Source organism: Hipposideros armiger, unplaced genomic scaffold, assembly GCF_001890085.2.
Source record: "Hipposideros armiger isolate ML-2016 unplaced genomic scaffold, ASM189008v1 scaffold_61, whole genome shotgun sequence".
NCBI lineage: Eukaryota > Metazoa > Chordata > Mammalia > Chiroptera > Hipposideridae > Hipposideros > Hipposideros armiger.
In genome coordinates this window covers 2,803,853-2,875,941 of record NW_017731411.1, presented here as the reverse complement: position 1 = coordinate 2,875,941, position 72,089 = coordinate 2,803,853, and the positions used below count along the sequence as shown (strand labels likewise).

The following is a 72,089-nucleotide window of genomic DNA, read 5'->3' as shown; positions in this document are numbered from 1 at the left end:
CAGCTCCAGGTAGAGCTGTTGTTCAGCATCTTAGCTGCACAGGGCAGCGTCACTGGCCCTCATATGTGGGATCCGAACCAGGGCCCTCTGGCGTCCCAAGCCAGCTCCCAACCATCGCGCCACTCCGCCGGCCCACCACTCTTTTTCTATAGTGTGGATTTTTCAAGAAAAGAACAAAAGTCATCAAGTTTTCATTCCTCTCCCCTCCCCTCCCCTCCCCTCCTGTCCCCTCTCCTCTCCTATCTTGCTCTCTACCTATCCATATAGCTGATTCATATTCTTCACATTAGTGGTTTAGACCAGAGTTTCTCAACTTCAGCACTACTGATATTTTGGACCAGATAATCCTTTGTTGTGGGGACTGTCTTTACTTTGTGGGATTTTAGCAGCATCCTGGCTTTTCTACACATAGATTTTAGGAGCACTCCATTCTCAACCACCCTCCCCAGCTATAACAACCAAAAGCATTTCCAGATATTGTCAAATGTCCCCTGGGCGAGGGGGAATGCAAAATTGACCCCAGTTGAAAACTACTACTAGTTTAGACAAATTGAAATGAAAACATCTGCTGTCATACTCAGTAGTAATTTCCCCTACACATTGATGTTAGTATCATCTGATAAAGGAATTTATTGCTAAATTAAAAAGAAAGCATATGCTTTTATTCTAAGCCAACATTTGTCATGATCTTTACCCCCCACCCCCATACTTAGAAATAGTGTGAACTGTTTTGCTACTCAATTGTAACTTAGAATGATGACTACATTTTGGACTCTTCTTCACTTTAGTGACAGAATTAGTTTTTTTCTTGAAAAACATGACTGCACTTGTTGTACAAATAATTAATTGATTTACCTGTGAGTGATTTAATAGAGTTTCTTAACTGACAATTCACTGAAGATAGGAATGGATCATTGTTCCAATGCAATTCATGTTTAAGATATAAATTGCCATAATTCCCATTCATATTTTTTCAGCATTATGTAGGAAATTAGTGAATTTGCAGACTGACTAGTCACAGTATTTATAAATTCTCAGTCAAATTTCCCATTAAGACCATGCTTATTAATAACATGCTTATTATGTTATTCTAAGATGTACTCTATGTTTCTATTAGATTATTCTGAGTATACTCTATGTCACTGCTTTCATCACTACTTTTTTTTTAAAGATTTTATTGGGGAATTGGGGGGAGGGGAACAGCGTTGGGGAATCAGGGAAGGGGAACAGACAAGTTGCTGTCGTTTTGTTCTTCAGTCTAGTTGTGGAAGACATCGCTTCACTGGCCCATGTTGGTATTATGATCATTACTCTCTTCCCGGCTGAGGCAGTTGGTCACCGGCCATTGGACAGCCGCTTATGGTGGCTCATGGCAGCTCATGCTGGCTGCCAGCTGCTCACGCTAGCTCACGGCAGCCCACTGCAGCAGGGGCTGCAGCCTACACTGTGGCCGGCCAGTCAAGGCAGCCCAGCTCCAGGTGGAGCTGTTGTTCAGCATCTTAGCTGTAGAGGGCACAGTGTCACTGGCCCATGTGGGAACTGAACCCATGGCCTTGCTGCTCAGAGCTCACGCTCCCAAGCTAACTCTTAACCAACTGAGCCACTCGGCCGACCCCTCATCACTGCTTTTACCCCACAGTGAATTGCTTTTGAACCCTTGATCCATTTTGTGCTTTGGGGCTATCCCATGAGACAATGGTATAAACAACAAAAAAGAAACGTAAACATTGTAAGAATTAACCTGCAAATAATGAGAAAATATTAGCTGTGATAAACCATACCTTATTAAATAAAAGTTAGCCAAGATGTGTAACCCAATGCAGCCTGTGTAATTTGTACCCAAACTTTAGGTTTAACAATTTAGGTTGCAAGAACTATTAAGACCATACTCTTCCTGAATTTTATCTTTCAAATGTGTGAAAGGTAGTGAGTGATTGGTTTCATTACATCTTCTCATTCCCAGCCTCAGGTACCTATCAGATGGCCTCCAGGAACATTGCTGATTTTCAATGCCCATTTTAAGAAAAGCTGAGCTAGTGTCAATAATGTTAATTTAGATGAGAATGACAGAGCTCAAGAAGACAGAACTTCGTTCTTGTTGCTTCAGATGCAATGGTTCCTTCTCCAGGAGAGACAGCAAGCTCCCTGCAGGCAGGGGCAGCATTCCCGATTCTTGTGAATCTGTCTGCTGCACAGGGCTCTGGCTCGTGAATCATGTGAAGCTCTTGGCATAAGGGTGAGGTGGCGTGTTGCTGCTGTTTCTGCTCTGGCTGCCTGTGAGACTGCAAATTACTTTCCCAGAGGGTGAAGCCCAGAGTTGAAATGTAGACAGACAGGTCCACAATGCCCAAGCCCTGTGGTGTTTGAGCTGCCCAAATCCATTCTTTTGACAAAGACCAGTGCTCTTAGCATGCAGGCCAGCTCAGCAGTGGAAGCTGGCCCCCAGCATTGTCTCTGGCAGCCACCCATGGGCAGGCTCTGGACCCATGCGCTGCTCACTGGTGTTGGGAGAGCACACAGCTGGCCTCCCCAGTCAGCAGGTCTCCCTCTTCCAGCTGATTAGCTTCTAAGCAAGAACAGGCCTTGGGTGGGGTAGTCTGCTTCCTCCTGCGAAAAGCCTCCAAGAACGCATTTGTCTCCATTTCCCTCAGTCCCTTTTGCTGTCTGATTGCTCCTCCACACCCAATTTCTCTTTGGGAGTTTGAGGGTTCATTTGCAGGGGGCTTCACCTTCACATTGTTGTTCCTCTGAATCACCTCCCTATAGTGACCCTCACAGAGGGGGCAGGATTGTGATTGATGGGTTTCCATTTTTACCACCAGTAGGTCTGGCAAATGTGGCTGTGAAAAACTGAGGTTAGGTTTATTTAAGAACGGTTTTATATTACCTCCATTTTTGAAAAATCTTATAGAAGGGCATAGAGTGTTGGTTAGGAAGATGGTTTAGCTGTGGTTCTGAGGGAAGAACTTCTTGTTGGGAGACCTGGGTAGCATTATTATTATTGCTATTGTTGTTATTATTATGCTAATATTTATCACACAGTTACAATTGTCAGACATGGCATGTATAGTCTCATTCCTCACAATCTTACTGCCATCCCCATTTAACAGTGGAGGAAACTGAGACCCGAGAGGTTGAGTGACTTGCCCAAAGTCATGTGCTATGAAGTTGAAACACCTGGCTTCAGGAACTTGGTAAGATGCTGAAGTCATGGTCTCCCTACTTGAAAAATCAAGGGTAGGTTAATTGAATTCCAATGACTTTGTTTTGCTCTAAGACATATTCCCTTATGTTATAATCTCTGAAAGTCCCTTCAGTTAGGCCACCTAAGAAATGTGTGGAGTGGAATCTTCTAGTCATGCTTCTTCCCTTCCACAGTTCTCACTGGAGCTTACCCCATTCCCTGAAAGGGATTTTGTGCAATTTACTGTTAGTTCTGCTTCCATTAAAAATCTACTTGGATTCTTCACTTACACTAAGGAGTATGTGGATGATAACAGCTTATTTATTTTCCATCTAATGATGGAATGGCACACATTCACCAGGTCCTAATATCATTCCAGTTCTAAAAGTTTGTTTTCCCAAAATTGTTCCACCCTACCCCTCACGTCCAATTGGGATAACAGGAAATTAAGGCTCTGAGAGGGGCTTTGACCAGGATTGTCAGTAGTTTGTAGACCTGGACCAGAATTCAGGTTTTTGGATCCACCATTGGGAAATCACACAGAGGGGTGAGTAACATGAAGCCCCTCCCACCTGGAATGTTCAGATTCCTAGCGCAGGGTGATACTAGGGACTTGGAACATTCCAGAGGAAACAAATGCAAGATGAGTAGAGAGACCAAGACCTGTTAACACCAGACTCACAATACATGAATGAAGGGGTGGGAAACTTACCAGGAGTGGTGGCTGCCCAGGTCAGAGGACACCACCAGGAAACGCTGACTCCCAGGGTCCCCAGGCTGGGAGGAAGTGCTGGCTTTGCCTCTGGGCTGCACTCCTGTGAGGTCTCCATGCTTCAAAAGAGAGTCAGCCCAAGGTGACTCAAACTTCCTGAGAATCCTCTTATCTCAGCCAGCACAGATATCTGTGCTTTCCCTTGCCTGAGATGTCACCCGTTCAGAGTCACTCCCTCCTTCAGCCAGATCAGTGGCCCCTCATTGCTTTGCAGGGAGGGTCCCAGGATCAGTCATCCCCATGACGAAGGCTCCGATGACTGTCTCTCTAGGATTTCTGTTTTTTCCTCTTCCCTGTCCTCCTTCCTGTCTCAGAGGCTCCTGCAAGTCCAGGAAGAATTGACTCACTCTCTCCTTGAGCTCCTTGCCTGCAGAAGAAAGCGCACATTCGCCATAGACCATTTTTTCCAAACTAAGTCAGGACTAGAGGCGTGGATGGAGAGAGGGTACTGCTGGGACATGAGGACCGTGTGTTTTAAATTGGCCTTATGAATAGGTTCTCTGGATATGGTTTGCCCATAGGGAGGTGGTGTAGGGTGGGTGCAAGTCTCATTCAACTTTCTCTGACCTGAGTCACCAATGTTCTACCCAGATAGAAGATTACTGCACACCTCCTCCAAGACCTTGGAAGAGCCTAGCAAGGGGGATGATAATCCCATCTGATCCCACTTTTTTGTTGATGGTGGTAGAGACCATGGAGCTGTACACACATGAAGGTACTATATGGTCATTAGACTGTTTTAAAAGAAAGTTCTCAGCAAATGTATAGCCTGAGGGCTATTCCTTTTAAGTTGATCTTTAGTCTCAGAGCTATAAAGGATCTCTAAGATGTTTTCATTTTAGAATTTGAGGAAATACAGTCTCAGAAGAGTTAAGTGATTGACCCAAAACCCTCATAATGTTAGTGATGTTGTTAGACTCACAGGACAGAATTGTTCCCAACTCTTAGTCCAGTGCTTTTTCCAGCAGATCAACCCTCTTTCCACAGAGTAGGCAGTTTTTATTTTCTAAATAGCTCCTTTTCCAATTAATAAGTTGGTGTAAGATGTCAGGCTCGATATGAAAATATCATAGTCAGGCCAGGTTAATTCCAGAACCCAGATCATCTGGCTTAAAAACAGACCTTTTTTCTACAAATGGTCAACAGGTACAAAAAAAAGTGCTCAACATTACTAACCATTAGGAAAATGCAAATCAGAACCAGAATGGAATGTCACCTCACACCTGTTAGAATGGCTATGATTAAAACACACACACACACACACACACACACANACACACACACACACACACACACACACACACACACGAAACAAGTGCTGGAGAGGATGTGGAGAAAAGGGAACCCTTGTGCACTACTGGTAGGGATGTAAATTGGTGCAGCCACTATGGAAAACAGTATGGAGGCTCCTTAAAAAATTAAAAATAAAGCTACCATATGATCGAGCAATCCCACCTCTGGATATTTATTCAAAGAAAACAAACAAACAAAAAAACTAACTCGAAAGATATATGCACCCCCATGATATTCATTGCATTTTATTTACAATAGCATTTTATTTACAAGATGTGGAAATAACCTAAGTGTCCATTGATGGATGAGTGGGTAAAGGAAATGTTTACACACACACACACACACACACAGAGGAATATTATTCAGCCATAAAAAGATGGAAATCTTGCCATTTGCAACAACATGGTTGGACCTGGAGGGCATTATGCTAAGTGAAATAAGTCAGGCAGAGAAAGGCAAATACTGTATGATCTCACTTATATGTGGAATCTAAAAGCAAGTGAACTCATAGATATAGAGAACAGATTGGTGGTTGCCAGACACAGAGGGTGGGGTTGGGTGGGGGAAATGGGTGAAAATTGTGAAAAGGTATAAACTTCCAGATATGAGATGAACATATCCTGGGGATGAAATATACAACTTGATGACTAAAGTTAACAATACTGAATTATATATTTGAAAATTGTTAAGAGAATAGATCTTCAAAGTTCTGATCACAAGAAAAAAATTGTAACTATGTGAGGTGATGGATGTTAACTAAACATCGTGGTAAACATTTTGCAATGTATACATATACAAATCATTATGCCATACACCTAAAACTAATACAATGTTATATGTCAAATATAACTCAATAAAACTGGGTGTGTGGGGGGGAGGCTTTGTAAGAAATTTCAAACATAAAGAATGCGAATACTAAGTAAAAGATATCCAGGACATTCACCCTTCAGTTGCCAGAGACACTGAGAAGGGAGTTGAAGAGATGCATATGTGGAAGATGCTCTCTGGCCTACTTCCAGGTTGTCTGCCACATGGAGGGAGGCCCACCTGCCTCCAGAGAGTTGGTTCCAGGAGCACAAACACTCCCAGAGTCCAGTGCCATGTTGCCCGTGGGAAAAATCCTGGTTAAGGGAGGCCCCACTGATGCCTCGAGGAGCTTACAGTCTGGTGTCAGAGGCAGGCATTTAAACACTTTTTTAGAGCTTAAGCAACAACTATGACACAAGCTATAATCACATAAATAAAGTTCTGTGGAAACACAGGGGAGTAAGATGTAAAGTTGGGAGATGAGGGAAGGCTTCACAGGTAGAGCATTGTTGAACTGGGTTCTGGAGCGAGTAAGGTCCCTGCAGGAGGAGAGAGAGGGTTGAGGATTCCAGCAGCATCATCTTGAGAAGCATGAGATGCTTCTGGATTGCCAGGAGTCCTGTTTGCCTAGGGCGGTGCTCCTGACTTGTTCCATGGAACTCTAATCCTTGGAGACCAGCGACCAGGAAAGGGCTCCTGGGTCAAGTATGTCAGGGAGCATTGTCTGCTATATGGCCTTAATGGAGCTCCACCCACCACACACAGAAGTGTGCTGAAGGCTCTTAGCAAAACAAAACAAGACACACCTGTTTCACTGGTTTTAGGCAAAGGAAACCCCCTCTTTTTGTTTCAGAAAATATCTATATTTTTTTGGGGGGGGACCCAGAACCACACAGGACTCATTTTGGCCAAAAGTAGGGAGGGGACATGGAGTTTGGCTTTTAAAAAAGCCGGGATCTGCTAAGGAGTTTAGGATTTCATCCTGTGGGCTGTGGAGAGCAGTGGCAGAACTTCTTTTCCTTATATAACAGCCCTTCACCCCCTCCCCCATCCCCTGCCCCCAACACCACTATACAAGTAATACATGGTCATTTCTGCAAGAAAACTTGCAGAAAAAAAAACACCTCAGAAAAGAAATCTGGAGGTATGCATAAGGCAGCACACAGAGATAACCATTTATTCACTGAAGATGTATTTATTTATTTACTGCCTTCGGCCTGCTAAGCTCCAATCTATGTCCTGTGGATTCAGCAGTGAACAAAACCAATGCAAATTCCCACTCTCATGGGAGCTTACCTTCCAGTCGGGACACAGGCAATAAACAAAATGGGTAAATAGATAGTGGGCTGGGTGGTGAGAAAGGCAATGGAGAGAAAGGCAGCAAGAACATGGTAAAGGGATGCACTGCCACCACAGGTGGGTGTAGGCTGACAAGGAAGGCCTTGTTGGCAAGGTAACAAGGTGACGTGCAAATGAAGACCTGATGGAAGTGAGGGAGTGAAATATGAAGATGAATGGAGGAAGAAGGAATAGAGGTGCAGAGAACTGAGTCAGGAGTGTGCCTATTTGAGGAACAGCAAGAACGCTGGGGCAGGAGGATGGAGCAGGAGACTAAGAGGAGTAGAGATCAGAGGTTAGACAGACAGTATGAGCTGGATGGGGGGGAGGGGCGGAGTGGCCAGACTTCTGTCTGCATGAGATGGGGACCCATGGCAGGGCTTTTATTTATTTATTTATTTTAAAGATTTTTTTATTGGGGAATTGTAGGAGGGGAACAGCATTGGGGAATCGGGGGAAGGGGAACAGACAAGTTGCTGTTTTTTTGGTCTTCAGTCTAGTTATGGAGGACATTGCTTCAGTCTAGTTATGGAGGACATTGCTTCACTGGCCCATCATTGGGCTCTTCCCAGGTGAGGCAGATCGGTTGCTGGCCACTGGACGGCCGCTCACAGTGGCTCTTGGCAGCTCACACTGGCTGCCAGCCACACACAGTAGCTTATGGCAGCCCACTGCAGCTGCACTGCAGCCTATGTCATCACCAGCGACTCACAGCAGCCCAGCTTCAGGTCGAGCTGTTGTTCACCGTCTTAGCTGTAGGGGGCGCAGCGTCACTGGCCCATGTGGGATCCGAACCGGGGCCCTGCTGCTCAGCGCTGGCGTCCCAAGCCGAGTCTTAACCATCGCGCCACTTGGCCAGCCTGCATGGCAGGGCTTTTAAATACCCATGTGGAGACATAATTTATGGACCATATAATTCACCCACTTAAATTGTACCATTCAATGGTTTTTAGGATATTCAGTGTTATGTGACCATCACCACTATGAAACCCCTTCCCTATTAGCAATTAGTCCTCATTCTTCACTCCCTCCAACCTTCAGCAACCATCATTCTACTTTCTGTCTCTATAGATTTGCCTATTCTGGCCATATCATAGAAACGGAACATGTAATATGGGATCTTTTGTGGATGAATTTCTTTCACTTAGCATAATATTTTTAAAGTTCATCCATGTTGTAGCACATATTCACACTTCAGTTATTTTTATTTCTGAATAATATTCCATTGTATGGATACACCACCTTTTTGTTTATCCATTTTTCTGTTGCTGGACCTCTCCATTGTTTTCCATGTCAGGGTTTGAGCAGAGAAGTGGCAGGACCTGACTTGAATGGTACCACTCTGGCTGCTGTGTGAATGGGCTGAAGGTGGGCAAGTTTGGCACTTGGGAGCTGCCTGGAGCCTGATGAAGTGCAGTTGATGACGGGTTTTAGAACAGAGTATAGTGTGGAGATGGTAAGGAGTGATATGTTAGAGAATCCCAGGGATCCACTCTGCATTTTCTTTTCCATCTCCACTCACTAAATGATCTCACTTGGTGTCATGGTTTACATGTCTTCTATACACTAAGACTTCCAACTTCAAATTTCCAGCCCAGAGTCCCTCTAGCTGCCTGCTTGACATATCTATTTGTTAGCTCTTAACACGCATCTCAAACAGAACTCCTGGTCCAACACCCCAAATGTGCTGTCTCTGCACACTTTTATATTTCAGTTGATTGCAAGTTCATCCTTTCAGTTGCTCAAGTCAAAAACCTTGAAGTGATCTTTGATTCCTATCTTTAGCTCATCCCATATTCAATCTGTCAGAAAAACCTGTTGATTCTACATTTAGTATATATCTAGAATGAAGCCACTACCATCTCTTGCTTGAATTCCTGCATTCATTAACCGGTCTCCTTCTTTCCATTTTTCTCAACGGACTAGAGGGATGCTTTTAAAATGCAAGCCAGATTGTGTTACTCCTCTACTCAAAACCCAGCAACAGTTCCCCATTTCACTCAAGAAAAGTTCAGTCCACACACTGGTCTACAGGACATTTTGGGATCTGGCCTTCTGGCATCTAGGACCTCATCTCTTACTCCTTCCTCCCTCATTGTCTCTGCTTCAGCCATCTGGTCTCTTTGCTGTTCGTTGAACTTTACAAGAACTTCCCTACCTCAGGGAAGTTTACGCTGACTCTCCCTGGAATGCTTTTTCTCCTGATATCCATGTGACTATTCTTGTCCCTCCTTCAAATCTTCGTTTAAATATCACTATCAATGAAGCATGCTTTGGCTTTCCATTTAACATCACAAACTGGGCACTCCCCTACCTTGCTTTACATTCTTTTTCTCCTAGAACTTGACAATACCTTCACCGTCTAATATAATTTACTTGTTATTTTTGTATTTTATTTATTATTTCCTCCTGCTAGAACATAAGCTCCAGAGGATCAGTGATCTTAGTCTGTTTTGTTCACAGCAACTAGTACAGTGTCTGGCACATAATAGTAAATTATGGAATATATTTTGAATGAATCAATAACTTTATCATGTGGATATTTATATAAATGCCACCACACAACATATTAGACATTTAATTCATTTACTCAACAATATTGATTACACACATATTCAATCCCAGGTACTGGATTAAACCCTGAGATGTGATTTGTTCCTCACTGCCTCACTGCCTTTGAGAGGGAAATTTGCCGATCATATTAACTTGATCAGAATGGAAAGGCTTGGTTTTAAAGATGACTCATCAGAATTTGCGGAGTCAAGTCTTCAATGGGCTAAAGACCAAACGACTCACCAGAACCCACAGGCCCCTGAATAGACTGGCTGTGTCCTGTTCTTTCTGCTCTAGCCACACTCTCCTGTTTGGGTCCCTGGAACTCACCATGCTCTCGCCTGTCTTAGAGCTTCTGCCTGCCTGCTTGGCATTTCCCCTTTGATGACACAAAGGCACTGTAAGGGAAACAAGTTCAAAATCAAATTCATCAACTTCTGCTCTGCAAGAGACTCTGTTAAGAGAATGAGCTGTGACTGGGTAAAAAATATTTGCAAAGACATATCTGATAAAGGATTTTTATCCAAAGTATACAAAGAACTCTTAAAATGAACAATAAGAAAATAAACATGCCAATTAAAAAGTGGGCAAAAGATGTGGAGATACTGCACCAAAGACAATATACAGATGGCAAAGATGCTTGTGGAAAAATGCTCAACATCACATGCCATCAGGGAATTGGAAGCTCAAACAACAATGAGATACCACCACACTCCCATTAGAATGGCTAAAATCCAAAATAGGAACAATGCTAAATGCTGGTGAGGATTTGCAGCAGCAGGAACTCTCATTCATTGCTGGTGAAAATGCAAAATGGTACAGCCACTTTTCAAGACAGTTTGGCAGTTTCTTACACAACAAATCATACTCTTTCCATATAATCCAAGAATTATATTCCTTGGTATTTACCCAAACAAGTTTAAAACTTATGTCATACAAAATCGTACATATGAATGTTCATAGCAGTTTTGTTCATAATTGCCAAAACTTGGAAGCAGCCAACATATCTTTCAGTAGGTGAATGGATAAACTGTGGCACATCTAGACAATGAAATAGTATTCAGCACTAAAAGGAAGGAGCTACCATGTCATGAAAAGACATGGAGGAACATTAAATGCATATTGCTAAGTAAAAAAAGCCAACCTGAAAAGGCTACATACTGTATGATTCCATTTACCATATATTCTAGAAAAAGCAAAACTGTGGAAACAATAAAAAAATCAGTGATTGCTAGGAGCTTGAGGGGAGAGAGGGATGGATGAATAGATGAAGCACAGGGGACTTTTATTTTTAAAATTTTTATTTATTTTATTTTATTGTTTTAAGATTTTATTGGGGAATTGGGGGAGGGGAACAGCGTTGGGGAATTGGGGAAGGGGAACAGACAAGTTGCTGTCCTTTTGTTCCTCACTCTAGTTGTGGAGGATGCTGCTTCACTGGCCCATGTTGACATTGTGATCATTACGCTCTTGCCGGTTGAGGCAGATCGGTCGCTGGCCCTTGGATGGCCGCTCATGGCAGCCCACGGCAGATCTTGCTCATGGCTGCTATCCCGCTCATGCTGGCTGTTGGCCACTCACGGGAGCTCACGGCAGCCCACTGCAGCCCAACTGCAGCCTATGCTGTCGCCAGCAACTCGCAGCAGCCCAGCTCCAGGTTGAGCTGTTGTTCACAATCTTAGCTGTAGAGGGCGCAGCGTCACTGGCTCATGTGGGAACCGAACCGGTGGTCCTGCTACTCAGAGCTCGTGCTCCCAAGCTAACTGTTAACCAACTGAGCCACTTGACCGGCCCCCACAGGGGACTTTTAGAGCAGTGAAACTATTCTGTATGGTACTGTAATGGTGGATACCTGACATCATATATTATAGTTATAGAACTATACAACATAAAGAGTGAATCTTTATATGAACTATGGACCTTAGTTAATAATCATGTTTTAATATTGATTCATCAATTGTATCAAATGTACCACACTAGTGTGAATTGTTAACAATGGAAAAGTGTGGAGAGAGGCTATGTGTGGGAATTCTTTGTACTTTCTTCTCAAATTTTCTGTAAAACAGAAACTGCTATAAAAAATAAAGTCTATTCATTAAAACAACAACAAAAACTCACCAACTAACTTCTTCATAAAACCAGACCCTCTTCCAGCGAGCCCTGTCTCAATCAATGATTCCATCAAGTATCCAATTATACAAGCCAGAAATCCAGGAAATGACCTTGATACCTTCTCACACTCAATCTAATTAATCAGAAGTTCTGCCCCTTTGACTTAAACAGTTCTGAATTTGTCCTCTTTTCTTCATCCTCTCCCGTCACCGTTTTGGTTCACCAGCCATCACAAGGACTACCAGAATAGCCTCCCCATTGTGCTACCACCTTCTGTCTTGAACCTTCTATTCTTTTCCATGTTGTATCTAGCATGAATTCAAAACACAAATATGCAATCATTTCATCCTTGTATCACTCTCTGCTTAACACCATAATGTCTTTCTGTTGCTCTTAGGATGAAGACAAAACTTCTTCATGTGGCTTCTCTTCCATGTCTGTCCCTGCCAACTTTTCCAGGCTCATTTCCCACTCCACCCCCTTGTGTATATCAGGCATGCTGAGGGTCACTCGTTTTCACTACTAGCTTTTGTACATTCTGTTCCTTCTCCTGGAATGGTTCCTCCTCCTTTCTCTTCATTGAATACATTCTTCTCAATACTTTAAATTTCAGTTGAATTATCACTTGTCTGAAATTATCATCTATCAGAAGTCTTCCCTCCCCTCCCCACCCCCCACATTGGGTCCAATCTCCACACTTATGCTCCATGCAACTTGAAGTTGTATGCTTATTTGTGATTGATTGATGCAAATCTGTAGTGTGCAAACTGTAAGCTAGTATAAGCCAAGAGCGACCTGAGGATAAAATTGAGTATGTTTTTGCTGACCATTGCTTCTAATGCTTGGACACAATGCTCAAAAAATATTTGTTGATGAGTGAATAAATACATGAATAAAAATCTGCTGATTTTGAAGGTGGTGAATATCTACTGAAGCCTTCACCAATGGCCACCATCTTTGCCTTTGGTTTAAAGCAAACAAAGAGACTGTGTCTTTTACTTGGGGAGCAGGGACCCGTTTGAATGATTCAGAATTTCAGAGGGAGCTGCACGGGTTGAAGCTGTTATTTTAGAATTTTGCTTTTCCTGAAAGCTCACGGATTCAGCTGCAAGTATTCACTCCATCCGTGATCTCATCTAGGGAGGGAGCATTTTGGATTTAAACACATTTGGCTGTTGAAGAACCCTGATTACAAAATAGGGTGACTTCATGCTCTTCTTTTTTCCCCTTGGAATAAGCAAAGTTCTCTTTATACTGGGGCAGTCTGGCAAGGAGTTCCCTGAAGGAACAGAAAAACAGTATTTAAGAGACATCCAATTTTAGCTCCATAAAAGGACCATTGTAATAGGGGTTTTGCATGTCCACTTTAAAAAAATCAATTTTCTGTGTGTCTGTCACAGAATGTCACATCATCAGGCATTAGGTTCTCCAGTATGGATGACGTTATTTATTATCACCTTCCTGGAGTTCAGAGATCCATCTGCCTCTTTTTCAACTGAATAAAATTTACATAGCTTTTGGGAATGCCATAATCCCATCTCTATGAGCTTTCAGAGGTAGCTGGAATTCAGTTGGTAGATCTACTTGTTCTAATTTCCATTCATTTATTCATTCAACAAACATTCAGAGCCCGTAAGATGTCAGACACTGAATTTACCACAGTGATTTCCTTGGCTTTAAATGACTTATTCTTCACCCTACCAGAGTGTAAGCTCCAGGAAGGCAGGGATCTTTGCCTATTTTGTTCACTGATATGTCTCAGGTACCTAAAGTAATACCTTGTACTCAATAAATACTTGTTGATTGAATGGATGCCTAAATCCTTTATGATAAAATGCGGTCTAAATACCTTCTTAAGCTTTGCCTGCCTGCCATTCAGCATGCATTCTCTCTCCCCCTTTTTCTTGGATTAGAGCCCTGTCTTTTTCCATGAGATTTCAGGCTGGGCAGTGGTTAGTTCCCCTGAAGGGAGTTGGGCTCTCAGGAAAATGGAAATGATCTCTGTTCTGTCCCAGGAAATGAGAGTTCAGAGTGGCTCCTCACCCAGGGTTGAACAAGTTTGTGAATGGCCCTGGGAATCCAAAGGCCTTCTCTGGAATGGGGGCGAGGTCAGGAAGGAAAAGGCCATAGCTCCACAGGACACCTGGATTTGGATCTCTGTCTGGCTGCTTCACCATTGTGTTGTTTGCAGATCCGTCCCACTGGACTCAGTTTTCTCAGCTGGGAGCATTGAAAAAAATACCAATTTTATGGGATTGTTTAGGAGGACTCGGTGGAGTTTGAGTGGGTACAAGCAGGGGGTTTCTGAGAGCCAATGCCCCCAGAGCAGCTATTCTGCTGGGAGTCACTGCCTCACCCTGTTCTCAGGTGGGCTTCCTATTGCAGCCGCTCAATCTACAGAGGCGCTAAAAGGTTTCTCCATTGTTAATTAAAAACTAATTTGAAGATGATTCAAATATTCAGTGATATGTTAGGGAGTTGGGTAAACTTATCTAAATTTAGGGCCTCAAAGTCTGGCTCTGTCACTCTCTAGTTGTGTGTCTGAGCAAATTACTTACCTTTTTTATGTCTTGTGTTCTTTATCTACAAAATGGAAGATATACGGGTAGATATCAAATAAAGTTGTTGTTATTACTAAGTCAGCACTCATAAAATGTTTAGAGTAGAGCCTGCCATATGATAAATATTCAATAAATGTTAGCTATAATTATTAATCCCCCACTTAAAAGTAGCTGATAACCCCAAGAGTGGCTTTCAGTTGGGAAGGATGGGTAGAGGATCATATCAGAATCATGATGTTTAATTGATGTTATTTATTTATTTAAAATTTCAAATAACATTAAAGGTAGGAATTATATTTTAATTTTTCAAAGGAAGGATTAGGTTTAAAAACCTGCCCTGCTATGCGATAAAATTGGGCTTGCCTATTACTCAGCGCATTATTTAGCTCTTGTTTCATATAGTAGTGAGTGTATTCTGTGTCCAATTTTTTTTTTTTTGCATGTAAGTGGAACTATTCTCCATAACAAGTCTGGCTTATCCACTTGTAAAGGAGAAGTTGATAGCAAAACTCCTACATTTGCATTGCCCTTGGACTGTTTATGAACATTTCAAAGTCTATTTTTAAATTTGATGTTCAAAGCATCCTTGCAACATAAATAGGGCTGGTGTTATTATGGTATCTCTTTTAAAATGAAAAATTGCTCTCTTAGAGAAGGAAAGGGGCCTTCCTAAGGTTCCTGCGTTAATAAACAATAGAACCTAAACCCTTCCTATTGTGCCACAAGGTGTTTGGAACCATAATATTTACTGCTTGAGGCTTACAGGTGTTCAGTAGCCCTGGGAAAAATGTTGGGAAGAGATTGCTTCTGTGCTGGGTCAGTTGGCAGAGACATGCATTATAGGATATGTGTGGCCATGCAGCATCCTGTAATCTAGGGTGGGAAAGGAAATGGAAAAGTATCAAGTTTGTCTTCCTATAGAAAATCCATCGTTTTCTGGCATCCATCCATTTTAAAGAAATTTTGCAATAAAGTAGCAATTGATCAGCAACTATTTCCTGAACACTCTATTTATAGGACTTTGATGGATGCACAGGCTCTGTTGGAGGTCCAGAGAGCCACAGGCCACTTCAGGTATTCTAGAATTGTATAAAAAGCATAAATAAGAAAACAGCTTTCCAAACTCCTTGTGTTATTTTTGATGCTTACATTGAAAAAGTAATGGTTTTATGCTCCACATTATATGTCATCAGGGAATATAAATTAAAACAACAATGAGAAACCACTACACAACCATTAGAATAGCCAAAATTCAGAACACTGAGGACACCTGATACTGGCAAGGATGTGGAATAACAGGAACTTTCATATATCGCTGATGGGAAAGCAAAATGGTACATTCACATTGGAAGAGAGTTTGGCAGTTTTTTACAAAATGGAACATACTGTATGGTTTAGTATTTGTGCTCCTTGGTACTTATCCAAATGAACTGAATCTTATGTCCACACAAAAATTTGCACATGAATGTTTAGAGCAGTTTTATTAATAATTGCCAAAATTTGGAAGCAACCAAGATGTTTTTCAGTAGGCGAATGAATAAATAAACCGTGGTACATCCAGACAATGGAATACTATTCAGTGTTGAAAAGAAATGAGCTATCAAGCCATGAAACGGCATGGAGGAACTGTAAATCCATATTTCTAAGTGAAAAAAGTCAATCCGAAAAGGCCACATACTATATAATTCCAACTATATGATATTATGGAAAAAGCAAAACTATGGAGACAATAAAAAGATCAGTGGTTTCCAGGGGATAGGAGAAGGAGACAAATAGGTGGAGCACAGGGGATTTTTGGGGCAGTGAAAATACTCTGCCTTAAATTATGATACAATGATGGACATATGCCATTATACATTTGTCCAAACCCATAGAATATACAACACCAAAAGTGAACCCTAAGTAAACTATGGACATTGGGTGATTATTATGTATTAATGTTGGTTCATCCTTGGTAAAAAATCTACCATTATGGTAAGTGATACTGACAACGGGAGAGACTATGTATGTATAGGGATAGGGGGTATATGAGAAATTTCTGTATCACTCTCTCAATTTTGTTTAAACTAGAAACTTCTCTAAAACAAAAAAAAAGGTAATTCTCTTCTCTTCTCTTCCCTTCTCTTCTCTTCTCTTCTCTTCTCTTCTCTTCTCTTCTCTTCTCTTCTCTCTCTTCTTTTCTTTTCAACACTTCCTTTTATAGTTCCATGGCCCCGTCTAGCATTCATGATGTTTCTACAGGCTCCACTCCCATATTACCTGATTGGACAGAGTTACAGTCGGCTAGGGCCTGAGTGTTGGGCAGAGATGGAGGTCATGAGGCCCAACAGGGCAGAAATGCCATTATTCCTAGGCCTGGGCCTGTTTTTACCCCACCTTTTCTGGAGACTGGTACAGCCCCGCAGGAAGGAGGGTAAAGAAAAACCCCAACTCCAGGTGGGCCTGGCTAGGCATAAATTCATACACCAGTGGTCTCTCCTGAGTTTTCCTCCAGAACTGGGAAGTTCAGACACAGTTTTCCCACAAATCACCCTTTGTCCAGAATGGAACAGGAGAGGGCAGGAGGGCCGGGTGGCCTCTGGGGTCAGTGGTGGGCCAGTGGGCATGATCACCTTGGATCTGTTCCCTTTAGAAACACTCACCAGTAATCTCACGAGGTGTAAGGAAGGTTCCAGATTGTTTTGGAACTATGACCTTTGGCATTCAGAGGCCCAGTCTTCCATCTATGCCCCCACACGGGCTTAATGTAAGGAATCTACCTCTTTGTGTGGGCAGCGGAACCCTCACCCCAGCCTGCACAGGACTCCTATCAACATAGCCACAGGTGTGAGATGTTAGAATCATCAAGAGTGCATTTTGCTGCAGGTAAATTTTTCAGATTACATTTTTCAGTCAGTCCCCAGAGAATTTTGAAATATAAAGGGTGTTTTTCCTTAATCAGGTTGTATAGTCATATTCCAAAGCGTTGTGAATGTACACAGACTGTTAGGTAGAAGTTAGAAAATGGAGAAGGAGAGGTGGGAGGGGGTCCATGGCGCCTACAGAAAAAGCTCATAAATAGCTTTGATTAACTGCCTCCAGCCAGGTATCAGTTTTACAACAGTTGACAAGAGGTGGTCTGGAGCAAGATAAGGATCTGAGTCAACGGACCTCCACCCACCTTAGAAGGTCTTGCCCTCCTGTGGAAGAGTATGCACCACTTTTCCTGCCAAATTAGTATGTAACTGCCTTACCCCACCCAGAAAACTGTAAAACTGTAAGTCCTTGGGACAAGGGCGCTCGCGTGCTCTCTCTCTCTCTCTCTCTCTCTCTCTCTCTCTCTCTCTCTCTCTCTCTCTCTTGGTAATGCTTTCCAATATACTGAAAGTACAGTGCAACATAACTACACTATTTTAAATAAATTTTAGGATTTCTAAAAATAATAATTCAATAATGCTCAGCAGGAGGTGTGCAAGTGACATTGCCTTGAATGTAGTGGTAACAGTTGCTACCCTTAAGAATCCATTGACCTAGTCAAGTAAACAAACACGTGAAGAACCAATAACATTACAATGAGTTAGGTATGAATGGTGTGTTAGGGGAATTCCAAAGAAGAAGCTATTAGCTTTGCCTGGTGGGACCAGAGAAGGCTGGACAGGATCCCAGTCTTGAAGGATGAGTAGTTTTGCAAAGTAGAGAAGAAAATGTGGGCATTCTGCATGGAGAGAACAGCATGAACATGCTTGATGTAGCTGGGAATGGTTAGCATTCTGGAGCATCACAGTGAGACCACTGGCTTGGCTCATAGGGAAATCCTCAAAAGGTTTTGCTTAGTTCTTATGGGGTAAGATTTTGCTTTTGCCTCCAACCCCTTATAAGGTATTAGAGTCCTTCCTCCCTCTTGGTTCTGGGGGCTGCTAAATGGTAGATGTCCATAGTTGATGGGTCAGTGAGGGTTTATAGTTGAGGTCAGCTTGACACAGAGTCCCTTCCTCTTGGGGCTCCAGGACTCTTGTTTCAGAGGATCTTCTCTTTCTCCTGTCTCTCCTCTTATTCCCTCCACCAGCACCCTGTGTAGCTCCAGATTTCCTTCTGGGAGCATGAACTCATAGTGATAGTTGCCAATGGAAAATGGAATTAAGTATGTGGATCTCTTGCAAAATAAATTACGTACAGCGTTCCAAAGATAAAAGAAATTCCTACCGGTTTGCCTGCTATTCTGGATAACTATATTGCAACATTGTTTCTTGAATTGAAAGTAGAGGGTTGACAGGGTAAAATATGTTTTGTGCTCCAATATGATAACACAATCCAAAGCTGGGAGTTTTGTTGCACATCTAAGAGAAGTAGCAGAAACCCAAATAATCTGGGACATGAGAACTTGCAAGAAAGTGCTGAAGGAGCTAGTGGAGGGAGCACTTGAATATATATGGCTTGGTGTTTAACACTCTCTCTTCATTGTTTGCCATCTCCTTAACAATTTAGTAACTATCATGATTTGTTGATAGATCTTTCACTCTCTCAGGTTGCTAGTCTTGGAAAGGAGAAAAAGAAGAAAATCAATATGTCTAAATCCATCTATCTATCATCTATCTATTAGATATGTATCTACCTAGCTAGATATCTAATCTATCTTTATCTGTTATTTATTTAACTGTATCTTCTATCTATTCTGTTTATCATCTAATCTTTGGCATATATTTGGAAAGGTAATCAGTAGATATTTATCTTTTTAAAAACGGCTTTATTGAGATATAATTCACATTCCATGTAATCAACCAATTTAAATTGTACAACTCAATGGTTTTTAGTATATTAACAGAGTTATGAAGCCATCATCACAGAGAAGTTTTAGGGCATTTTCATCACCCCAACAAAAACCTCATCGCCTTTAGCTGTCACCTCCCCAAATGTCCCATCCTCATCCAGCCCCTGGCAACCACTACTCTACTTTCTATCTCTATGGATTTGTCTATTCTGGATATTTCATATTAATGGACTCATATAATGTGGTGTCTCTTTTTGACGGACTACTGTTGACCCTGAGAAAGAAGATACCTACTCAGAAAAGCTCCTGGTGGCTAATTTAAAAACAGAACCTAGCAGCCATTTCTAAATTGGCTTCTCATGCAAACCGCACTTTAGGGATAAATCTTCACTAAGCTGCCTGCCTCCTGCATTGAACTGCTCGCCTGCATTGTGTTCCAGACATTTGAGCCAATCCTTATAAAGGAGTTCTCAGAATCCTCTTTCAACTAACAGGACTGAGACTTTCCCCATCAAATCAGAGCTATGCAGTTATATTCCCCATTAGCATTTTCTCTGACCAATCAGAGAAACTCCATTCTGACCAACCAGAACAGTGCTTTTTGGACCAACCAAACTGAGGATTTGGAGTCCTCATGTGCTTGAGGACTGTCCATTCAGGGATGAAGGGCGGGACTTCTGTGTATGTAATTCAGCTTCTCTCAGGCTCAGAGAGTACACTTTCCATTTCCACCGATGATTGAAGGCTACGTTTCCCTGGCTGGAGCTGAAATGCCAAAGATGTCTCACCAGAGCCGACCAGAGTAGAGCAGAGCTGTCTAGCTGGAGAGGGGCCTCACCCAAGTGCCGCCTTGCTCCTGGAACACCTGGCCCCTGTGACTCCTTGCAGCAGTGCTCTTTCATAATTGATCTGTAACACTATTGAGCTGTTTCACAGCCTTGTTCTCACAGCTGTGCTGAATCACAGTTGAGCTCTTTGCACTGAATAAAGTTTCCTTTTTCACTGGCATTGCAAATTGGGGATTTCTGTTGCTGCCAACAACCATTGATGACTTGAGCCCCTGATGCTGTCCTGGAACCAACACCCTTGATGCCTGCAGAACCCCCTTGGACTTGAGTTGTCTTCCTGGCAGCGCCTGAGGATATCCAGACACTACTTTCACTTAGTCTAAAGTTTTCAAGGTTTATCTACATAGTAGCTACTTTTCTTGAGAAAAACTTGTGGGTCAGGTGAAACATAACGAAAATGACTCCTTGTTATTGTATGGAAATAGGGAAGCAAACTTTGAATGTTGTAGTTGCCCAATAAGGTATTGTTAAATTAATTTTTCTTTATTTAAACTAAGGTCCTAAGCACTGAATGTCCCAATAAGACCAGGACACAAATCCTGTCTTCCAAAATAAAGTGCTGGTTAAGCAGATGGACTCTGGAGCCAGACTGCCTGGGTTGAAATCCTAGTTCTGCCCATCCACCCTTTTGCTGGTTGTATGACCTTGATCACGTTATTCAAGGTCTCTCAAAGACAGTTTCCTCATCTAAAAAATGGGGGTTGGGGTGGCTGGGTGACTAAATTGGTTAGAGCGTGTGCTCTGAAAAACAAAGTTGCCAGTTTGACTCCCTTATTGGATGGTTGGCTGCGTTTCCCCCCACCCCCCACACACAACTAAGATTGAACATGACACCTTGAGCTGAGTAGCTGTGAGCTGCCGACAGGCGGCCAGATGGCTCAGTTGGTTAGAGCGTGTACTCTTAACACCAAGGCTGCCAGTTCTATTCCCACATGGGATGGTGGGCTGAGGTCCCCCGCAACTAGATTGAAAGCAGCGACTGGACTTGGAGCTGAGCTGCACCCTCCACAACTAAGATTGAAGGACAACAACTTGACTTGGAGCTGATGGGTCCTGGAAAAACACAATGTTCCCTTTCCCCAATTCCCCAACGCTGTTCCCTTCCCCAATTTCCTAATAAAATCTTAAAAAAATAAAAAATAAAATAAACAAATAAATAATGGAGATTGAAAACTGTACCTAATTTCTAGGGTGGCTATGAGAACCAAGTGAGATCATTGACTTAAAGCTCTTGGCATATTGCCTGGCTCCTGATAAGCCCTCAATAAAGGCTGGCAATGATTATCAATAGTTTTTCAAAGAGCTATAGTTCTATAGGCACATGAATGATTATAGTGCAATCTAAGTGCATTGGAAGACATATGATCAAAGGGCCATGGGGTACAATGAAGGGAAAAATCAGTTCTATATGGGGTGGGTACCAGGGGAGGGGAGGCTTTTTTTTTTTTGCAGGATTGCATCCTGGAGCCAAGATCTAGACTGTGTATATATTTTGGGGCTTCTGTTGTGTTTTAAAGATTTTCAAATTAGACACCATTAGGAAGGCAGTCACCTCTACCACTCCTTAATTAATTGAACTAATTTGTACTTGAATTGGGCTCATTTGATATTTATGCTTCCAACCTGTTGCTCAAGGCCCTTGAGTTCTGTGCTCCACCTTGGAAGAAGGCCTTTGACCTGGAACTTAAAGTTTGGTTCTAATTAGCCAGACAGGAAGCAAAAGGGGACAGGGTGAGGGTGGTGGGACTTCTGATTTACTTACTTCAAAGTATACAAACTCACTGCATAATTAGTGTCACTCTTTTCCATACTTCCTTTTAAAAATTAGTTTTTCTATAATGAATAAGTCATACAGGTGTATGTTAAAAACAACTAGACAAAATGAGAAGCAAGTTTCCCATCTCTGGCCTGTGCTCTTCCTTTCCCTCCTGAGTTGCAGTTGGAATTTCAGAATTTTGTTGGATTCCAGGGACATCAATCATCTATGCATATTCAAATATTAAAATGTGTATTTATCTCCCTCATCCATTTTACAAGGACAGCCTTGAAAATATTTTTAATAAAACATGGAAACAAAACCCATAAAATATAAAAACAAGACTCAGAACCAAGTTGTTTTGTTTTTGTTTTCACTTCAATTACAGAATTTTCTCGTGTACACATGAACAGAGAGGCAAGTACTGTACAATGAACCCTCACATACCAATCACCCAGCTTCAACATTATCCACTTTTACCCCCTTTTTTTTCCATTTATAACTTTCTTTAGTTTTGCTTACTTCCCTTTGGGGTTCTAGCATTTTAAAGGCCTTTGCATTTTTACATAAATATTTATTGTGATCATTGTACATACAGATTGGCCTCATTAATTTAAGTAGAGACATAGAATTTCCATTACGAATAACATTTGCATCACAAGGATACAAGAACAGAGAGAGATCAAGGGATCGAAAGCCTATTTGAAGAAATAGTGACTGAAAACTTCCCTAACCTGGTGACGGAAATAGACATACAAGCCTAGGAAGCACAGAGAGTTCCAAACAAGATGAACACAAAGAGGCCTACACCAAGTCACGTTATAATTAAGACGCCAAAGGTCAAGGAGAGAATCTTAAAAGTAGCAAGAAAAAAGCAGTTAGCTACCTACAAGGGAGTTCCCTTAAGACTGTCAGCTGATTTCTCAACAGAAACTTTGAAGACCAGAAAGGATTGGCACAAAACATTCAAAGTGATGAAAAGCAAGGACCTACTACCAAGATTACTCTATGCAACAAAGCTATCATTTAGAATTGAAGGACAGATAAAGAGCTCCCCAGACAAGAAAAAGCTAAAGAAGTTCATTACCAGCAAACCAGTACTACAAGAAATGTTAAAGGGAATTCTTTAAGGAGAAGGAAAAAAAATAAATATATGAAAAATAAAATGGCAATAACTATGAGGTCTGACCATTAAGTTTGTGAACTCATCCTAGAAAAAGTGCTACATACTTGTTGCTGAATATCACTATGATCACCTTCGAAGTACTCCCCTTGGGAAGCCATGCACTGATGCCAGTGCCTAGTCCACCCTTCAAATTAATTTTGCAACTCTATTTCTGGAATGGTCATCAGAGCTGTTGTCGTATTACCCTTGATGGCTCGAATGTCATCAAAATGTCTTCCTTTCAATATTTTCTTTATCTTCACCTAAAGAAAGAAGTCATTGGAGGCCAGATCAGGTGAGTAGGGAGGGTGTTCCAATACAGTTATTTGTTTACTGGCTAAAAACTCCCTCACAGACAGTGCCATGTGAGCTGGTGCATTGTTGTGATGCAAGAGCCATGAATTGTTGGTGAAAGGTTCAGGTCGTTTTCGTCTACTTTTTCACGCAGCCTTTTCAGCACTTCCAAATAGTAAATTTGGTTAACTGTTTGTCTAGTTGGTACAAATTCATAATGCCTAATCCCTCTGATATCAAAAAAGGTTAGCAACATTGTTGCAACAAGTTCACGAACTTAATTGTCAGACCTCATATGTACTTATCAGTAATCACTTTAAATGTAAATGTATTAAATGCGCCAAAAGACACAGGGTAGCTGAATGGATAAAAAAACAAGACCCATACACATGCAGCCTACAAGTGACCCACTTCAGATTGAAAGACACACATAGACTGAAAAAAAATGGGAAAAATATATTTCATGCCAATAGAAATGAAAAAAGAAATCTGGGGTAGCAATACTTATATCAGACAAAACATCCTTTAAAAGAAAGGCTATTACAAGCAACAAAGCAGGACATTTCATAATGATAAAGGGATCAATTCGACAACAGGATATAACACTTGTAAACACTTATACACCCATTGTAGGAGCACCTAAATATATAAAGCAAATATTGACAAATGAATTCAGTAAAGCAGCAGGATATAAAATTAATATTAATATTCCAGAAATTGGTTGTATTTTTATACACCAATAACAAACTATTGGAAAGAGAAATTAAGAAAACAACCCATTTACAATTGCATAAAAAAATACCTAGGAATAAATTTAACCAAGAAGGTAAGAGACCTGTACTAGGAAAATTATAAAACATTGAAGGAGATACACAGAAATGGAAACATATATTGTGCTCATGGATAGAAAGAATTAACATCATTAAAATGTCCATACTCCAAAACAATCTATTGATTCAATGCAATCCCTATCAAAATACCAATGACATTTTTAACAGAACTAGAACAAATAATCCTAAAATTTATATGGAACCACAAAAGACCTGAATAGCCACAGCAATCATGAGAAAGAAGAACAAAATTGGAGGTATTATGCTACCTGATCTCAAACTATACTACAAGGCTATAGTAATCAAAACAGCATGGCACTGGCATAAAAACAGACACATAGATCAATGGAACAAAATAGAGAGTCCAGAAATAAACCCACGCTTATATGGTCATTTAATCTATGACAAAGTAGGCAAGGATATTCAATGGGGTAAAGACAGTCTATTCAATAAATGGTGTTGGGAAAACTGGACAGATACATGCAAAGAAATGAAAGTGGACCACATTCTTAGACCTATTCAAGAACAAACTAAAAATGGGTTACAGATTGAAATATAAGACCCAAAACTACAAAACTTCTAGAAAAAAATATACACAGTAAACTCTCTGACAGTGCTCTTAGAGATATATATTTTTTGTCTAACTCCTCAGGCAAGGGAAACAAAAGAAAACAACAACAACAACAAATGGGACTACAACAAATTAAAAAGTTTTTTTGCACAGCAAAATAAACCATCAACAAAAAGACAACCTACTGAATGGGAGAAGATATTTGCCAATGATATATTCGATAAGGGGTTAATATCCAAACATATAAAGAACTCATACAACTTAACACCAAAAACCCCTGAACAATCCAATTAAAAACATTGCAGAGGACCTGAATAGAAATTTCTCCAAAGATGACATACACATGGCCAATAGACATATGAAAAGATGCTCAACATCACTAATCATCAGAGAAATGCAAATTGAAACCACAATGAGATACCACCTCCTACCTGTCAGGATGGCTATCATTAATAAATCAACAAACAACAAGTGTTGGGGAGGATGTGGAGAAAAGGGAGCCTTTGAGTGCCGTTAGTTGGATTTCAAGTTGGTGTGGCCACTATGGAAAACAGTATGCAGCTTCCTCAAAAATTAAAAATAAAACTACCATATGACCCAGCAATTCCACTTCTGGGTATTTATTGGAAGAAATCTCAACATTAATTTAAAAAGATATGCATCTCTGTGTTTACTACAGCATTATTTACAATAGCCAAGACAGGGAAGCAACTTAAGTGTCCATTGATAGACGATAGGCTAAAAAGGAAGTGGTACATACATACAATGGAATATTACTTGGCCACAAAAAAGAATGAAATCTTACCATTTGTGACAATGTGGATGGATTTAGAGAGAGGGTATTATGCTAAGTGAAGTAAGTTCAGAAAAAGACAAATACCATATGATTTCACTTATATGTGGAATCTAAAAAACAAAATAAATGAACAATAAAACAGAAACAAATTCATAGGACAAACTGATGGTTGCCAGATGGCAGGGTGGTTTGTGAGTTGGATGAAAAAGGTGAAGGGATTAAGAAATGCAAATTAGCAGTTACAAAATAGTTATGGGAATGTAAAGTACAGCATAGGGAAGATAGACAATAATACTGTAATAATTATGTGTGGTGTCAGGTGGGTACTACACTTATAAGTATCTAACAACAATGCTGTACATTTGAAGCTAATATAAGATTGAATGTCAACTGTAACTGAAAAGTAAAAAAATAAAAAGAATTTCCATTATGTGGATATTCCATATTTTAATCAGTCTCCTCTTGATCAACATTTAGTTAGTCTCCAGACTCTTGGCATTGAAAGCAATGTCACCAGATGCATTCAGCTTTAGGCCATTATGTTACTATATGAGGTACCCATTCTCCTGCTTGGGGAGTAAAATTAAAATGGCAGAATTAGTATTCCTCACCAATAGCGCCAAGATCTGCACACATTTCAGTAGAGAAGACATTGTATTGCATTTTATCTCCACTTCCTCACCTCCCAAATATGTTTTATCAGCTAGGATTATGTTCAACTGTGAGTGGCAGAAAATACTCAAACAGTGGCTTAAACCACATATAAGTTCATTTCTTTCCCATGTAGAAACCTGGCTGTAAGAGGGGCAGAGTGAGTGTGGCCCTCCACAGTGTCAAGTTGTTCTGCTGTATGTGGCTTCCATTCCCAAAATCATCATATGGTGCAAAATGGCTGATCTAGCACCAGCCATCACATCTGTATTCCAGGCAGCAAGAAAAAGGAAAGGAAAGGATAAAGGCACCCTCTCTCTTTCTAGGGGTGTTTCCTGAAAATTGCACATATCACTTCCACTTACAATTCATGGGCCAGAACTTAGTCTTATGGTCATCTAATTGCAAGGGTTGTTGGGAAATGCCATCTTTATTTGGGATGGATGTGAACTCAGCTACAAATCAGATATAAGCATTGCACTGCTAATGTGAACAAGGTGCTGTGGGAGCTAACAATACGTCTGAAGGGAGATCAGAGAAGGCTTTCTAGAGGAGGTGATGCTGGAGCTTGCCTAGGACAGGCAAAGTTTGCTTTTTATGAGTTTTTTAAAAGATAAGCTAGGAACTAAAGGTAAATTCATTTAAAATTGATATTGTTTCCAAACCTTTCTCATTTTCTCAGAAATTCTGTATAAAGTCCTTAGCAAGAATTACTGGCCTCACTCAGGAATTATTTGTTGAGTGGATGAATGAACGAGTCAGGGGAAAATGTTGTTGTGAATGACTCCCAGAGCTGTGACTCTGCATAGCTATGGCAGACTTTATTTCCTGAAGGTGGCCACGAATACCTCTAACCTCACAATCTTTTCTGCAATTTTTCCTTGTCATTCCTCCTTTGGAAGGTTGGGCTCTATTTTGCCACCCTCTTGAATGTGAGCAAATGCTGTGACTCCTTTGACCAATAGAATACAGCAGAAGTGACACTGTGCTAGATTTAAGAGTAGCCCTAACTGGCCTTGTGGTTTCCACTCTTTGCCTCTTGAAAACTAGACACAATGTGCAAAGTCTGACTACTCCAAGACCACTCTGCTGGTGAGGAGCCCAAACCACATGGAGAAGCCTAGAGGATGAGACACCATGGGGAGAGAGAGAGGAAGGAAAGGGGAGGGAGGGAGAAAGAGAGACCAGGGAGCATCAAGATGCCAGGCATGTAATGAAGTCATCTTGGAAATGCACTCTGCAGTCCAGCTGCCTTGGCTTATTCCACATGGATCAGAGATGAACCACCCAGCTGAACCCTTCCTGAATTCCAGGCCCACAAAAGCTTACATGAAATAAATGTGGTTTGCAGCACAGTAAAGGATCTCTGGAGATATGCCTCGGGAAGCTATGTTACAGGGCATGCAGGGCTGTCCCTGGGAGGAGTCTCTGCATTAAGGGCAACATCTGAGGAGAGGTGAGGATGAAAGCAAAGAGAGCAATGGGGGTGAGTCTCTGTGCAGCCTCCTATAACCATTCCCCACCCAAGGAAGAAGGCGTCTTAGAGAAATTATCACATGTTCTAGATGAACCCAGAACAACTTGTCATAAAAACAGCAAGGAAGCTATCAAAGACTTCTAGGGTCATGTCAAAAGGACTCAGGAACCAGCTCAAAAGGGTTCTGGCTGGCTAGGGAAGGAAGAATTTGAGCATTTATATGAATAAGAGCTGCAATGGATTGAAACACGTCAAAAATATTTAAATCTATAAGTTCATTGCGAAACCCAATAACTTTAGTCACTTTTGGAGCATGGAAAGTATCCATTTTATTATTTTGAAAACTGATAAGTAAGGGGGTAAATATCCAGGATTTGTCGTGCTTTTCCTGTGAACTGCACCGCAGTGTAACCAAAAAGTTGACAAGCGTCCCCTTAAAGACGTATTCTGGATATAAAATGAAGAAGAATGATAGGATTAGAATATTACCAATTTGAAGGTGCTAATGAAATAATTTTTCTAGTCAACAACCATCGGCAGCGGATAACATCACAAAAGGAGAGACCACCGGGCATTATGTACCTACCGACATTTACAGCACCATCTGTGGGAAAGCAGAGCTGACCTGGGTGAGGCTCTAGATCTTATGGCCAACTCACAGGGGAGGGAAGAACTAGTTAAAAGACAGCATGTGGATGTAATCAGCACGGCTTAGGCTGTGCGAAACTCAGTTTCTTCTTCAAATAAGGAAACAAAATGAGAGCAGAAAGGGGAACCTCTAAAACAAAAGGGGCTTCAGAGGTCTCTCAACCAATTGCCACGTGTAAACCTTATTTGGGTGTACCATGACCCCATGACCTTTGTGCTACTCAGGGTCTCCTTTTAGCTTTGGCTCCTGCTGCCAAGCGGCAGCTCTTTCTTTACCTCCTACTTACATTCCTGAGAGAACTGGATGGCCCCTGGTTCTCTTTTTGTTCTAGGCCAGCGGTTCTCCACCTTCCTAATGCCGCGACCCCTTAATACAGTTCCTCATGTTGTGGTGACCCCCAACCATAAAATCATTTTTGTTGCTACTCTATAACTGTAATTTTGCTACTGTTATGAATCGTAATGTAAATATCTTTTTGTTTTCCAATGGTCATAGGCGACCCCTGTGAAAGGGTCGTTCGACCCCCAAAGGGGTCGTGACCCACAGGTTGAGAACTGCTGTTCTAGGCCATGCCACAGGCCAGAGACCAGGCAATGGACAACCTGTTTTGATCATATGTCTTTTAGCTATTCAACTGAAGGCGCAGGGCCTTAGGGGGCCTGCTAGGAAGCGGCGATGTGTGCTGATGTTTAACACCCTGGGAAACAACTTGAGGGCCTACAGGGAGACCTGATAAACTTCCAACCAAAAGCATTGACTTTACCCTTTTGTTTTCATAGAAAATCTGAGTGCGCTGCAGGCCAAAGGGACACATTGGAGTCCATTTAACCATGATTTGGGGAGGGAGATGGGGGAAAAGTAGCTCATGTAGGAGAGGTTGGAGCTGGGGGTCTGGGCAAGCCCACTGTGGGATTTGAGGGGGTTCTCACATTGAATTCATGCAGAGAGCTGCCTGGGCTTTTCCTTCATAGTGGTGGGCAACTAACTTGACTTCTCTGTGCCCCAGTTTCTTCATTTGTAAAACGGGGATTAAAATAGAATCTACCTGTAAGGTCCATGAAGAAAACTGTGAACACTGGATCAGTTAGTGCATGACAAGTTGAGAACAGTATCTGGCACTGGGTACATGCAAGGGCGACCTCGAGCCAGATCTGGAAGCCCCAGGTGGCTTAACTCATCTACCCTGAATGAAGGGAAGGGAGCGTGCTCCGCCCCTGCCTGTCTGGAGGTCAATAGGAGAGTGAGCGGTGAGGCTTTTGGAGCACCGAGGGGCCCTGGAAGCCCGGGAAGTCTCAGAGCTGGGAGGCACAGAGGCTCGCACTGCGTACTTGCACAGCCCGTCCCTCTCACAGCCCATAGAAGCTGGTGGGTGAGCCCAGATGCACATCATGCTGACTCGTGGGGAATTTGCTGCCCACAGAGAAGGGAAAAATGCACCTCCCTAAAGCCAACAAAGTCAGGCAAGCCCTGTGGGAGGAAAATAACTCGGGCCGTAGATTTTCTTTTCGAGGCTTGGAGTCTCTCCATGAACAACATAGACACAGACGTGATTAGCATGGCTCCTGAAGCACCGTCTGTGTGCTGGCAGGTGGCGGGGCTGATGTCACACCCAAATGTCACTGTGGCTCTTTAACCTGTCGGTCCAGGGGTCTGGCTCCAAGCTGGGCCCTGGCCCCTGCCACCTGCAGCCTATAAGTGGTTCAAAGAGTCCCTTCAAGCTACGGAGGGCTTTAAGGGTCCTGTCTTTGGAGGTTCTTGTGAAACTGTGAGGTAGGTCACCTGCCATCCCCCATACTTCAACGCTATCCCTGTCCCTGGCCTGTGCACACAAAGATGTCCACAGTTTTCCTGCCACTTGCCAGAAGTGAGGACAGAACCTTCTCAGACTTCATCTCCTCTCTTGCCCATGAATGCCCACTAGCATCTCCAAACATCCAGGTCAAGCACTCTCTGTCCCTTGATTGGAGACCCGAGAAGAGGCTAGAGGCTCAGTCTCACTGGCATGGGAGTTATAGGGTGGCAAAGGACTTGAAGGGAATGTGGGACTGGACTTGAAGTGAATCTGGAGTCTGGCGAGAAGGGAGGATGAGAGGATAGAGAAAGGCTTTTGGAGAAGAACAGCAATGAGGAAGGGTCTGAGTGAGGCTCTCACTCAGGCAGTAGGAAAGGTGGGTTTGTGTTAGGGAACATTTGGAGTGAGATTTCCTACCACTTAGTGATAATGCTGCGACAAAGAGACAGATCTTCTGCCTTCCAGTCCTGGCCTTTTTCCAGTGTGCCTCTCTCCAGATTCCAGAGAACCTTGAAGAAGATGAGACAATGGAAAGTGCTGGCTTTGGTTGCAGAGAAGCCAGGGGAATTTAGGTTCCTGGCTGGACAGGGTGTGGACAGACTGGGGTGGTGGGGGACTGAGAACATGGATATTGGGAGAGACATTACCACAGAATTACCAATAGGGCATGATGACTCTAGAATAGAGATGTCCAGCCTGGTTCCGGGATTCTGTCTTGTGGTTACAAGGCCATACATCCCAGCCTGCTCTGTGCTGGTCCTCCTTGAATCTTGGAGCATTTTTCAGAGTTGGGGTCACAGGTGAGATTAGAAATGCACACGTGCCCCATTGCAAACATGGACAGGTCACTGGAGTAGAGGGGGAGGGGCTGATTCCAAGTAACTTTTTGGTAACAACAATTTGCTCTCCTGTTCATCCAAAGAGCATTTTGCTTCAGAAGAATGCTGAAAAGAGCTTGTTAGAAAGGCAAATTTTTGTGTCACATCCCTGATCTACTAAACCAGAAATTCTAGGATGGGACCCAGGAAGCTGGGTCTTAATAGGCTCTCTAGATCAGGCGCCGGCAAACTTTTGAGACAGAAGAGCCTCCAGGGGTCGGCAAACTGCAGCTCACGAGCCACATGTGGCTCTTTGGGTACGTACATGTGGTTCTGAAGTAAAATTGAAAATGAAAATAAAACTATTATAGTTTCATTTATAAAATTTTTAAAGGATATTATTCACATAATGGTGATGATATAAAAATATATTTATGGTTCTCAAATAATTTTTAAATTGTTGTGAGGGACAGGACTGGCTCTTCCAGGGGTCAGCAAACTTTTGAGATGGAACATACCCAAAGAGCTGTATGTGGCTCATGAGCCGCAGTTTGCCGACTCCTGCTCTAGATGATTCTGGCATTAAGGAAGTCAGCCACTGGTCTCATCCATCTCTGTACCTGGCCAGGTCTGGTGCAGAATAAATGTTTGTTAAAATGAAATGAACTCAAGTATCTCATTTGCTCTGCTGGTATCAGAGATTTCAAATGAGATCAAGCACATGTAAGGCCCAGCACATAGTAGGCCTTCACTACAGTGGCAGGAGGGATTGTTCCAACACTAGGGTCTGAGGACTGCATTCATGGATCAGGCTAGGCTCACAGCAGGAAGACAACATGGGCAGATTCAAGGGTGGGCATGGCAACTGCTGATGTCACAATGCCCCCATTTACCCCTGACTTCAGGCTCCTGGACCAGCTGTGGGTGGCAGAGAGAGGATGGCTGGCAGCAGTAAAGAGAGGACAAAGCGGGAAGTGGGATCGAGGACACCGGGACATTTCCAGACCAAACATAAGCACCAGACAGGAGAACCACCAAGATACTGAAAGAAGCATGGGGGAGCTCAGAAACCTCTCAGGTAACGGTCTGGGTGGGGTGATATTTCACATATAGGAACACCAGGTGTCCCCATGAGGAGAGTCCAGAGGGGAAGTAAAAACACAGGGACCCAACTACCAGGAGGCTACACCCTTCACAGGAGCCTCTGCTTGTTGAGGGTTGCCGGAGTCTCCAGCATTTTCCTTCAGTGGTTCCAATTCTGGCCTCCCCCCGCCCCCCCCNCCCCCCCCGTGACTCTAAAACATACTGCTGTCCAGCCCCACTGCCCAGATTCTGATTAACTGTCTTCAGAGGGCTCAGTTTTAAAAACTGGTCAGGTGATTCTACAGTGCAGTCAGGGAGACAACTCTATTTAAACAGGAAGAAAACAAAACAAACGCACACACACTCTACCCCAGCTTCCTCCTGGGTGGTGGTGGGCATGGGGTCGTATTGAGTTTCCTCCACAGATGCCTGGCATCTGGACAGAACTCAACACCAAGGAAATGTTAAGCTAGGACTGGTAAGTGCCTTTACTATGAAGAACCTCTAGAAACCTCTAGGTAAGATCATTAACAGCCACACAAACAGTAGACTTTTAAAAAAGTAATAATGAATATTCATGTCACATTTAAAAATAATTATAAAGAGGGAATGAAAGGTATAAGGAAGAGCAACTGGCAAACCTTATGATCAATGAAGGCACTGCAGGGTGGATGGGGGAGAGGGGAGGAAACTCTCCTGTCTATAGAGGAGGAAGTGCCCCCTTCCCGCCTCTGCCCAGCCCCGAGGCACTACCCCAGGGTGGTGCTTCTGGCAGCCAGGGACCCTAGAGGCCACTCTGTCTGTGTTGGCAGCTCTGGTTTTGCACTTGCATGAGCTACATACAAGCCAGTATGGGAGAACAGAAAAGCAACTAAGGGCAAGGACATGGGAAGCCAGACTTCCTGGGTTCAAATTCAGACTCTGCCCAGTGTCTGGGAGCTGACCTTCGGGGTCTCAAGGCTATGACTTTCTCCAGGCCTCCTGACAAGCACTTCCCTCCCTTTCTCAGCTGACTTTATTTCAGGGATGTCTTCCAAGTGCTTACAGCTGGGACTTGAGCAAGGTGCAGTGATGGCTTTCTCCCCAGTCGTGGATCGGTTAGGCCCCATAACACGTGGATCTTCCCTAGGTGTGGCAATTGTAGCATTTTCACTTTGCCTTCCTGGTGGTGCCAGCATTAGGGGTCTGGAGTCATCAGGCTGAGCAATGGGCAGCCCTGGGGTTTTCTCCTCACCTCCTTTAATCAGATTGAGAGCCTGTTGGCTGCCATATTGCATGGGTTGGTGTGTGTGTTTCTGATGTGTCTGTGTGTGCCTGTGTATTTGTATGTTGGTGTATGTGTGTGTCTATTTCTGTCTGTGCATGTGTGTGTGTGTTTGTGTGTGTATTTCCATGTGTGTTTCTATGTGTGTGTATATGTTCATGTGCTCATGTGTATATGTGTCTCTGGGTATGTCTGAGTGTCTCTGTGTGTACATGTTTGTGTGTATATTCCTATGTGTATTTTTGTGTGGGTGTCTATTTGTCTTTCTGTGTCTGTGTGTGTCTGTGTATGTCTGTATGCCTGTATGGCTATCTCTATGTGTCTGTGTGTTTCTGTGCCAGTGTGTGCATATGTTTATGGATGCATGTATTTCTGTGTGTACCTATGGGTGCGTGTATGTTTGGTCTGTGTTTGTGTGTGCATGTCTGTCTGTCTCTGTGTGTATGTGTCTGTGAGTGTCTCTCTGTGTGTGTATGTGTCTGTGTGTCTCTCTCTCTGTGTATGTGTCTGTGTATCTCTCTCTCTGTGTATGTGTCTGTGTGTCTCTGTGCGTGTGTATGTGTCTGTGTATGTGTCTGTGTGTCTCTGTGTGTGTGTGCATGTGTGTCTCTCTGTGCATGTGCATGTGTGTGCCAGCATGCTCTCACTTTCTAGAGCATCCTGATGGCTGGGCCTTCTGTTCCTTCCTGTCCAGCGACTGTCAGAGTTCTGAGGATGAACGCCAGGCTGCTGGGCCTTGGGGAGTGAGGAAAAGAGCAACAGCTGGTACAGGCCACTCCCTGGGGAATTTTGGCAGAGAAAAAGAGAAAAATAGAAGTCAGGAAGCTTGGGGTCAAGGGAAGAATTTATCAGAAGAAGGGATTCTTGGGAATGTTTGAAAGCAGAAAGGGAGGAGACAGTGGAGACAGACATTTGGAAATGCTGGAGAGGGGCAGGGAATGAAGAAGGGTGGGAGAGGCCTGAGAGGGTGGGGTCAAGAGCAGAATCTGGATTTGTCAGCACAAGTGCTCTCCATCCCAGGACTTGTTACCAAGCTTGGACCATGGTCTTCAGCCCTGCCCATGTCCCTCCCAATGTCCATCCCCACCCCCAGACCTACCTCCTTCTCCTCCCCCGCCAGTCCTCATCCCCATCCCCATCCAATCACTGTGCTATCTAATGCCCATTCTCATCCTCATCTCCAAGCCCATCTAATCCCACTTTTCCAGAGAAAACCAAAGTCAAGAGAGGTCAGTAACCAGCCGGAGTTACAGAGCTGGCAAATGCCAGAACCAGGACTTGAACCCAGCATCATCTCATACCAGTGTTCAAACTTGAACTCCCATGCCATATTCCTACATGGTGTTGGGTTCCTGGTCCCTGGCCCCTGTCCTCTGACTCTACTGTGTGCTTGACCTTCTAATATTGCTTTGTCTGCTCCTGACTTGGCCTTTCACTGTTCAAACTTCAGCCAACCTGTGCATCTCAGTTCAGACTTCTCCACCAGCTACTGGCCCCCGGCTTGACCCTCGCCCTGCGTCTCCCCCAGGACCTCATGGGACTTCTCCAGTTCCAGTTTCCCCTGGCCACAACATCTCTGATGATAGGAGAGGCAGATAGGCAGGAAGACAGGCTCAAAATAGGGTGTTGGAGGAGAAGGCATTTTAAGTTGGAATGGGCCAACTTCATGTCTGTGGCCTCTAGTAAATGGCGGGTAGGTAGTCTGCAGCTCGGAGAGAAAATGGTCAGTGAATCCATGGCTCCAAGAGGGTGGAGCTGTGTGGAATGTGCCAGGAAATCGATGAGAAAGGAAGAAAAGGTTTGCCAAGTTACAGTGACTGCCTAGTTGAAACCAGACACTAGGAATGTGTAGCAGGTCAGGCCTGCTGCCTGGGAAATACTTGGCCTGCTTTGATTTTCAATTTTCATTGTTTATTTCTAAAATAAATGTTTATTTTACCTTTGTAATTCTTAAGGTTTTTAGGAACATGGGAAAGAAAGATTTTGTTCTGGTTTTAGACACTTACTTTTGGACTTAGAGAGAAAAAGGGCCAACTTGCTAATTACAGCCCAAAGTCACTGGCTTATGGCCAGGTCTCTAATAGGTGAGATGCCTGCAGCATGGTTTTGGTGGCTGTGTTCTTCTCCAGTGGGCCCAGGGATCATCTTCTCACTCACACTCACAAAGACCCTAACCCTCCCCACCCCATTGCCCCTGTTTTCCACCACACTCGATTTTTTTGTTTCCTCTTCTTCCCCCACCCTTAGTCCAAGTCTCCTCACTGATGCTAAAGAGAATTTCTCTGTCACACCCACACACACATACACGCCCCCACACACATTTATCCACACACCCACACAATACACACCCACAACTTACACACATGCACACATTCATTCATACCCCATACACACACACACACACACACACACACACACCACACATACGCACATACATACCCTCATACCCTCACACACATACATGTGTTACTGTAGCCAGAAAGAATAGAGCTTTGGGAAGAGACGGGGGAGGAAAGGAAAGAGGAAATGAGATTATGCTTAAGAAAAGGTGCAGCTACCAGTGGGGCCAGAACTAGATTTTGGTGACTCAGGATGTCATCTTGCCCTTCAAGGTGAAGTTTAGCTAATTATAACAGATCATAATATTAGTAGCATTACAGGCAGGGAAAATCTCCACCCGCTGTGTCGCCATGACAGTTCTGACAAAGGCCAAATAAGGACAAGAGAATCCTACCTCCTGATGGGAAGGAGTGGTCAGTGAGGACTTGCCTGGGAATGCCTATAGTGCCATTCCTAAATCTTATATATTTTGTGCCCTCCTTCTAGTAAAACCCTAAGTCTCTTTGTTGTTCTGGGCACTTGCTGTTCTCCTGGCCTGCCCACTCCCATTATTTTGGAAGTGTACTCTTTCTTTTAATAAATCCTCTGCTTGCTTGGCTTTGCTTGCTTGGCTTATTCAGTGTGTCCTTGAATTCTTTCCTGTGACATTCACAAAGAACCCGTTTTCCCACAACACATACACAACACACACACACACACACACACACACACACACACACACACACACGACTCTCCTCCTCTCCACTGGTAACCCTACAATCATGCTCTCTAGCAGTGGCTGGGTTATAGGTAACACCCAACAATTCTTCCACATAATCTTCCATTTCCCTAGTTTTGCTTTATGCCTGCCCACTCTTCCCACTCCCTTTCCCAGCCGGGCCATCTTTATTTCTTAAAAAATATTTGAAAAAATAAGGTTGAAATTACACCAAGTGCACAAAGACATACAGCTTACATATTTGTGATTTATCAAAAGTGGACACCTGGTAACAACCACCATGTCAAGAAGTAGGACACTGCTAACCCCCAGAGCTCCCCCATCCTCTCCCATTTCTTACCTTCTCTCTAATCCTCAAAGGTAACTACCGATAGTCTCCTAAATTCGTGGTAATCACACCCTGGCTTTACATTGCGGAAATGTATTCCTAAACACTGTTTTGCCTGACTTCTTTCACTCAACATTGTGAGATTCATTGTGGTTGCACATCAGTGTAGCTTATTTATTTTCATTGCTATCTAGTGTTCCATTGAATGAATGTACCACTGTCTATTCCATTTCATCCCATTCCATTATCTATTTTACTCTAGGTAGATATTTGGGTCATTTACAGTTTTTGGCTCTTATAAGTAATGTGGTTCTAAACCTTCTTTGACATGCATTTTCATGTTACACATTTCTGAAATGGGTGTGGAATTGTTTGGTCATAGAGTGGGCATGTTTGTCTTTAGTAGATGATGTCAAACTGTTTTCAGTTTACATTCCCACTGGCAGTGTTATTGGTAGCCTCACTGCTGTACATGTTCTCTCCACTTGGTATTATCAGTGTACAAAAATTTTAACCATTCTGATGGGGATAGAGTGACATATCATTGTGGTTTTAATGTGAACTTCTTGGAGGTTGAGTTCCGTTTCATTTGTTTATTTTACTGTTTGGATGTCATATTTTGTGATGAGCCTATTCAAGTCTCTTGACCAATTTTCTAGTCTTTAGGTCTTTTTAAAATCGATTGTAGGGGTTTTTAAAATTTTAAAATATATTCTGTATACAAGCCCTTTTTGGGTACAGGGAGTAAAAAATATTCTCCCATACTGACACTTGCTTTTTCTTAGTGGTATCTTAATTTTCTCAATGGTATCTTTCATTGAACAGAAATTCTTAACTTTGGGAAATCTTTTTCTGCCCTGATGTCATGAAGATATTTTCCTATGTCATCTAGAATTTTATTGTTTAGTTCTAACATTATAAACATTTATAAATACTACCCATCTGGACTTGATTTTTTGGATATTTTGAGAGGGTAGGAGTTAAATGTAATTATTTTTTCATATGGATATTCAACTGATCTAACATCATTTTTGAAAATACTTCACTCACTGCTCTGCTGAGCCATAGAGAAACTTCTTTGAGACTTTTCTGCTATTTGTCTATTTATCTATTGCTGCAAAGTTCTACACTGTTTTAATTATTGTATTAAATAATTATATTTAATAAATTTAAATTTATTGGGGGCTTATAAGTTTTGAAATCCAACATAATACATTGTTCAAGTTTGCACATCTTTAAGATTGCCTTCTTTATTCTTAGCTTTTTTATGTCCATATAAAATTTAAAATCAGCTTGTCAGTTTCCACTAACAGTTCTGTTGGGATTTGGGTTGAGATTACGTCGAATTTTATGGCTCTGTTTTAGGAGAGTCAACATTTTTACAATAAACATGGTATATCCCTCCATTTATCTAGATTAAAAAAATTTTTTCAATAATGTATAAATTTTAGTAGAGAGAACTCACACATCTTTTGTTAGATTTATTCCTAACTTTGATATTTTTGAAGCAATTGTACACAGTATCATTTTAGACATTTTATTTTATGTTCATGTCTGATATTTAGAAATGCAAATGATTTAGCTATGCTGTTCATATATCCAGCAACCTTGCTAAACTCACTAATTCTAATAGTTTATTTGTAGATTATTTGGGTTTCTACATATGCAATCATAGCATACTAGTTAAGAACACTGGTTTTAGAATCAGATTGACTTGATTTTGAATTCTAACCTCACCACTTACTAAATGTAAGACTTTGGGAAAGTTGCTGGATTTTTCTGAAGTTTATTTCTCTCTCTGCAGAATGGTGACATTATCTCATAGGTTTACAGTAAGGAATAAATGAAGCATATATCATCTCAAGGCAGTGCTGGCACAGTTAGGCCTCCATTATGATTTGTTATTACAATCATTGTCCTCATTTCCTCTCTTCCCATTAACTCCACAGCTCTCCAAATTCTGGCTTTTATCCTGTCATTTAATGGAATTGCCCTCATAAAGGCATTTCTAATGTCAACTTCAATGGACCCATTTTGTCCTTGAGTTTCTTGATGTTTCTGTGGTCCTTGACATAGCCAACTCTGTGATGTCTTTTTTCTGACAACAGATGTGTGTGGGATTTTCTACAGCAACCAACTCTTCAATTCTCTAACATGAATGTCAATTCAATTCTGACACCAACTACCTGGAGTTAGCATGGACCCCACGGATTAAGGGCTCAGTCTCATAGACTGGCCCCACTTCAGACACTAGTTTCAAGTCCCAGAGTCTACCTGTACTTCTTCTAACTGGCTATAAATTTAGGGGCTCCCGTGGCCCCTTCCTCTGGTTCAATAATTTTCTAGAATGATTCACAGAATTCAGGAAAATGTTTTACTTACGTTTACACTTTATTATAAAGACTACAAGTCAGAAACAGCCAAATGGAAGAGATGGGGGCGGCACAGAGCTCCATGCCCTTCCCAGGCATGGCTCCTTCTCAGCACATTGATGTGTTCACAAATCAGGAAGCTCCCCGAACCTCATTGTGTAGGAATTTTTATGGAGGTTTCATTATGTAGCCATGACTGATTAAATCATTGACCATTGATGAATATGACTCAATCTCCAGCTCCTGCCACCTCCATGGAGCTTCGGGTGGAGCTGAAAGTCTAACCCTCTAATTATATGGTTGGTCTTTCCGGTCACTCGCCCCCCACCTTGAAGCTGTTTAAGACTCCCTCCATGAGCCATCTCAGCAGCGTACAAAAGGCAATAAGTTCCAAAGGTTTTAGGAGCTCTGTGCCAGGAAGAAGACAAAGACAAAACTATTATTATTATTATTATTATTATTATTATTATTATTATTATAAATTATACCACAGTATCCTTGGCAGGTATTTTCTCTTAGCTTCCTGAGAGTACTCCTGCACTTCTTTCTTCTCTCTGGTGGCTTCTGCTTAGTCATGGTTCAGTTCTCATTTTTTTTTTCTCAACTCATTTTATGCAAATGAGATATATAACAGTCTTTAGTCTCATTTTTTACCAAATCTGTATCTATAACCATGGCCATTTTCTTGGATACCAGATTCATATGGACAATTGCTCACTGGGCATAACTACTTGGATTTTGTATAATATCTCAAATAAAACTAAGCAGCCTTCCCCCAAATCAACTCTCTGCTATTGTTTATCTCCATCACCCAACTCAGAGACCTGAGCATCATTCTAGACCCCTGTCTCTCCTTTATCCCTATAGTTAGTTGGGATCACATTCTGTCCCTCTGTGTTCATTCTCACTGCCATTAACTTGGTTCAGTTTCCCATAAATTTTTTCCCAGTTGGTAATTTATTTACTGATCTCCTTTCTTCAGCCTTGCTGGCCTCCAGACCATTATTATAGCAAGACCATAGGGATTTATTAAGATACCTCAGATGCTATAATAAATAACCCTCTACATATCAGGGACTTAACATAACAGAAGTAAAATTCAGTTGGGTGTTTTGTGGTTAACTGCCACACATTTATTCAGGGATCCAGGTTCCTTCCATGTGTGGCTCTGCAATCTCCTGGAACATTTGATTCCTTTACTTCGAGCTTATAAATGGGGAAAGAAAAGGTAAAAAGTGTCATATTGTAGCATTCATGGGCCAGGTCTGGAGGTAGCCAGAACTCAGACACAAGACCACCTAGATAAAAAAAGATGGGGGAAATAGAATTTTTGGCTAAGCAATTGATTCTCAGTATCAAGTTGATACAAAGATGGGATGTGCAAATCCTTGGTACGAAGCTGTAGGTCTCTGCCACAGGGATCTTTCTGAAAGACGAAGCTGATAATGCCACTCTTACTCCCTGCTTAAAGCTTTTCAACAGTCACCATAGTGTCTGCAAAATAAAGATATAACTCTTCAGCATGAATGTGCTAGGCAGAGGAAACAGGGAGCACAAAGCCCCAAGGTGGGATCCTTCATGGTTTGACTTCCATCTTTGTTTACAAACTCAGTTCTCCCTATAATCCTTTCCCTCCACCTGTGTGCAGCCTATGTGTTGGCCATAATTCTTGAAGTTCTCTGAGTATAGTATGCTCACTTTGCTCTTATTCAGTCTGGCTTCCTGCTAATCATCTTTCAAGGCTCTTGCGTCTGGCGCTAGCTTCAATTTCATCTTCAGCTAATGTTGATTTTATACTTTCTGCTTCAGCAATATTGAAATCTATTTTAAATTTAAACATCATATCATGCTTTTCCTCAAGCTTTCCTATTTTCTTCCCTAGTCTCACTTATGCCTACCTGTTATTCAGAACTAAACTCAGGTGCTGGTTTCTCCTAGGTGAGTTGGGTGATCCCCTCACATATTATCAGCTCCGATTTCTATCAGAGCAAGTGACATATAGCTCAGCATTGTGCTGAGCTAGCTATACTCATGGAGGTCTGAGGCAAGAAAATGGTCTGATCTAGTGATTTTCAAAGGGTGATTAGCAACACTAGACTAGCAACACTAGCTTCACCTGGGAACTTGTTAGATAAGCAAATTCTCAGGCCGTACCCCAGATCTGTTGAATCAGAAACTTGGGGGTGGGGTGGGGCAGGGGACAGTCTGTGTTTTAAAATGCTCTTTCTTTAGGTGATTTTAGCACTAGGAGGTAGATCACTGGTCTCATCCATCTCTGTAACTTGCAGGTCTGGCCCAGAATAACTGTTTATTGACACAAAATGAATTTAATTCTACTCCAGGAAGTCGTCTTGAGTTTCCTAGGCTGGGTGAGAAATCACTCTTGATGTCCTCATGACACCTGTGTCCCCTTTTGTCATAACCTCCCTTACAGTATAGTAGAGCTACAGATGGTGGCACCCATCAGGGTAGGGATTCTGCTGTATTCACCTTTGTATCCATGTGCTTGGTCAGAGCAGGTGCTCAGTAAGTGTTTAGACAGTTTTAGGTCCTGGGACATAGGTGGAGAAAAGACAGACAAGTTCCTTCATCCCATGGAACTTAAATTCTAAGAGGTCAGGCAGAAAAATAAACTGTAAACAAATAAATTTAAGATAATTTCAGATAGCTAGGTGCTATAATAAAAATAAAATAAGGTCATATGATAGAGGTGGTCTGAGTGGCTAGTTCAGAGCAGGATGCTAAGGAAAGCCTTTCTGAGAGGGTGACATTGAGCAAATGGCCAGAAGCCAGCTATGTGAAAATCTGTAGGGAAACCCATTCCAAGTAGAGGAAATAGCTAGAGTTTGATGAGTTTCAGGACAGAGAGAGAAGGGCAATGTGATTGGCGTGAAGAGATAGAGAGATCTGAGAGGTAAAGCCAGTCATGGTAGGGTTTGGATTTCATTCTAAGGGCTATGTGGAAATGCTTAGAGGGATATTTAGGTTGGGAAGTGACTGAGTACTGGTCCCTGTTTTGGGAAATCCACTCTGGCTGCAGGGCATATAAAATAAATTGTACAGTAAGTCCTCACTTAATGTCATGGATAGGATCTGTGACTTTAATTAAAATGACATATAATGAAATCAATTTTAGGCTAATTGATATAAACAAGAGTTAAGTTCCTGGCATCTCATCCACGTTATGATGAAACGATGTACAAACACAACTTTATTCGAGGACTTGCTATATGGAAACAAGAGTGGAAGCAGGGAGGCCATCCAGAGGCCCAAGCATATCCTATGGTAATGGAGATGCCCTGGGTGTCTCGTCTCATGGATTCTGGTGCCAGCTACCCATGCCCAAATCCTGGCTCCACCAGAACAAATGTATGGCTTTGAGCAAGTCACTGAGCATCTCTGCCTCAATCTTGCTCTCTGTAAGAGGAGATAAACGTAGCACTTAACTCATAGGTTTCTTGGGAAGGCTCAATGAATTAATTAATACATGTAGAACACAGGAACCATGCTGTGAGAGATTATTATCATTAGTAGTAGTAGTCATAATAGTAGAATCCATCCTTCTAGGATGGATTCAGGATATTTGTACAGGCTCAGTTGATATGACTTGATGGTAAATTGGATCTTGAAGATGAAGGAAAGTGGAAAAAACACTCCTTTTTTGTTTTTCTGGCAAATGGTATGTTAGTGGTGCTGTTTAATAAGATGTGGAAGACAAATGAAGGAGCAGGTTTTGGGGTGTGTGTGTGTGTGTGTGTGTGTGTGTGTGTGTGTGTGTGTAACAGTAGTTCTGAGGCACGTAGAAAACAGCTGAGGAGAGATGTCCAGCAGGTGGTTGGCTATATGAGCCTGGAGTTCAGGGAAGAGCCCATGGCTGGCGACACACATGTATGAATTGTGGCACAGCGATGGGGTCCCCCTGGGACAGAGTGAAGATGGGGACAGCACCCTGGGGCTCTCTGAAGGTGTAGCACAGGAGCAGCATCTGACAAGGAGGCTGCAAGAGCAGCAGTGAGGTGGTGAAACCAGAAGGAAGTGGGATGACGAAGCCAGGAGAAGAGGAAGTTTCTAGAGTGGCCAGTGGGTTCTATTGTTGTCAATAGGTCAGACAAGCTAAGAACTAAATACAAAGTAGGTAGCTGAGTTCGGCAACATGGAAGCCATTTGCTGAATGGACAAACGAACATTTACTTCATTGGTTGGTACTTTTATTTAAAAATTAACTCATTTAGAAAGCCTGGTTGTATACTCTGCTGATGCCCACCAAGAATTAGGTGAGGGGGCCACTCCAAAGACAGTAGAGCAAGCAGCCTTCTCAGAGCAGCCTTCAAACGGGGCTGTGATACATCCAGCTGAGTGGTTGCTGCAAGTTAAAAGAGATCGCACCTGTTTGATTGCTCATGAGTGGAGAAATGGCTCCCACCTCTTCTTCAAAATAAAACTTAGAAACCACCAGTAAAGGATGGCCAAAGTGAGGCGGAAAAACTATTTCTGAAACTGGACTCACAAGTTTCCAAGGACACTGAAGTTTGGGACAGCTGTTTTGAATTTAGGAGCATGTTGACATGCCGAGTCTATGACTTTCCTGCAGCAAACCATTAACCTTTCAGCTTTTTCTCTAATAACCAATGAGGAGGTGACAGATTAGACTGGGTGATTCTTAAGCATTCTCCTCAAACTTCCTTGTGCGTCAGCATCACCTAGAGGTTTTGTTAAGCTACAGGTCCCTGGGCCCTGCCCCAGGGTTTCTGATGTAGTAGGCCAGGGTGGGGCCAGAGAAAACGCATTTCTAACAAGTACCAGGTGATGCTGCTGCTGCTGGTTCCAGGATCACCCTTGATGGCCTCCTTTCTGGATCATATGCTCCCGGAGAGGAGGAAGGCGCCCCTCTTGCTTGCCTGGTTCAGTAGGAGGCACTCAGTAAGTGTGTACGAAATGAGCAGATTAAACATGTCTTCTGTGGATCCCTCAGGGGTGAGGAGTGGGGTGCGTGCCACGGTGAATGTCAGGGAGAGACAGGCTGTCACCCGATTTGTTGCTGCTGATGCATGCGCCCTGGCAGCCCCACCCCAAGGACTCTGCTCAGGGCTTCCTGTGGCAAACCTTTGGATTCTGCATTCTTCTTCTTGAACCCTTCCTAACTTGCAGACTTTTACATTTTGACTGTCAGAAACCTTGTAACAGTTCAGTTCAGGCCTGCGTCTTCGTGGGTGGAGTTTAGGCAGAACACAGTGACATAAATTATTTAATGTGTAACATTTTTCTGAGATCCATTATGCAACCCCCAGTGAAGTGAGTCCTTTCTCTCCGCTCTCCAGGGCCATAGGAAACAGGGCGGGGACCTGGCACATGGCTTTTGAGAGATGGAATGAAAGTCTCAGTCAAAAGCACCATGAACGCTGGTGGCCACCTCCCAACTAGCACATGTGTTCTGATTGGAGGCACTGTACCCTCCCTGCACACACAGAGCTTTCTTTCTTCCTCGAGGAAAAGTGACTCTTTCACAGCCTTCCTTAGGCAAAGGAAATGGAAAGTCCCCAGCACCCTGAGCCCCACTCAGTTCCTCCAGGGCACTTTGCCTCCAGCTTTTCTCAAGTTCAGGGACAACCTGAGGCCCTTGCATGCAAGCTGGGTCCTGCTGAGCAATTGTGAGTTGTGTAGCTGGAGGCTGCGGCCAGCACTGCCCTCAAGGGGAGAAGCCCCTGTGCCGACCTCCTGGCCTTGACCGTGTCTTAGCCAGAAAACAGCTCTGGAGCCCGGCCTGGCCCTCCTAGGCTGCAGCCCCAAGCACAGCCCCATAGCCAGGGCTTTTCTGAGAAGCTGCTGATCTGAACCCTGCTGGCTCCACATTCCTGGATGATGAGGGAGGGATTCCAGTGTTTACTTTGAACAATGTTTTCCTGTGTCTGAACTGGCTGGTTGTTAAATTCTTCCAGATTTCTGGCTCTACGTTGCAGCTCCAACAGGGCAGAAACGGGTTTACGGCAGTTGGCATGGGAGCGAAAGCAGGGTCCGTCTGGACACCTTCTGCTTCGAGTTTCCACTCAGTGGATGGAAAGACTGTTAGCCTGGCTCTGTGGGCTCTGCACTCAGGAGGGGTTTGTTGTGGTCTCCACTCAGCACGTTCACTGTGCCTTTCGCATTTCCCACCCTAGAGGGCAAAAGTTAGCTTTTCTCCTTTAAATGTGGCTGGGAGTGAAAACCAGCCGAGCTTTGAAGGTCAGGACTTGCAGTTTTTTTCTCTGTTAGTATAAACCCAGAAGTTGGGCTCATAAGGAATTCATTTGGTGGGATATTGGGAAACTTGAGTGCATTCCTGTTTCTGGGGCCTGCTGTGCCAGGAGGTTTCAGATACACAGGAGGTCAGAGCTAAATGGGAGACGAGAGAGCAGCAGACACACGGGTATCCTTTTTTTCTACCCAGGAGGAAGTTGAGGAACCCAGAACTCTAGTAACTTGAGGGATGGAACGTTGGCCTATAAAGACCTGTCTCCAACCCAGCTGGTTAGATCACTCAGAACAGGACCTGTCTGGGATCATGGTAACCTGTAACTATTGCTGATATTTATTGCTGAGGAAGATGACCAATGATGACACAACCACAAGGGACCATGGGAGACATTCTTCTCTTTAAGTGTTGATACATTTAATAACTTTAAAGATACAGAGAACTTCAGGAAACCAACAGGATCATTTCAAAGATAAAGGTCCTCCTTACGTCCACCACACACAATAAACAGTTTCTCCATTCATGTGCCTGGGATGACGAGCAATTCGGGGACACTCTCATAGGACCATCCCTACAATGACTCGCTCTCTGTGGAGTCGTTGGTGAAGCTCCAATCTCTTAGCAGGTGCTGTTCAGCCTTTTGAATTAGAATAACCCAAAATCTGAGTAGGGCACAGGGCAGATGGTGGCCTTGAAACTCACATCATTCTAGACCCTGTGTTCTCAGACCCTGTAAATCTGAACCCCTTTTATGGTGTGTGTGCACATGCATGCTTGTGGAAGCACAAGCATGATAGGATGATTGACGGCAATTCTCTTGACTTCATGGCCCAGGTGGAACCTAAACAGTATTTATGTAGTGGGGTTGGATAAAATAGTTCACTGATAGAACTTGTCATTTTGACCTGGTTGCTTTCACAAAGCCATTTTGATGCCAAGGGCATTTTAACTTGGTCTTAAAAAGAGACCACTAAAATTTCAGCTTTCTATACCTCTTAAGTAATATGCAAGGCAAGTACCCTAGCACCATCTCTGAGTCCCATCCTTCCCACTTAGCCCCATCGCTCATTCCAATATTGACCCTTCTGGCCACGTCAGTATGTCTGCTGTGTCCAAATGGCCTTGTCAAAATTGACTGTTAGTGATGGGTTCATTTTTATATTTTATGGCCATAAATTCTTTATGTATATAAGTTCCCTTCTTCTAGCAGAAATTGTATTATTCTCTAGAGATGAGAGTGGAATAAAAGGAGGACTTAGTGAAATAGCTCCCACTACTGGCAGAATTATTTGGCAGAAAACCTTTCTCTGTTGAGTCTCATGGGTGGGATTTTTCCTCAGAATGTCTGGTAAGGGCTTTGTATCAGTTATCTCTTGTTGTGTGACAACTCACCTCAAAACTTAGTTGCTTAAAACAAACACTTGTTATCTCATTACTTCCCGTGGATCAGGAATCTGTGTGTGACTTAACTGTTTGCTTGTCTCAAGGACTCTCCAGGAAGGGACAGTCATTGTTTTGGCTGGGGCTGTGGTCCCATCTGAAGGCTCAATTGCAGGAGGATCCACTTCCAAGCTCACTCATGGTTATTGGGAAAATTAAGTTCCTCACAGGATGTTGAACTAAAGGCCTTTGTTCCTTGCTGGCTGTTGGCTGGAAATCTCTCTCGGTTCCTTGACGCATGGGCTTCTCCATAGGGCAGCTCATAATATGACAGCTGGCTTCCCTCAGAATGAGAGAGAGAGAGAGAGAGAGAGAGAGAGAGAGAGAGAGAGAGATGGAAACCAAGATTATTTTATAACCTAATCTCAGAAGTGACATCCTATCAATTTACCATATTCTATTGATAGAAGTGAGTTGCTAGATGTAGCTCATACCCAAGGGGAAGGGGTGTCACAAGGATGTGAATACCAGGAAGTGGGATCATTGGGGGCCATCTTAGAGGCTGCCTACCTCAGGCCATATGGGCCCAGTTTCTGTTGAGTCTGTGCAGCCTGTGGACCCTGCCACCCCAGCATTTCTGACAAGTCCGTGGTTATGATGGGCAGAAGGAAATGAGTTCCAGATTCACTCTTACTCCACTTGGGAGGAAAATACCTTCATTGGAATAGCATTCTAAAGACTTCTCAGAGGCAAATAATTCTGAATTTCTAAACTAGTTACATGTAACCTCGGCTCTCCCATCTCATCCCACTTCCATTCCAAGGAAAGCAAATGAGCCTAAGATAGCATCCATACTGGCCGCCCTATGCATGGTCTTTGTCATTCTCTGGATAAAGCACCATGATAGAGTGGCTCTCTAGAGTTCATCTAGTTCTCACCTTGGATGCCAACGCTATTCAGCATTCTTGTTACCAAAATAAGCTTCCAGCCATAAACTGGAGAATGAAATTTATACCATTAGTTCAAGATTCTTTGTATTCAACACAAAAGATCTTTGTGGTTCATGAAATACTTTTATCTGCATTAATTGAATTGTCATAACATCTGTGAGGCAGGATGTTTCTCATTCTGGATACAAAGAAACTGAGGTTCAGAAAGATTAAGCAATTCGCTCAAGGTTAGGCATAAAAAAGTGAATCTGGATTTCAAAACCAATTCTCCTGACTTGAAATTTGGAGCTCCACCCTGCGTCCCCTTTAATACTGTTTGCATACCTAAGCCTCCAGATTATTCCCAGTAGGAATTTGGCGAGACTTCTTGGCTCAATTTCACTCATTAAGTCATTCTAGACCTGGCTGCAGTGATCTGAGAAGAGAAATAAAAATCAGCTGGGACAAGGGCTATCAAAGCTTAAGACTGCACAGCAGACATGGCTGGTGACTTAGGAGAGTTAAACAAGGTGTGTGTGTGTGTGTGTGTGTGTGTGTGTGTGTGTGCGCGCATATGCAAGTGTGAACATGTTCATGCAAGCCCATATGTGTGTGGTTCATAGACTGTCATCCCAGGTACTATACAGATGTCCCACTCAGGGCTATGTGTGAGAGTGAATATATATGTGGCTACAAGTGGACACAGGTGCCTCAGACCTGCTCAGAATCAGGGGGTCTCTGTTTGGTGAGCAGAGGGTATAAATGGTATAAACAGGTCTGTTGGGATCTGAAAAGTGGGATAAATGGGGTGGGATGGGTGAGATATGGGGACAGTCATGTGGCAGCATTGTGTTGGAAGGTTCCCTGAGGCCATCTTCTGACCTCCTGCTGTTCCAGTCTCTTCCCTGATCTTTAACTTATTGACTTATTTTTGGTGAGATGCATTTTGTTACTAATTTCTCCACCCTGAAAACTGGACCACTTTGTTTTGGCATTGTGGAAAATCACAGTCCTGTAATTTAATGTTGAGGGTAACAGTCCAACCAATGGGCCTGGGTCTTATGCTCAATGCTTTACATGAACTCTCTCATGACAAAAATTCTCATGGCAATCTACAGATAGTTTCTACTATTGTCCCTATTTTACAGATGGGAACACTGAGACTTAAGAAGTTTAAGTATCTTGTTTCTGGTCACACAACTGAGAAGCAGTTAGCCTGTACTGAACACATGATCTTAATTCTATGCTACACTTTACTCCAAACAATTGTTTAATATGCAGGTTTTCCATATTAGGAACTTTGGCTAGTTCTCTTACCAGTTGCTCTCTTGAGATACTGAAATATTATGCATACTTAATAATATTGCAGAAATGCAAGAACAGCAAAGGAGAGAGCTGGGTTTTCTTCAATGATGTACAGGCCAGGCCTTTGCTGGGGAGAGGACATCCATACAACACACTCCATGAGGGCCCCGTTCTCAGATTTTACAAGCATTCAATGCATCCCTCCACTGTGCCAAGGAGACACATTACAGCCCTTGTTGTTTAATTAGATTTCTGACTCAACAAAAACTCCTTTTGTCAGAACTTCAAAATTTCCTGGCATGTTACCCATACATATTTTCTATGTGGTTAGAAGTTATGTTTCATTGTGTACTACTTGTATATATTTGTGCCTAGAAAGATTCATTTGAAATTAATGACTAAATAAATCTACCTAATTTCAAAAGAGCTCTTTCTTAACCTCTCGGGGAATTGATAATTGCTATTTTCTCTTTTAACCACAGGCAACAGTTTCCTATATATTCAATTGTCCAGTTTTCTCCAAAGCTGTTCATAATAGTTACAGTCTGTTATATTTTGCCAATTTACCTTCCGTATTCCGTGTTTCTTAGAAACCCAGTGAAATGAACTGCACCAGGGACCTACGAAAGCTTCCAGACAGGAGAAGTGAGCACAAGAGACCATTTCAACAAGGTAAGTCAGTCTGGCCTCATGTTTGGACCATAATTAGTCCTCAAAGTAGACAAATGTGGCCAAAAGTTGACTGGAATGTAATTATCTAACTTCTGAGCCTTAATAAACACAGTTTAGGGAAAGACAGACATATATCAAGCAAGTAACACACAATGGGCTAAACGGTCCTAATAGAACAGGCACCGAGGGGGGTTATATATAAGCCCGCCCAGGGGGCTGGCGGGTCCCCCAAAAGGAGTGTCATAGGAGCAGCTCTAGAAGGAGAGATAAAGGGACTGGAGAGCAGGGGCTACATGTCTAAATTTACAATTGTTCCGAGGGAAGAAAACACATCTGTGAAAAGGCAGTCACATCCACAAACAACAGCTGGAAGACACCCCAGGTGCTGCATCTGGTGGTGGTGAGACATGCATATGCATAAATGTGTGGGTGTACACACACACACACACACACACACACACACACACTCACACATCTGGTCATGTTGGTTGGGAATGGAGGGGACAGAGCACGTATTGGACAAGTGGAAATGGAATTGGAGGTTCAGAGGAAAAGTGGAGTAGGACTTGAGTTGGAATTAGGTACATTTAGGCCCCGGGGACTCCTCATATCAGCCAGGTTTCACTTCACCTTTCCTGGAATGTTGTGGCTGCAAGTTATTGCATTGTTGCTCTTCTGGGCACTTCACATGCAGTGTCTCATTCAGTCTTTGCAATAATCCTACAAAGGAGGTGAGTCATTCCCATTTTACAGATGGGGAAAATTTAAGCTGAGATAGAGATAGAGAGAGGGAGAGAGAGAGGGAGGAGGAAGTGATTTGCCCACTTAAAAGCAGTAAGTGACAGTACTAGGGTTTGAACCCAGGCCATTCCATTAGCCATATTTATTCATCATATTTATTAGGATGGTGTCCCACATTTTGCCAGTTGACCTTTTCTTGTAGTGGCTATTGTTGTCAGCTGGCCCATGATTTCCTTTGTGTCCTGTACAAGTGTGCAGCTACCTGATGTTTGGACTTCCAATAATCCTTAGAAATCTCAGGGGAAATTGCTGTGGCAATTGCAATTACATCTGTTTATGTAATGATTTTGATCCAAGTGCCTGAGGAAAGAGCAGTGAATGTGATAGAGGAGACCCCTGGTCTTATGGAACTTACCTTCTCATTGGTTAAGAGAAAATAAACAAAAGAGTAAATCATAAGAAATGTCAAGCAGGAATGGTGCTATGCAGAGAATTAAAATAGGAGACATAGTGGTGACTGGTGGTTACTTTAGGCAGCCATGAAGCCCTCACTGAAGAATTTACATTTAGGCTGAATCCTGACTTCTCAAAAGGAACAACCTATATGAAGATAAGGGAAAAGCACATCCCAGGCAGAGGAGGCAGCTGGAGATGGACCCTACTATGGGAACAGGCTTGGTAATGTTGAGAAGAGGAGAAAGACCGCTATGGCTGGTGCAGTGAGTGATGGGGGAGCTGTGCTAGCTAAGATGGGGGGATAGGCAAGGGCTAGATGAAGGTCAAGGTAAGGGATTTTCATTTTATCATAAATGGAATGGGAAGCCTTGGAGTGTTGGCAGCAGAATGATTTAATCTGACTTATGTTTAAAAACTATCACTCTGGGTACTCTGTGGAGAAGGAATTGTAAGGGAAAGAGTGGAAGCTGGGAGACTACCTAGCAGGTATTCAGTAGTCCAGTGACAAGATGTTGATGTCTTGGATAAGGATGGAGATGTAGAGAAGTTAAATAATGGTAGAGGATGGTGGTGGGAGAATAATGAAATGGATGTGAGAAGTGAAGAAGCAAGAGGAATCAAAGACAACCCTTAGGTTTTTGAATTGGGCAATCTGGCGAATGATGGTGCCTCTCTCTGAGATGGAAAAGACCAGAGAGGGACATATGAGGAGTGAGGTCAAGTGTTCTGTTGGAACCATGAATTTTGATATCTTATTAGATACTATACAGATGAAGATGTACAGGTGGCAGTGGGATATATAAATTTGGACTTTGGGGAAAGGGCCAGGCTAGAATTAAGATTTGTCAAAGATGAGATGTAAAGCCACAGAACTGGCTAATGTCAACTTGGGGGACTGTGGAGATAAAAAAAAGAAGGGAGCTCAGAAATCATTCATGGAGACTGAGAAGAAAGGTGGTGAGTTACACGGGAGGAGAATAGGTCCATGTGGTGTCATGAAAGCCAAATAGGAAAATGTTTCAAGAACATGAGAGTGGTTGACTACATCCAGGGCCATTGCATCTAGGGAGGTGAGAGGGGTGGGCCTGGGATGCAATGGAGAGGTGTTCTTTGATAAGAATAAGGATGCTTCACTCATCGTAGTGGGAGGGGAGGCAGCGTGCACAGGAGCAGTTGATGGGTGTGATGGGGGAGAGACGAGGGAGTTCCTGATAGATTCTTGGAGATTCCCCCAAGGAGGGTGAGGCAACGACGTCAGCTGAGAGTGAGAGGGAGAAGAAGGTGATGAGGAGGTTTGCAATAGTTGTTTGTGGAGTGGGAAAGTGAAAAAACTTGGAAAGGGGGAGAGTAGGGTGGGCTAGTTATGCTGACTGACTGAGGTAGAGGAAGAAGAGTGTGGGATATTAAAAGGATTCTGCAGCCAGACAACCTGAGTGAAAAACCTGGCTTTGTCACTTAACAGTGGTGCTATCTTGGACGTGCTAGTGAACATCCTTATGGGCTTTAGTTTCCTTGCTTGTAAAATGGGGATCATGTAGCATCTAGTACATACAATTTTTATAAGGATGAAATTAGGTAATATAAGTAAGATGCCCAGACTGTACCTAGTACATAGTGCATGGCACAGAAACTTCAGCTATTATTATTTCGTGCGAGACCAGTCAGAACAGTTGTGTTTTTCTCCCACCATGTTTAGTTGCTGAGGTGGCACACCCAGAAAGCCCAACAGTTGGGTGTTACTAGTACTGGGGCTTGGTCATACAAATACGGTTATAGGGAGAGAGGGGTAAGGCAGTTAAGGTCATTTGCAAGAGGTTATAATGAGAAACTATGGGATTTAAACAGGATAAAGCAGGAAGTGAGGGTATGAAGGGGTGACTGAGACAGGGAGGCATAGTGAGTGGATTCAGATAGAGGAATTGCTAGGTGGGGAGCTGCTTGAGGGGCAAGCTGGAAGGACAGAGGAAGAACAGAGTGGGATGCTCATAGTTGAGATTGTGGTTATAGTGTGGTTATTGGTAATGATAAGAAAAATGGACTAACCACAGGGGTAGGTGGCAGGGACTGGGAGGAAGACAAGGTTAATGGAGGTGAGAAGGTCAAGGAAGGTTAGGCTAGAGATTTGCATGGATCATTGATAAGATGATGAAGAAACCATTGATGATGGTAGGAGTAAGGTGGCAAAGGAAGCCAGTGTGCCAGGAACTAAAGTTGTCAGTGACTGAGGGGCAGAGGCCAGGGATCAGAAGCTGGCAACAACCAGGGGGATGGGGTGGTATAGTCTGATGGCATGAGCTTCAAAGAAGCAGGAAGGGAAATGGCTTGAGAATGGCAGTGGGGAGAAAAGGGGAAAAGTATCCACGTCCAGAAACCTGTAGGTCATGACGGGACAAACAGCCCTTCCTTGAGAGACCTGCCAGGGACGTGGTATCAGAAGGGCCAGGAGGGAGGACACTTCCTTTGGTGATGATCTCACAAAACACTCTTGGCAGAAAGTCTCAGGGATACATGGGGGTAGGGGTGTCTACAAATGGCAGCTTTTATCCTCAGCTTTTCAGATTTTGAACACAATTTTATCAGTTTCCTCAAGACTCTGAGTAAACCTTTTGATCCCCAACAATTTTCTCCGTATAATGTGGTGAATGCTACTTGTAATAGGGTCATTTTTGCCTTCCTCCAAGAGCACAGGGGAAGGACAGACTCTCTTTCTGGAAGAGTTAGTGAAGGTTTCCCTGCGTGGCTGAGCTACCCTCTGGGTGTTGGAGGACATTCAGTTCCTTAGAAGTGAGGAAGATAATTCAGGACAACAGGTCATGCCAAGAAGTCAATGCATGAGGGCTTGGCAAGTGTGGGGAATGATGGGGTACTTAGAGTCACTGGAGTGTCAAGTGTATCTGTGTGTGTGGAGGGGGAGAGTCGTAGTGATAGAAGCAAGACAGGGAAGCTTTTCTGGGACTAAATTTTGAAGGATCTTGTGCACTGTGCTAAGGACTTGCATTTGTATCTTGTAGGCCGTAAGTAGTAAATCAGTTTTGAACATAAGTGTGACATGATCAGATCTTTCTCAGTTGGTTTTCTCTGCTTAGAATGACATGCCTGGTGTAGTGCTTGGCACATAATAAGCATTCAGTAAATATTTGTTGAGTGAGCGGATGCATATATTTATAAATGATAATTCTTTCAGTAGCCATGTGGAAGATAAACTAGGGGGTAAGACAATAGAAGTTGGAAAACCTATTTGGAAAATGTACACTGATCCTGGGGTGGAAGAGAGAAGGAGGAATTGAGTTTCTACTTTGAGGGTCAGGAAGGATGGTGATGTCATTGGCAGAAGCAAAACATGAAGACAGAGATGTTTGTAGAAATATGGGGTGACAATCAATACTGAGCTTTGTTGTGAATGGATTTAAAATTGAAGAAAAGGCAACATTTAGAGGAACTTGTTTAATAAGCTGTTGGAAATAAGAATCTCTTAGAAGAGAGATAGGTCCTAGGAACATATTTTGGTTAATTTATCAAGGTCTCAGTGGTACTAAAGACATAGAGTGGTAAGGCTTTGGGAAGTGATTAATTTTGACCAAACTCCAAGAAAAATTATTATAATTTGGGATGCCAATATAATAATTTATAATGGGACATAAACCTATGTATTATTTGATATATCAATTTTCAGAAGATTGCTGAGTGAACAAGAAAAAAAGGGGACACTTTCATCAAGTCATGTAGCCAAGGAATCTCTCTTTTTATTCATTCACTTTTCAGAGAATAAATATTGACATTTCCAAGTCCATGGTACCCTGTCCTTTGCACAGTGCTAGAGGAAACTTGCAAAATTTAGAAGGATCTTTTCCACACTTTCTTGCTTTCTCAATAGGAAATATGGGACACAATTTGACAATTTCTTGATGGGGCAGGGACCTGATTAAGAGCATCTATAATTTTTATTGGGAACACTATTGGAATGGACTCATTATATTCAGGGCTTAGGTGGGGAATTGAGGCTGGAGGCCCCTACACTAAATGGCTCATGCTTTCTGTGCTTTCATAGGAAATTGGTTTGCTTGCCGTGGTTCTTTGGTTTCCTCAACCGTCACCCCATGTCTTGACAATTGGGTGGATTATTTTACACTTCCTTTTTTGGAGAGGGTTGTTGGGTGGCCTTCACTTGGCTCCTACATCTTGAGCTCTAGGCACAATACCTTGAAAGTTTAGAGAGTATTTTTCATTGACCCTATTGCTATGTCCTTGCTATCACATCCAGTTTTAACACAGCATCACAATGCATAGGAATATTTTGGGGGCAGTTTCCCTGTGCATAGCTGGTCTTGGCCACGGGGAGCTGATTCTTTTTAACTTCTTGACCCTCCTATGACTGGAATGGCAGTAGGGGGCTTTGGCTTCAGTTCTCCTGCCTGAAGTCTGCCTCACATCGGCACTGGCAGCAGTCATTCACAGACTCCATTTCAGTTTCTGGCCTCATCATTATGGCCAGTGTGCTCCAATGAATGGTAGACCTTGGAGCTGGTAGGAACCCTAGAGACCAGACCATGGCAGCAAACATCCAGCCTGCTCTTTGTCCATGAAGATAGGGGAGCAGGGAGGACACTGATAGCCTCTCAGCATTGGAGGGGTAGTGGCTTTGGCAATAATGAATTCTTTGGGAGACTAGCAACTATCAGGAGCCAACATTTTCTGAGCACCTTGCTGTACAAAGATTTATAAAAAGTGGAAGTGCACCAATGAGCTTTCATTTTAAAAGACACAGCTCATCACTTACAGTGGCTAAAATTGGAAACACCTTAAAACCCCTAAATGGAGACAGGATTAATACTGGTTCATTTAGTTGATGGATTATTAATCAGTCTCTAAAATAATTATGAGGAATCTTTAAGAACATGAGAAAATGCAATATAATGTTAGCACAAAAATGATGGGCTCAAAAGGATATGTACATTTTGTGACCATAACCATGTGAGAACTTGGTGAGAGCACACAGGTAATAGTTGTGTGATGGTACTGGGATTGTGAGATTACAAAGTAACATTTTCCAAACTTTCTATGATACTGATGTATAATTTCAGTTATGAGAACACATACAAATAAATATAGCAAAATACAACTGGCAATCATCAACATGGCACATGCCTTGAATTGCTCTTTTTTTTTTTTTTAAAGATTTTTATTGGGGAACTAGGGGATGGGAACAGCGCTGGGGAATTGGGGGAAGGGGAACAGCCTAGTTGCTGTCCTTTTGTTCTTCAGTCTAGTTCTGGAGGACGTTGCTTCACTGGCCCAAGTTGGCACCATCATTGCGCTCTTCCTGGGCAAGGCAGATCAGCCACCAGCTTCTGGACGGCCGCTCACTGCGGCTGCTGGCCACTCACGCTGACTGCCGGCTACACACGGTAGCCCATGGCAACCCACTGCAGCAGGGCCTGCAGCCTACGCCATCGCCGGTGACTCATGGCAGCCCAGCTCCAGGTTGAGCTGTTGTTCAGCATCTTAGCTGTAGAGGGCAGTGTTACTGGCCCTCATATGTGGGATCCAAACTGGGGCCCTCTGGCGTCCCAAGCCAGCTTTTAACCAACGTGCCACTTGGTCAGCCCCTGAATTGCTCTTTAGGAAAGGAAATGGTTTGTTCTGCTTCCTCTTCACAATCTGTTAGTGAGTGTGACTGATTCTGGCCACATGTGGGAAGGAGTTTGAGGCTCTGCTCATTGGATAGAGTTGTCTGTGCACAGCATTCACTCCATCTTCCAATGTTAACAGTTCTGGGTACCATCTATTGTGTTGTCGAAAAAGTCATGATGCATTTTTGCAACAAAAAACAGAAAAATACGTCATGATTTTTGCAACAACCCAATACAAAGCTTTTCTTCCTTTGCTTTATCCCCAAATATTGCATTTCCTTTTGCCTAATTTCCATTTTGTAGCTTGTTTTAAGACTAAAATTATTGCTAAGTATGAATAAAGAGATTCAGGGAAAAGTACAGTCAAACTCTTTAAATTTCAGGAGGCGATTTATTTGGATTGTGTTTCAACTGGGGTCTGCTCATCCTCGACCATTGGGAGTTTTGTTTTAAACATAATTTGAGGTTATCTGTGATGCAAGAGTTGGGTGCAACGTGTGGTAGATGGATTTTCTCACATTTGGGCGTGAACTAGGAAAACCATATGATATTGAGGACTTGCCAACAGGCTGATGGAATAATTGAATCCTATACAAGGCAGCCACTTTAGTTCTTTGCTTCTAGGCAAAGTCTCAAATGTAAGTCACCCTTTGCAAAACAAACACTCGCCTGGATTGCTAGTGCTTTGAGCATTTTAAAAAGGGGTGGCTTGGCCCAGTGATTGAGGCCAGTCCTGGGAAATGGCTGTCTGTTTCCCCTATGTGTTCCCTAGGCTCACAATGCCCCCATTGTTCCAGCGGAGCAGGACTTCCGTTTTCTTATTGAGTAGACATTGCGAGGCCACACATTTTCATGGTCCCTTTGCTCATGAGCCAGCTGTCAGGCAGAGAGAGGGTCTCCGAGTGCAAATTCCCTAAAGTCTTTTCATGTTCAGTTTCCTGAATATAAGGTTGCAGGGCTATTTCTTGCTGCCTGTTTTTCCATATCTTTCTTGCTTGTCTGCCTATTAATGTGCAAGTCTACCCCAAAGTGTGCACGGAAGGAAAGGCTGAAAAGCTCTCCTCTGATTATGCCTGTTTGGCATGTTCCGAAAATTTCATTTGAAAACTTGGAACTCGATCTATAGATACTATGGTCACATGTGCTTTGTGCCTAATGGGTCTTCATATTATATCTTAAAATGGTCATTTTTATTTTTATGATTGGATAGTCCTTGGATAAGTAAAAAATTAAATTCATAGTTGTACCTGATGGGTGCGCAATGCCCAGTGCTTCTTCCTGTTGTGAATTTGTAAAGCATTTATTCAGCCAACTCAACACTGTAGTTCGTAGGAAGAAAACATACAACTTGGAAACAACCCATGTGACCTGCACCCTCAGAGAAGAATGTACACCCTGAGCAGAGAAGAACTTCATTCAGAATTTGAAAGCACTGAGTCTGGCATTAAAACAATGCCCACTGCCTATCATCCTCCTTGTCTTTCAAGATTCAGCACAACCACCTTCTCTTCTGGAACCTGTTTCTTGATATCCTTCCCCATTCAGGCTGAGTTAGGAAGCTTACGGTCTGTCTCCTCATGGGCCTGTGAGCTCCTTGAGCCAAGGCTCTGCCTCATTCTGTGGTGTCCCTAGCACCTGCTCAGTGCCTGGTATATGAGACACACAATAACTGTCTGCAGATTGACTGATGGGACTTGTTTTGGCCTATATACAAGATAGCTCTACTTTTTTTCTGATGATGACAAAAATGACATGGAGCATCCTTGTTTGAATTATTATTGACATGGGAAACAAACCTTCTTTGTGAACCCTTGATATTTGAGAAAGTTAGACCCCAAAGCAAGAGGTGAGTGTGGAAAATTCATTGTGTGTTTTAGGTGAGTTCAGGACCTGCACCAATACAGATTTGTTGAAGTAATGCATGCATGAGTGAATGGATGGGTGCTGCATGGCCATAGATACTTGAACTCTATTTCCACTGCTGTGTCTCTCAAGGTATACATGTAATCCTTAGCGAAAATACACAGAGTACAGAAACATGATCAACAAGCAGGGTATCCCCTACCTACCCACCATACATAGTGAATTGATAAAGCCAGATTTGTGTTAGAAGATGGGCACTTCTGAGTTGGCTCCCTCCTCCCCACCCCAGATGAGGTTAGAGATAATGACTTCTGCCAGAAAAAGGCATGGTCTACTATATTAGAACATGTTGATAACTACCAAAGCTGCCTTTCACATGCAACTCGATTTTTTTTTTTAAAGATTTTATTGGGAAATTGGGGGCGGGGAACAGCGTTGAGGAATCAGGGAAGAGGAACAGACAAGTTGCTGTCCTTTTTGTTCTTCAGTCTAGTTGTGGAGGACATCGCTTCACTGACCCATGTTGGTATTGTGATCATTGCGCTCTTCCCGGCTGAGGCAGATCGGTCACCGGACACTGGACGACTGCTCATGGTGGCTATTGGCAGCTCACGCTGTCTGTGGGCCACTCACGCTGGCTGCTGGGCACTCACGGTAGCTCACAGCAGCCCACTGCAGCAGGGGCTGCAGCCTATGCCTTCGACGACGACTCAAAGCAGCCCAACTCCAGGTCGAGCTGTTGTTCACCATCTTAGCTGTGGAGGATGCAGCATCACTGGCCCTCATGCAGGATCTGAACCGGGGCCCTGCTGCTCAGAGCTCGCATCCCAAGACAATTCTTAACCAATGTGCTATTCGGCCAGCCCCGGAACTTGATTTTTTAACAAAGGGCTGTAATAAGCTTGTTTCTCGTCTCCTTGGAGCATGTGTATATTTGGGGGAGGGGCAGTGATGAGGAAGAAAAGGTGGCCAACATAGGAAGAGAGGAGAGAACTCCTCTTATTTCCTGAAAGATCAACTTGCCCCTCACACCCTTATTCCCCTATATCTTAACAGCTCCAGGATTCCAAATGCTCCCAGCATCAGTGCTGCTAAAGTCACATCAAATCACCCCACCTAGAGCCCATCAGGGAGAGGTGAGACTACAGCAAGAGTTTCCATAGCCTCCATGGGATGAGGGGCAGGATAAAGAGGTGGAGAGAGTCATGAAAAGGCAGGGCTAGTGGGAAGTCTGTGGTGTGTACACTGTATTTTCCCAGGTCTGAAATGCAGGGCATTAGAGCATGTACTTGGCCTGTAACATGGAAGGGAGGCAGGGATACACTCGGGATGGAGATCGACACATAAAACACACACTGCACCAGGTTGATTCATGCCCAGGAATGTTTCTCCAGATCTTAGAGATAAGCCTTTCAAGACACTGCTGGCCTAAGTGGCAGCTTCCTCTTCAGCCAAAAATAAATGAGGAGCAGCCAGAGGGCAGACAAGCAAACAGAGGGCAGGGGAGGAAGTGAGAGGCTGAGGAGGATAACATGCAGGGGTGAAATGAAACTGCACCAGCTTCCTGTTTCGGAACTGGTTCTCTTTCTGGGGTCAGACAAGACTCTTGGGCATAGCAGAGGGAGAAAAGGGAGAGATGAGACACAAGCGAGACAAAATACCTGCAGACGAGAGCAGAGAAGAGAGGAAAGAAGCTGAACAGATGGAAATAGGTCTAGTTTCCAGTAGAGCACTAGGCCCTCATGCTGGCTTGTTCTTCTGGGTGTGGACACTTTTGTGGGACCAACCTTTTGAGGCTGATTTCAGAGGGGGTGAGTCATTGAAGACCCAGCTATACCCTGAGTAGGTTCATCCTTCCATCCTCTTATATCATAACATTTTCTGATGCTCACAGTTCCGAAACAAGGGCTGGAGAAGGATTTCAGAAGCCACACATTTTCCTGGTTATTTGTTCTGCGAGATGCCCTACCCAATGAATGAATGAATGATTCCTTGGTCAAATGAGATTAGAGGAAATCAATCTACCTTTTGGAGAGTTACAGAATAAGTTAACATAGTACAGGCTCTGAGAAGTCCTGCATTAAAGGAATTTGTTAAACATGTCAGTTTTCAAACGCCTCACTGAGGACAGTCCTGCTAAATTTACATTGCACAGCACCATGCACTACATCAATAGTGTTCCTTGGATTAAGCAAGCTATGTGGCCATCTAGAGTTATCTTTTATTTATTTTTCCCTTTAAGTAAAGCCTATTAACATTTTGAGAGATTCTTGCATTCTAGGGGACACAGCTTAGGAAACACTGGGTTAAGATAACATCTTGCCTGTCATGAGTGTGCAAACGGCACTACTTTCACAGCGTTATTGGGGCTAAAAGTCTGAGTGGTGCTGACTTGTGCCAGTGCACTCATCTATCGGTCCTGCCTGGAACCCAAAAAATCCTTTTGCAAGATGGTTTCCTGAGATAAGGATGCAGCTTGTGGCTACAGACCCTAGAGGGTGAGATTAGCTTTCATGAGAATCCCATTCATAGCCACAGTTTTCTTAGCTCAGTACTTTAAGGCACTGGTTCTCCTTTGATCTAAGTCAGTCAATTCCGGTATTGGCAGGTGGTGGTGGAAATGACCATTTCCATGGTCATTTTAAACGTTTTAAGGTCACTGATATGCATGCAGTACACAGAATACTTATAACGAAGAATTCTGGAATTAAAATACGTGTCTCAGAACTGCCAAAGGACTGAAATGATCTCCTGTACCTGTTTCCCATCTCTTACATAGTTAATGCCCTATAAATCCTATAAATCTTCAGTGGTTTTTTTTTTTTAAGTTTAAATTCTATAATAGTAGTTCCCAACCTTTGCTGCACATTAGAATCAAGCTTTGAATTCTGATGCCTGTGTCGTTTCTCATTCCAGTTAGATCACAATGTTGGGGGCGGGAGCTGGGCATTTGAATTTTGAAAAGATCCCCAGTGATTCCAATGAGCAGCAAAGTTGAGGGCTTGCTTGTTTAGAGGCACATTTGTTTCCAGACATTTCAATATAACAGCCATGCCTCTGTGAGAGAAGCAAGACAGAAATCCATTCTCATCCTCATCTCATAAGTGAGATAACAGAGGTCCTGAGAAGTTAAGGATCATGATCAAGGTCATACATTTGTGTCAGGTTCCAGGCAAGTATCACTCCTTTGAAATTATTTAGCCTAAACCCAGCATATCAGACTAGATTCTGGAAATGGTGGGATAAGAGATTTGGTAGGAGGGTGGGAGGAGCTGGGCTTGTAAACTCAGTGGATTGAACATGGGCCTTTGTGCCTGTAGGAGAAACAAGAAAACGGTTTCAATGTTATGCCTCCTGCCCCTCCCATCAGTGCTATTCCTGTCTGTAGACTGCTGGTTTGCATTTATAGGGAGACAAAATGGAACCTTTGTGCCAGAGTTGAAGAAAATTATCAAAGCCCACAGCTTGTCTTCAGACTTAATGTCAACTATTTGTCTCCTTTTATTTTCCAACAAACAAGTCATCCCCATGAGTTTTGAGGCTGTTTTAAACATCCCCTCCCTTGGTTTTATAGTTTCCTAGTTCCTGCATCAGCAGGTATGAAAACAACCTGCCCTTCTCGAGAATTGTCCTATCAGCCACAGAGGGCTGTTTGGAGGGGTCCGATGACTATGGAGAGAAGTTTTGAGCAAGATGGTGGGTTACACAATTGCAGGTGCACGTTTAAACAAACAATTCATGAAAACTGGGCTTCTTTGAGGCTTCAGAGATCATTAGCTAGAAGCTTAGAAGAAAGGATAAAAGGAATTATCCAAAATTCTGAAAATACCAGCAGCTCAAAACATTTTCTCACCACCAGACATGATTTAGTAACCCTATTGTACATTCGGGGAGAAGTACAAACACACAGGAAGATAAGTCAAGAATTCTCCTTCATTGTAGGTGGACAGATTGGGCTGGGGAACACTTGGATGGCATGCTCAATTTTATTGGGTACTTGGAATTGATGACCTGAAATTCTGAGATCCCATGGCAGGTCTTAGAAGGAGAAATAAGATGCCTCCACTTCCAATTTTTCTTTTTTACTATTATGTAAAACTGTCTCAAGGTTAGAGGATTATTTGATCATTTTTTTTTCTCCCCCAGGCTCAGAAACATGATATTGTAAATTATCCTAAAAATGTATTGTCAAGATTGTTAGTAAGACTTGATAGTAGGGACTCCTGGATCAGGGGAGGTTTGACAAAAACTAGTGTTTTTTTTTTTTTTAAGAGTATGAATGAATCTCTAAAATGCTATCCTTTGTTAGATGTGTTGTAATGAAATGCTGATATTTGTGAATAATTTACTTTAAATATAGTGAAATTTAAGGTTGTCCCTGCCGACAACACACTTGTATTCCACAACGGTTTCTTGATTAGAGGAAAAAAGGGGTAGAAAACCTGGGAATTGCTTATCTCAGGGAAGTGTTTCACATGGAACTGAAAGAAAGATTTAGATTTGTTATCCAGTCTTTAGACCCACTGCATTATGGGAGAGTTAGTTAGAAACTCAAATTCTCAGGTCCCCAAAGCAGACCTCCAGGATCAGAGTCACAAGGGGTGACACCCAGCTGTCTGTGTTTTAACAAGTAATTCTAATACTCACTAAAGTTTGAGAAGCATTTTCCTAGAGTGATGGTCCTCAAATGTGGTCTCCTGACCAACATCACCAGCATCACCTGGGAACTTGTTAGAAATCATCTAAGGCTCTTTTTTCATAGAAATGCTTCATGACACTTTTAAATAAATATCCAAAGTCCACAGAGATGGCAAAACTGAACATATAAAATAAGGAATTTTCAGGCCGGCCGAGTGGCGCGATGGTTAAGAACTGGCTTGGGACGCCAGAGGGCCCCGGTTCGGATCCCACATATGAGGGCCAGTGACACTGCCCTCTACAGCTAAGATGTACAACAACTCGACCTGGAGCTGGGCTGCCATGAGTCGCCAGCGACGGCGTAGGCTGCAGCCCCTGTGGCAGTGGGTTGCCATGGGCTACCGTGTGTATCCAGCAGCTAGTGTGAGTGGCCAGCAGCCAGCGTGAGCGGCTGTCCAGAAGCCAGCGACTGATCTGCCTCGCCTGGGAAGAGCGCAATGATGGTGCCAACTTGGGCCAGTGAAGCAATGTCCTCCACAACTAGACTGAAGAACAAAAGGACAGCAACTTGTCTGTTCCCCTTCCCCCAATTCCCCAGCACTGTTCCCATCCCCCCAGTCCCCCAATAAAAAATAAATCTAAAAAAAAAATAATAAAAAAAAGGAATTTTCAGGTAAAAATTCTCAGATGTGTCTTTTCCAGTTTTAGAACTGGAAAGGAACTGAAAAGTTCTCCTGGATCTGTTTGATGTCACCACACTAGGTAGTTAACAATACAACCTTACAAATCTTCAGTGTTTCCCTCCCGCCTTTGGTTTAGAACACTCACTGCTGAATCAGCACTTCTGGAGGTGGGCCCAGCAGCCTGAATTATAACAAGCCCTCCAGGGACATGTACCCTCAAGTTCAAGAGCCACGAGACTGCTGTTCCCATCAAATTCCCCTCATGCAAGGCCATGTAGAGCATTAAGACTTCCCTATGTCAGCCTGAGCCTGGGGCCCTGAAGTGGACTCCTGGCAGCTGCCCATCTCGGCTAATGCCAGGCTTGAGAAGTACAGCCTGGAGGGCAGGAACTTGGCCCACTTTCAGTAACATGAGCATACATGAACTCTGGGAGAGAAGATGACATGGTTTGGAAGTGGGGAAGTGGGGGCCTTCCTTCACTTTTTCCATGGTCGAACCTCCACACAGCCCCCAGGCTGTCCAGCACTCAGTCCTTGAAAGCTTGGAGTCCAGAAAGCAGAGGGCCTAGCGACTGACATGACCTCCTTTGCTGGGCTCACCCAGCCTCTTTCCTTTCCATGGAAGGCGTGTCCTCATCTCCAAGAGCAGGATCATACAGAGACCCTTTCTTTTGGGATCCCAGGGTGGTTGCTGATCTTTTTCTTCTCAGGTCATTCCGCGGTGGCTCTGGCTAATGAGTGTATTTTCCCAAAGGTACTTGGACCTGTGATGTGAAGAACCCTGTAAAAATGAACAAGAAGATTGATGCCAGACAGATGAAGACAGGTGAAGGTAGGGTGTGGGGCCGTAACAATGGGAGCTTCTGCTGTGGGGTTGGTTAGAGTTGGAGGATTTGGGGGGAAAGACAAACAGGTGGGGTGCAGGGGTGGCACTCATGTTATACTGATTGAGAGGATATAGCATGTTTGGGAGGTAGAAGAGGGTTGCTGCTCATTTTGCTCTAGACAGTTTCAGTTTTACCTCTGCCAGAGATAAGCAAATGGCCTAATCTGTGAGATCTGTGAATTCTGCATTTGTTCTCAGGAGACAGGATGAGCAGTCAAGCTTTGATGCACATTTTCTAGTGAGACGTTGTATCAGACACCTTGCCTTCCTTGGGCAGAATGATACTGTTGCAGGGAGATGGAACCTTCCACAACATGCTCCTTCCTGACCATTATGTCCCCAGATGAGCTCCAGCTCCTGAACACCCACGAGGCAGCATGAGAATAACTATTTGATCTGCACTGTCTCCTGATTATCCCCATTTATAGTGTCTGTCACTGAATTCAGGCTGGAGGTGGCAAGATGAACCTTTTAATTCCACTGCCTCCCAAACTCCTATTGAAGTGGCCAAAGAAATATAAAATCAAGGGAAGTATGCACCACTTGAGAAAACAGGGGAAGGTAAAAGCTGCAGGAGAGTAATTTTGAGGCATTTTTCTGTTAATGGAGTGACATTTCAAAGGGAAGAAGGAAGGACTGACCTGCCCTTGATTTGGTATCTACAAAAGAATAGGCTGCTTGGTAAACTAATAGATAGAATTTCTAGTAAAGCCCTTTCACTCCAAACACCCAAAACTTCTGGCCAGTGGCTACAATGAAAAGCTTATGAATTTTGGAGTCCATTAGACTTGAGTTCAAACTCACCATTTACTAGTTGTGCAACCTAGTCAGCCTCAGTCTCACCCTCTGTTAAATGGGGATAATATTCATTCTAAGATGCAACAAGGATTAAATAAAATAGTGCAGACAATGAGACATAGCCAAAACATTCACAGTTAGCATTGACTGATCACTACATGCCAGGTACTGTGTTAGAAGCTTTACATAAATTATTTCCTTTAATCTACAAGAAAGCCCTATTAAGTGGATCTTACTGTAATCACTATTTTACACAGAAGGGTTAAGACACTTGCTCAAGGTTCGCAAAAGTTAGTAGAGAAGGAATTTGAACTCAAGCAGTCTCAATGCAGAACCCATGCATTAAAGCCCATACTGTTCCAAACCCTTAAAATATACTACTTTATTTAATCCTTACAATAGGCTTATGGTAACCATTTTTTATTGGTGGAAAAAATAGAAGCTCAGAGCTAAACTTTGATGTTATACAAAGATCTGAAACCAAGCCTACTTGACTCCAAGTTCCCCGCTCTTTAGTATAATATCATGCTGTTCTTTAATTGATAGATTCTATGGCATGTCATTCTGTCTCCCAATTTAGGATTAGATTTTATTCCCACTGAACACAAGGGATGGAAAGGCTATTATGCATGAGGGGGAGACATTCAGAATGTAGTTCTAATACCCTCCAATTCTTTGAAGAATTGAATTATTGTCTGTGAGGGCCTCTAAATTGCCTACCTTCTCTTTACTGGTAGAACGCACAGAAAACATTGGGCTTCCCCTGAAACTGCTTGACAAACATGACCCGTGGCCAGCCTATGTTACGTATACCTCCCCGATGGTGAGAAGACTCATCGAGAAAAGCAAAGCTAGAGAACTGGAATGCATGCAAGCTCTAGAGAAAAGGGGAGGGACACTGAGGCAGAACAAGTCTTCCAGCATCATCCATCTGAGAAGGAGAAAGTCATCCAAGACAACCGGCAACATGGTGTTCATGGACACGGACTCAGAGACCACATTATCAGTGTGGGATGCTTTCTCGGTGCTGGACATGGAGCACACCGTTATCCCAGAACCCGTACACTTTCATACGGATTCCAGAGAATGTCCGACCGCAAACTATAACAAGATCATCTTCTCTCAAAAACCTATGATGAGGACGCTTCCATACAGCTCACTTCTGACCAGCAAGGAAAAACACTCGAATGTTTAGGAAGGAGTCCCTGCAGCTATCCTCTGAGATTGTACAGCAATTAAGCTCCATTTGCCACAAATTTCACTATGTTCTTTAAATTTGAATGTTCCCTTGCTTGTGTCAAGGTTGGCTGTGATAAACCAGATCAGAAAGTGAACTGTGGGTGGGTGGGTGGGGACATCCCCTGCAGCATCTCAGTCAGATGGGGCTGGGAAGCCCCAGGCACCAGTTCCCACCATCAATGCTTAGAGCCTAACTGTGGGTGAATTAGTCCGGGTCCAGGCAGGAGACCGAAGTCATACCAGTTATATTACCAGAGATAATTTAATATCAAGAATTATTAACCAGGTAACTGAAAAGACGGGAAGACAACATGAAGTTATTAATGGAGGTGGCACCTGCAGGAAGCGGTTATCACCTCCACGGCTGGGGACAAGGGGAAGATATTGGATTTACTGAAAGTTAGACCCTTGGAGAAGGGGCGTGTGGGCTGAATCTCAGATTTCTGAGGTGGGGGAGTAGGGACTTTCCTCAGCTGGGGCTGGTGTCTATGAGCTCAGAGGAGAGCCCCTGTGGGGATGGTACCCCTGCCTCTGAGGTGGGGAAGCTGTTTTGGCTGAGGTTGGCTCTATGAGTTCTGGAGAAACCAAAAACTGGACTCAAATGCTTCCGGAAGGAACTTACACTGTCTGAGTGAACAAGAAGCACTGCTAGGGGAAATAGACAGGGACAGGAAGCCAACAGAGAGAAGCAGGAAGCAAACCAGGAACAAGTTCCTTCTTCCTCCTCTAGCCTCGTAGGCTTCCTTTAGCGTTCCCTATGGGCAGAGCCTATCAGGGAGGAAAGCAGGAATGTCTGCAGAATCCCAACCCCAGCATCTCAAAATATAGTATAAAAGATGAACTTGAAGCCAAGAGAAAATCAGCTTAATAACCAGCATGGTAGGGTTCCAAGTGGTCCCACCTTGCTGTTCCACTTGGAATCTGAACCTGGTATTGAGATGTTTTTGCCTTGGAGGTTTTACAGGCGTTAGGGGCCTAGGTGTCCTCTGCTGAGAAATGAAGGATTTTCTCCCCTAACACTCCTTTAAGACTTACCTTGTGGGATAGAGTTGGTGGAGGAGAAGTTCCTGGCTGGTCCCCAGTTATTATTTGTCAGATCACAGCTAGAACTGGTCCACCCATTCTCTGAGCTGTTCCTAATTGGCCCCAAAGCAAGGAATGCTAAACTCACCCAGTCTCAAAGTAACAGGCTTTGTCTTTAGACAGTAGGGGATCTTGTTATGATGGGCATACCCAGCTGGTCTCAGATTTGGGGTTTATCTTCTAAACACAGCTCCATTGGTGGCTTTTCTTTTCTTTGACCTCACCTGAGTTTCTGTGTTTCTATTTCTGAAGCAGTTAATACCCATCCTGCTTCCCTCACAGAGATGTAGAGGATGCAATGTGGTAGTTGCTATAAATGCCATTTGAAAAAGTTGAATTTGCCCTACAAATGCATTCTCTCCATCCCAGAGTGCTGTGGAAACTTTTGCACTCAAGTTTGGCTGCTGTGCATTGTGTTGAGATAGCTGCACAAATTAGGAACTCCAGACCCATTGTTGGGTTCTTAGCTCTTGGCCAGAATAAATTCTTGAAAAATATAGGTGGTTTCCAGTGAATCCAAATGACTGTATTTTGTGTTCACAGAGCATTTATAGATATGGAGGCAGGTGATAAATTCCTCCAACAAGAATTTTTATCTCTTCTATACTTTTATGGGACTTTATAGCCAGAGTAGATTTGGGAAACTATGGATTATAAAGCCTCTTTGAGTGTTAGAGTTTATAGGGATTTGGGATTATTTCTTCCAATCCCTTTGAGGGCAGAGCAATTACACAGTTTTGTAAAAAAAAATTTTCTAGGTGTTTAATAGCTTTTATAAAAGTATGTACTCTCTAAATTTAAATAAAGGTTTTATAAATAGCATTGTTTAGATTAATTTAATTCTCAGTCCGTTATAACAAGACAAACATGAGCCAAAGACATCATTAATACCTTATGCTGTGACGAGAATTGCTTGCATCTGTGACGGCAGTCCAGCTGCATTGCCTCCTGCGGCAATTTTAAGAAAGAAAAAGAGTAATGTCTTTTGAAATGGAAGACTCCATTCAAGCCCAAGCTGGGGTTCACAAGTCTGGCCACATCCTCATGAGGACTGAGGACGCTGCTGGGAAATCATTCTCCCAGGGAAGAGGCAGATGGACAAGACCAGCAAGAACCAGTAATGAAGACCTGATCATTGGGAGAAGAGAGATGACCCTGAATAACCTGTGATGTTTATTGCTTAGATTTGTCTCCTGATCCAGACCACCTTGAGTTCCATGGAGGTGGGGACCCATGAGTCACATTCTTAAAGGGCTCTTTTGTTAAAATTCTGGAAGTCCCTGGAGTATACAAATGAAAAGTTGGAGAGAGAGCTTTTCCTTGATTTCACAACATACCAGCATGCAGGGGCCCACTTCCCTGAGTGTGGACAAGCAGTAGCCAGGTCTGGAGAGCCCAGTGGACACTTGGTGGGTCCTGCTTTGTTCATGAGAAGCTGAGAGACATCGCTGATACTCCAAGAACAGGCATGGAACACTTCCAGGGCCTGAAGTCCATCCAACATGAGCAGGCGGGGCATGGAATGGAATGTGGATTCTTCCTAGTGTAACCTCATCTGCCTGTCCAAGCTGGAGGAGCTTGGGATATCTCAGGTTACTCTAAACATAGTGAACTTCCATTTCTAAGCGGGCACTAGCTTTCTCTGATGTTCCTCAGTACACAGCCTCTTCTTATTTATTTCCTCAGCATCTGGAATTTTCTGTTTGGCAGGACAGTTGCTTCTATTAGACTCCCTGCTGTAGTAGGTTTATGAAACACCAGAATATGTATTTTATTGGCTTGCTTTGTTGCTCTGTAACTAAGGTCCCATACACATACCAAGTAGCTGCTTTTGAACAAATTCTCTGGCTCCCGCGCACAATATGGTATTTACCCATTTGCAAATTCCATGATTGGTTTTTAAACAGTTGATGTTTAACCTCAGCAACATGACTGAGCCTGCTGGTCCTTTTCACTCTGGTAGGGCTATCGGGACATCAAATAGTTTCACATTCTCTCACTGCCCAGCCATGGCTTGGGAGCACGTATTGGAGGAGATTCAGCTGCTGGACAGATAAGAGGCTGCAGAAAAGTCTTCAAGGAGGTAACTGCATAAACAAAGGTGTTGGTGCAGGTGTGTGCAAGCCAGATGCTTGGGGTGGCCTGAGAGCTGCCCACCTGGAGTGGGAAGCTGGGGTAGGGCCAGAGGGGCCTGCAAGAGCTGTGGATTTTATTAGGAGCACAAGTGACCAGGACAGCATGCTTAGCAAACCCTGTTCTTCCTTTTGTTGGCCCAGGTCCTCACATAGAAAGCACAAATGCCTTACAGAGCCCCATAGTATTTTTTTTTTTTTTTTTTTTAGGACGGGGAGGTCAACATGTGTATCTTGAGGTGGGGATTTTGACCCTTGCTTGGATTTTGATGGGGGCCCTCAGAGACAGCCAAGGTGCCTCAAGGAGCAGGAGATACCACACAGGAGTCCCAGCCAAGGACTTAGGGTGTGTCCATGGAGACAGAAAACCAGGAGCAGGAACCCCAGTAGAAGTGCTTTGGGAGATGTGTGTGAGCCAATGCCCACATCTGGACAATGTGGCTCCTTTCAGCTGTGACTGAGTCATTCATTCCGAGAAGCTTTTAGGAATCCCTACCCTTATCAAGCGTAGGGCACATTTTCAGAGCCTGCACTTTATCAGTGCCAGATAAGACAGAATGAGAGACTGGGGAGGGAAGTAAACAGAGACCTGAGATTTACTGACCTGATGTCCTCAGAGCCTTGACTGAGGTAATCAGGAAATTCTCGCTCTTCCTCCTTCACTCCCTGCGCCCTCACCCCCATCTCTTACCAGGGACCCAAAGCCTCAGCTATCTATCAGGTACTTGGAAACCCCACTACGACACCCTAAGCCTGTTAGGCATGGCTGGGCCAGGTCTTTCCCTAGCACTGAGCATGTAAGTGGGCATTGGGGCTAGGGTAGAGCAGCAGGGCCAACAGGGGATTCAGGAACACCTCAAGTTTTGGTGGGGCCCACTGCCACCCCGTATTCTGTACCTTGATCCTGACCATGGCCCAATTTCTGTATAGGACCAGGCAGGATAAACAGTGTCATGAAAAGGACATTGAACTTGGTATAAAGACCCCTGTCTCTTCTCCTAGGCTCTATATTCCAGGGAGAATAAAACCTCCCATCCCACCTGAGGCCTTTCTAGGAAACTTATATTGCTAAGTGCCCAGCAAGACTCATGGTACTACCAATTCACTTACTCTCTAGATTGAATTGTTCAGCCACCCTGAACTTTCCATTATTTTTGGTAAAAAAGGGGTGTGAGAAGCCACAACATTTCAGGCAAGTTAGAAACCCGCCTCTGTGGAACTGTTCCTGTGTGTCTGCCAGTGGGAAGCATTTCGTGGAGAGCAAAATTAGTCCCAGAGAAAGTTGCAGCTGGAAGGAAGCTCATCCTGTGTACAACAGGCCCTCGGCCCACACTTTTGCATGTTTGAGGTCATCCATGTTCATTTTACTGCCCACAGGCTTATATCCTTGCTTACCTAGTTGGCCAGCCAACACTGAGGTAAGCGAGCCCCTTTGGGGCTGGAACTTAGGCTCTCAACTCCAAGTTCAGGCTGCTTTCCCTGTAGCCAGGTTCCCTCCTCTTCCTTCTAGGTTTCACCAGTGGCACCCCTGCTGCTGTATCCTCAAGTGGGGCAGATGTGTTCAGCCTGTGGCTGCTGACCCACAGGCTAAGCTACGCTCCTCCTGTGGTGAAATGGCATTATTAGAAGCCTCCCCTTGTGGGGCACAGTTACACAGAGCCGATTTCCCATGTGCGCAGGACCAGCAGAGCGAGGACAGAGAGTCTGAAAGTGCCACAGACCCAGACAAGGTCAGCCATGTTCACTGTCTTATGCCCATAGCCCTGCTCATGACCTGGCACATAGTTGGTGCTTCGCTATTTATTGAGCAAATGATTTACAATAGTTAAGTCCTAACCCACAAAACAAAATGGATTGGGAAGAGGTGGTTCTTTCATAATGTCCAGAGGCTGGAAAAACCACGCTGTCAGGTTTTGTAGAAAGTGTGAGGCACCGAGCAGGCAGCTTTGTTATAAAGTTCCTTCTAGTCCTGACATTAATAATATGATTCAAATAAAGGATCAGTAGGTACCTTTGATGTGCCCTTCTTTAGAGGATACTGGAGGGGTACAAGGAACATTCTTTTAAAACTCAACACCTAGTTCTTCTGTTTCTTTAAAGGACCAATCTATGTCTATTTGATAAAATTCCAAGTCGATTATATGTTTGTTTTTTTCTGGCCTGCATCAGAAGGGACAATTTCACAGACTTAACATGTTCTCTCATTCCCATGTTTGCAGCCATACTGATAGGCACCTTACAAATATGCACTGACTGCTTCTTGTGCCTAGCACTGTGCCAGGGGCCTAGCCATGAACATGGAAGAC

At 43.3% G+C, this 72,089-nt stretch overlaps 1 protein-coding gene across 2 annotated transcripts; it reads left to right on the top strand.

Annotated features, from left to right (window-relative positions):
- Positions 1-43,969: 43,969 nt before the first annotated feature.
- CDRT4 (CMT1A duplicated region transcript 4) lies at positions 43,970-66,649 on the top strand. 2 transcript variants are annotated; one of them, XM_019641496.1, is made up of 4 exons: positions 43,970-44,039; positions 49,553-49,634; positions 64,400-64,471; positions 66,067-66,649. In XM_019641496.1, the coding sequence occupies exons 1-4, from the start codon at positions 43,980-43,982 to the stop codon at positions 66,522-66,524; spliced, it is 672 nt and encodes a 223-aa protein (XP_019497041.1). In that variant the 5' UTR covers positions 43,970-43,979; the 3' UTR covers positions 66,525-66,649. The 2 variants fall into 2 exon arrangements, with proteins under 2 accessions (XP_019497041.1, XP_019497040.1); XM_019641495.1 differs by having other exon boundaries at positions 64,400-64,477.
- Positions 66,650-72,089: the final 5,440 nt, after the last annotated feature.

Excerpts from the sequence above, each read along its gene's own strand:
- CDRT4 (XM_019641495.1), top strand. The coding sequence starts at position 43,980 with ATGCTCCCGGAGAGGAGGAAGGCGCCCCTCTTGCTTGCCTGGTTCAGT. Across the intron at positions 44,040-49,552 it reads GGTTCAGTAGGAGGCACTCA|AAACCCAGTGAAATGAACTG; the intron begins GTAAGTGTGTAC and ends CGTGTTTCTTAG. Across the intron at positions 64,478-66,066 it reads ACAGATGAAGACAGGTGAAG|AACGCACAGAAAACATTGGG; the intron begins GTAGGGTGTGGG and ends CTTTACTGGTAG.